Source organism: Diadema setosum, chromosome 15, assembly GCF_964275005.1.
Source record: "Diadema setosum chromosome 15, eeDiaSeto1, whole genome shotgun sequence".
NCBI lineage: Eukaryota > Metazoa > Echinodermata > Echinoidea > Diadematoida > Diadematidae > Diadema > Diadema setosum.
In genome coordinates this window covers 5718230-5790318 of record NC_092699.1, presented here as the reverse complement: position 1 = coordinate 5790318, position 72089 = coordinate 5718230, and the positions used below count along the sequence as shown (strand labels likewise).

Genomic DNA, 72089 nt, shown 5'->3' with positions numbered 1-72089 from the left:
TGCAAAAACCGATAAGTCCATATTTGCCAAATGGAGATATTTGGGATTAAAGGTCAAGAAAAATAAAGAGAATAATAAGAAAATTTGTGCTTCTTTTGACCTTAATTTCAAAAACATACCTTCAGATGTAGTGACCAATATATCACTTAAAAGGTATTATTTTGTACTTTATGACAGAGATCGTACTTCAAAATCTTCAAAAATGGACTTATCGGTTTTTGCGAACAAACTCTTCATATATATATATATATATATATATGTATATACATATATATATATATATATATATATATATATGAAGAGTTTGTTTGCAAAAACCGATAAGTCCATTTTTGAAGATTTTGAAATACGGTCTCTGTCATAAAGTGCAAAATAATGCCTTTTAATTGATATATTGATCACTACATATAAAGGTATATTTTTGAAGTTATAGTCAAAAGAAGCAAAAATTTTCTTATTATTCTCTTTGTTTTTCTTGACCTTTAATCGCAAATATCTCCATTTGACAAATATGGACTTATCGGTTTTTGCAAACAAACTCTTCATATATATACATATATATATATATATATATATATATATATATATATATATCTTTCTAGTGCAACTTACGCAAGTCCGGGGTAAAAACAAACAAAAAAAAAACAAACAAATGTGTGTGTGTGTGTGTGTGGGGGGGGGGGGGGGGGCAAAGTGGTGACACCTTATGTATTCCTTTGTATGCTACAAAAAAGTGGGGTGCCCTGTCGCCGGCCATGTTATATACTGCGGATGCGGATACTCGTGCCGCGATCGACGCAAAAATTGCAAAAGGGAAATATAAAATGATTCCAAACAAGACATACACTTTGCAATGTTGCAAACATCATCATGCTTAAATTATCTATCTATTTGATTGGACTATTATACTTTTAGATTAACAAATCCAGACGCTTACATTACACTTTTTTCATAAATATCATGTGTTTGTGTGTGTAACTGTATATTGTGTGTGTGACCTATAGTGATTTCTAGATAATGCTTAATTGATATGCTTCATCATGATTATGAGAAGTGATCATAGTGCGATAAAATTAATTACCGAAATTATCTACATGGTTTAAAAGTAATATACTCACTCAATTTAAGCAAAACTAATTCCATTCATTTTAAATGTAAAAAAGCTGATTTACCAGAATATGAATTGTATAAAATTGATGGTACATCTCTTGAAATTTCTCGGTGTGTATATGAATGAAAGCCTAAAATGGGATGATCATGTAAAACACATTCTTTTACCTGTATCCCGAAACGTTGGCCTGTTAACTAAGCTTCAGTATTTTGTACCAACTCGTGTATTGTTTACCCTGTATAATGCTTTGATCCTGCCATATTGCAACATTATTTGGGCAACTCACAAAGGTAACACAGACCGTATACTTCTCCTGCAGAAAAAAGCAATTCGAGCACGTTCTCGAGATCACACCGACCCATTGCTTTTCCAGCTTAAATGACACTTTCTCCAAAAAGCTGTATTTATGTTTTGCCTCAAGTCAAACCTCTTGCCTCCAATATCTCATAGAATATTTTGGTCAAATTCAGAGATTCGCTCTTATCCTACAAGAAAATCCACAAATTTGCATTTATTTAACCCCAAAACTGCACTCGCGTAGTCATACACTCCGGCCCTGACAGGATAATATTTTCATTTCTTTATTGTATTATAATCAAATATGTATGAACATGTACGTGATACATGATGCATGTATGTGTGCACGCATAAATCGATCTATTTATCTATCCATATATAATATATATCATAAATATGTGTATGTATGTGTACGTATAGGATAGGTACATTATATTATGTATATTATGTATATGAGCATGTATATTATGTATGTATGCATACCATGTGCCTCACAATTACTGTGCACATTCAACCACGATATATTTTGTTATTTCATGTCAGATAACCTCATGTATAGAATGCTTTGTATTCATTCATTACTATTTTCATAGTGCATATTCGGTCATTACTACGGCAAAGGCAACTAAACGTGTTAACTTTAATTTACTATCATATAATATTTATCATTATTACTATAACTGTAAAGTAGTTGGAGTGGCACACATACACTCTGTAATTTTCCCTTTCCCCCTACCCTTAATTCCCCCTCTTTCTATCCCTTATTCTATCCAGAGTAGATAAGTATAGGGTCTCCATTCCGTCAAACCTCGGCTTATTTTGGAGACCCTTCTGTTTAAGTTCCCTAAGCTGTTTGTATTTGTTTTGTTTTATAATAAAAAGTATGTTTCTATACTGTTTGTCATGGTTAATGACTTGTACACAATCATATCTGATGTAACGGAATTAAGCAGAAATAAATCAAATCAAATCAAATCAAATCAAATCAAATCAAACCAAATCAAATCAAAATTAGACTGTCCTGTCAGAGGAGTAAACTTTTTGTATATGCCTACTCATCTGTTGTATCATACAATTACCAACGTCTCATTACATTACTCTAAACTATCCAACAGTTAGCTAGGCTGGTACACTGTAACCGCCCGTGTGCAACATTCTGTCTATAAGTAATAAATAATATGTGCGTGAAATGCGTACATCTTTGACTCATTGGCATAGAGGGTTACAGGAATCTTAAACTTATCCTTCTTTCTTTGTATCTCATACCCTCTTTTCTCTCGATGTGTTTTATTTTATTCTCTATCTTTCTCCTTCCATTGGCATTTCCACTTTGTATCTCCCTCTCTCTCTCTCTCTCTCTCCGCTTCTTTCCTTCTTGACAGTGACTACCACTACTCCCGAGCCGACAACTACGTGGGTCCCTTCCGTATCAACAGGGGCACGCCTAACAACGCCAATTTCAACAACGCAAACTACACTAAATGAAGCAGAAGAAGTAATAAAAGAAGAAGAAGAAGAAGAAGAAGAAACGATAACTTCTCCTCAAATAGCACAGACTAATCCAGGTACACTTGTCTATAGATATTTTGGAAAATCACAATGGTATACTAATAAAAAGAAGACCTGGGCCCTGTTTTATGAAGAGTTATATTTGATTATGTAGTTGATTTCTACCATAAGTCTATGTCAGCCTATGTGGTAAAGAAATGTATAATTTACTATCATATCTTTTGATAAAACGGGGCCCTGGACTTTTTTTAACGCAGATTGCCGATGGTTCTATGTGGATAGTGTTAGTGGGAGAGAGAGAAAAAAAGTGGAGGGGAGAAAGTATGACGCCAGTAGTATTATTGGCAACATTTGTTTAGTTTGACAGTAGTTACAGGATTTTTTTTCCAATGACAAATATGGACATAATACAGCTCTTCAGTTTCACCTTAACAGAATCGTTTGAAGCCTGTATTAATTCTAGTCCAAATTTGTATCAATTTTAGTCCAAATTTGACCACTACAATTAGAATAGCTCTCAGTATTGTGACAGTATCGATAGGAAGAACGCAATCATGGTGACTGTAGCTGACATTTACACACACCCATCGTACCGTTTACTAGGCTGCATAAACACAAATAAATGAATTGAAAGCTTACAAGAAAGTCTATTTTATGCTCTTGTCCAGCCTCGAACCCGCCAACAGCAGTGGTCGTGTCAGTTCCTCTCGTTGGCATTCTCGTAATCATCATCTGCGTCATTTTGCGTGTGATGTGCAGGCGAGGGTGAGTTGTCATTTCAAACTAGCGTATGATGGGTGCAGAGTTTAATAGCAAAACGAGTTAAATCCATTTGTTTAAATTTGAAATATTTCAATTTTAATTTCAATTTATTTCCCCATATCTCATTGAAAATGCACGAAATGTAACAAAATATTATGGTACAGAATGTTCAAATGGGATTTAGAATATTTCTAACATAAATTTAGAACATAGCGGTCGATGTGTTAGAATTTCAATCAATGTATATAATTATGTTATATCTAATAGAGAAGTACGATGACACCTACTTGTAGGTTTACAGCTGTGATTAAAGCTACAAGAAAAAAAAAGACACAAAGAAATTGATACGATAACATGAAACACTAATATTCAATCATGACTTCAAGAATTAGTATGCATTGTTATGTAACAAGTCAATATCACTAGAAAGGTGTTACTCAGCTATATGTGATGACACAGACTTACTTTAGAATGTTTAAAAATGACGCTTAACTTCATGCGATCAAAATCTCAGTGATATCCACTCGATATCATTTCGGTGAAATGTGTCACTGTAATGTAAATAAGGTTATCTACAATTCTTTCAATTTGAATCCATCAAAGTTTTTTTTTTTATTTATTTTTTTTTTATTAGCTATATGTGTTTTTCTTTTATTTTTTTTTTATCCGAGCTAACAACCCTTGATTATTGTAAACATATAAATTCATCAAAGCATTATTTTATTGTACTTTGTAAATCTACTAATTAGGAGGAAGGGCCCCGTTAAAAATCTTCCCAGCTCACCCAGTCCAAAGTCCAAATATAACGTCGCCGTCAATGACAAAGGACGAAAAGGTAAGCAACTCTTTCGATCCTGGCTCACCAATACAAAGCTTTCCATTGAGTCGGGTAGACCGCGACAGCAATACTGACTTCACTTGACTCACAGTGGCGTATCTAGGGAAAACGGCGCCCGGGGCAAGCGCGAAAATTGCGCCCCTAATTTCTGAAAAAGTGTTCAACCCCAACCCCATCCCGGTAGAGGGACTTTAAACAAAGTAAACATGATATGCTTTTTCAAGCACTTAAAAGGGTCTTTTGAGGGTGATTTAAATGTAATGAATTTTGAAAAACTTTGGCGAGCAAGCGCAGCGAGCGAGCCGAAAAATTTTGTAATTCAGCTTACAAAACATGGAATTCTTGTCATATTTTGCTTATCAAATCTTACAATTCTAATCATGATATAGTGACGGCCTTATAGATACGATTTATACCAACAAACTGAGGACTTTAAAAAATACTCTAAATTAGTACGCGCGAGTGACCCGAAATTTGTATATTTCCGCGTCATCGTCACGTTTTGTTCTTATCTTCTTCTCCTTTTTTTGGATAAATTTTGGCGAGCGAGAGCAGCGAGCGAGCCGAATTTTTTTTTTTATTTCAGCTTACAAACAATGGAACTCTTGTCATTTTTTGCTTATTAAATCTTACAATTCTAATCAAGATATAGTGACGGCCTTAGGTAACGATTTATACCAACAAACTGATGACTTGAAAAAATACTCTAAATCATTACGTTTTGTTCTTATCATGTTTGATTTTTTTTTGCGCCCCCCCCACCCTATGTTCGAAACCGTTGGCGCCTTCTTTTGATCCAATTGGCGATCGCTTCAGAACGAAAGAAATTGCAGCCGCTGCTCCGTCAAACATTTTGCCTGCTAAATATGAAATGACATGTGTGAACACAATTGTCATTTTGTCCGCGTCATCATCACGTTTTGTTCTTACCTTCATTTTTTTTGAATAAAAATTTTGGCGAGCGAGCCGAAAATTTTTATATTTCAGCTTACAGAACATGGAATTCTTGTGTAAACACAATAAACATTGTCATTTTGTCCGCGTCATCATGTTTTGTTTTTATCTTGTTTGATTTGGTTTTCTGTCCCCCCCCCCCCCTTTCCGGGCGAATTTTTCTTCTTCTTCTTCTTCTTCTCCTTCTTTCTTTCTTTCTTTTCTTTTTTTTTTTTCTTCTTCTTCGTTTTTTTTTTTCTTCTTCTTCTTTTTTTTTCGTTTTTTTTTCTTCTTTTCTTCGTTTTTTTCTCGTTTTTTTTTTGCGTCCCCAAGGAGTAGCCCCCCCTCCCTCTCCCCGATACGCCACTGCTGACTCACGCAAAGATTAACGGAAATAAAGAAAGACAAAAATAATATCAGGTGGACTTGAAAAAAGTTGACTTAAATAGTTATTTTAAACTGATATTTATGATGGCCTCGTCCATGTGCATTTGAAATAGCGAATGTTTCAATTCGAATATATCGGAAATAAACTGGGGACGAAAAGGAATTAGGACTTTACAAGTAATTTCACGTTTGATTATGGAATCAACAAAGGGATGAGCATTTTGAGGAAATAAGTATTCAATGTACAGTGTATTTTCGACAATACTGTGTTCAAGGTCTGCAAAAAAAAAATGAGAGAAGACTATTAGATTTCTTTTTTCGAAGTTTTTTTGGGAATTTATGAAGGATTTTTGATATTTTGGCAGGTAGGGTCAATGAACTTGGAGTTCAAGCTGCGCGTATTTGAAGTTTGCATGCGCGCACTAAAGTGCGTGCTCTATAGTTCAAAGATAGTACAGTTAAGCGTCTTTGCTAAAGTTCCTGCTAGGGCGAGGCGCGCCGTGCAGCTGAGGGTTTATGACGTAACAAAGGCTTCTATATTGGGAAATCGGGCGATTTTTCTGTGGGTGGAAATCACTGATCTCTATGCGAGATCATCAGTGGAAAGTATCTGCTTGGCGGAGGTTGCGCTCTTGGAGTGCTTTTCTAGTTATAAGTATGATTTGTTTAAGTTACCTGATGATAATGATAATATTAATAACGATAATAATTCACATTTATATGAAGAGCATATAATAATTATCAATTCTCTGTGCGCTTGACAATACAATAACAGCACCTTCTTGAAAGAATCAAGGGAAAATTATGCTCCTTATGAAAAGGGGAGATGAAGTCCAATGAGTTGGAACTGATGATGTGAAGGATCGGTTATCATTTATGGGCGTTTACAGGATAGAGAGACAATGTGATGATGATCAAAGAGTTTGTGTTGAAATGTTCTGATAGATATTAAAGCTCTGATGTTATGTAAGGAGAGATGTTGTTCTGAGCTTTAAAAACACACAATACGTATTATAATTACAACACGTTTTTCAACTGATCTAACCAATGAAGTTTACGCAGAATTGGTGTAATAAAGCGTATAACCTCTATCAACCTAGCTGCTGTGTTCTGAATTCTTTGAATGCGGTTAACAACTTTCTTTGAAAGACCGTACGACAAAGCATTACAAGTATCGACATGAGATACGTTTGAATTTCTCTTTCACATTGTCGATAGGAAGCGAAACCACGCCGGAGGAACATGTTTACTACGAGAATGTGTCATCCCTGGCAGCAAGATATCAGTCGATAGAGTCTTGTCATGGCGGCAATGATCGATGGATATCAAACATCAATGGCGACATCAGGCATGAGATGACAGAATCATCTGGCAAGGCTTTCGTCACCGATGACGACCAAGAGGTCGTGATGATGGACAATCTCCTCTACCTACCACTGAGCGACACATTGGTACCCAGCCATCAGCCACCAGCCGATTCACGATCTGCTTGACTATTTGATGATGTGTGAAGGCCTCTTATGACATAAATCCGTGCGTTATATACCTACGCGCTCTCTGAACATCTGACACTGCATGCAGGCCTACACTAATGGAATGCCCCTTTTGCTCAATAAAAATGATATAATTTGACAGACTGATTCGATATAACGAATGCACTACACACAACAGAAACTAATTTGTTACTCGTATAAGAACACCAAGTTGTGTACTCGTTTGTTAATTTGTTGTTGTTGTTTTTTTTTTTTTTTTTTCCATGGACATCTGGTGGTTAGTTCGTACCGGCAAGAACCTAAAAATCCGTCCATGTGAAGTGCAGAGTAGCTCATTCGCTTTCGAGAACTGACAGGTCTCTTCAACGTATTGTACAATTAATGTTGACCACAGTTCAAAGTTCAAGAACAGTCTCACTCCCGGAGGGAAATCAATTTTCTGATGTCATTAAACATTGCTCGATGATGTCAATCATAGAGATGACGTGGTTCTGCCGTTGATCGTGGTAGACGCAGACATTTATATTGCACATTAATATTCAAGTCGACAGCCAAGAAAATTTATACAAGACAGACAGTATAAAACTGAAAGAAAAACAAAAACAGAAAACGGGAGGGCATTCATTGAAACTTAAAAATAAGTAAGAGTTGTGGGTTATGTTCATTGTGAATATGCTAATTCAGAAGGACATGGACGAGGCCTTTCCTAAATGAACGGAACAGTGATCTCAAAAGCAATGATGGAATGCTGTTTTTATCAATTGCAATACACCGTATTTATATTTCACAAAGTTCACTGTGAACTTTATATTTCACAATGTTCACTGTGAACTATCAAATTGAACGGGGGGGGGGGGGGGTGGTTATCCCTACATTAACGGAACAGTGATCTCGAAAGAAATCATATAACGCCGTTCCCACATAGCAGACTGACGTCGAAAAGACGTCTTAATTTGGTCGCAACTTGTCAAACTGGTCGCACGTCATAATTATAATGACCAGACAATGACGTGATTTTAACGTCTTTTTGCAACGTACTTATCACGTCACATTAGGGACCTCGTAATGATGTAAAGTTTACGTCAGTTTTCTGTCATATGTTTTACCAATTGTTAGTGACGTATTAATGACGTAAAATTTACGTCGATTTTACTACATATTTTTCACGTCATATGAACGACGTATTAATGACGTAAGATAAAAGTTGTTTTGCGACGTATTTAGCACGTCATGAAAACGACGTATTAACTAATATCGGGTAAAGTAGCTTTCTTTAATATTTTGTTATTTACCATTAAAAAATGAAATTATCTGTTGCTAAATGACAACACATAATAAAACGATCTTTTCACATCGCTTCAATAAATGTTTATATCACTTGAGAATCGTAGCTGTGGGTTGCATTTCTTTTTCTTTCACACTGTAGACATAGTTCTGCTGATATAATAAAGTTACTAAGGGTGAAGTGCTGTCATAACCCCATATCATCACTTTATACACTATTCTTTGTATGTGTTTAAGTACGATACTGCACAACTTCGAAACAAGAAATAATGCATCACTTCCTTGAGTGTCAGTCGACGACAAATACTTTGTAGACATTTAAACTCATTAACCTAACTGGAAATCTGATACCAGTAAACGCTGGAACTTGACTTCTGTTGGTTTCAATACTGATCATGAATTTTCATAAAAACGGACGGGTATATGCATGCAATTATCATGTATGGTATTTATTGAAGTGTATCTTAATGTATAGGAATTAGACACAATGATAGTCGTAACATTTATTTTGTACTACGTATATTTTGTAAGATGTTTGAAATATCACGCAGCTAGCAAACAATAACGACATACTCAATTTGTAATCGAAGAGAATCTGTAATTTGGAAAATAGTGGAAATAGATAAAAGACATCAAAATACTTATGAAGTTGAAATTTTAAAATATGTTACAGTTGCTAGATCAAAATTTGTTTATAATGATATTGATATGACATGATTTTTACCAGTCTTAATGCTTGTGACTGGTCGTAACGACGTCAGAATGACGTCATACGATTCGTTACAGTATTTATCATGAATATTCGTAAGATTAAAACTTATATGATAAAACTAGTGAAAATATGGATAACATTGATAAGTATCTATGCTGAGTTTACACTTCAACTGTGCCAGAAATTGTTCATTATATTCTTATCTTATTTGAACTAATCCTAACTTGCGTTATGGAGACGTATTTTCATAATTAATTGAGTTTCTCACAAAATGGTGGCCTGGTTTAGTAACCATGCCATGAAGCATTACAACTTTTCGGGGGTATATATGGAAACGTGCTTCATCAGTTCAGTAACTAAGAATAGGTGGTAGGCATAGGCATAAGATTTAGGACTTCAATGTTGTAGATAAAGTAGGTTAGATTCGTAGAATTGTACCTGAAGAAGATGCCCACACATTCATTAGACTTTGTAGTTAACGTAGCAATTGATCTATCTCGACTTAAAGACGACTTCAAACTGACATCTTTTTTCTTTGATTATTTTCGTCAAAAAGACGTCTTTTAGACGTCTTTTTTTTTCTGTGTCAATATACGTAGAAAGGTCTTAGATTGACGTGTGAAGTACATGTTTATGACTTTATTCTGACGTGATATTTTGTCTTTTAAGTATATAGTAATCTAAACGTCATCAAGACGCCTTTGTATGACCATCTAAACGTCAGACAGACGTCACAAATATGACGTCTTCTTTTATACGTCTTCCATTTGAACAAAGTATTTTGACGTCAGTCTAAGACGTCTAATTGACGTCCTTAGTCTTTGTTCATTTGTGTCGTTAAGACGACATATTACGACGCCTTTCTTACGTTTAAATATGACGTCATTTTACGTCATCCATTTGAGCAAAATTACATATTTTTATCGACAGTTTACGTCTTTCAGACGAGAGCGCTGACGTGATATAGACGTCATTCTGACGTGTCTCTGCTATCAGGGTTGTTATCAATTACAATACAATGTGTCTATAGTTCACTGTGAAAAGATAAATCTAACAGGACGGGGTCAGGGTCGGGGTCTTTCCTGACAGTGGTCTAAAATATATGGACTGCTGCCTTTATCCATTGCAGTAAATTGTATTTATATCTCTGCAATAGCGGAACACATGGTTCAGTGATCTCAAAAGAAGTCATAGAATGCCAGATTTATCAATGTCAATATCACCACGCTCACTTTGAACTGGCTAATGTGATGATATAGGATGGCGTTGTGGTGTAGATCTTCTTTCAGCTGTAGAACAGTGATCTTCAAGAAATCATGAAATAGTGGACTTATAAATGGCAATACATGTATTATTTTGCACATGTACAATACATCAAACAATTCACAGCAAGCTGGTAAATTGATTATGATGGGGCTGGGGAAGGGACTTTCTACAGTAACGGAAGAATAAACTCAAAAGAAATTGTGGGATGTTAGCTGGATTATTCAGTGTTGGCTTGGTTCAGTCACCGGTTTGCGTGAACAACTGATTTATTTACTTTGTACAAGTTATATGCGTTTGATTTACCACGGTACGTATTCGTAAAAAAAAAAAAAAAAAAAAAAAAAAAAAAAAAAAAAAAAAAAAAAAAAAACAACAACAACACACACACACACACACACACACGCACATAAAGACCCATAAGCAAAGAAACAATCAAATAAACTACAACATATTACTCAGAACCCCCGAGATCCCTGAAAACAAACAAAAAACAAACACACACACAAACACACAAAAAAAACCCAGACATGTCTAATGTCATTGCAACACAGCAACTTCACAGATCCCTGACAAGACAAACGCGTATCTTTCACACACTGTATAAATTCTTTTTTTTTTTAAAGAAAAGAAATAGAAAAGATCACCAGCACACCAGCACCAGGGTTTTAGAACTACATGTAGTAAGAGCATTATTGCATGCCTCAAACAGCACTGTACCACATGAGCTACGGAATTCTATTGGCACGTTCCTCTATCTAGATTTCTCAGCTACACGTCTGTATACAGTGGACTCCCGTTATAACGAAGTTCTTGGGACCGGTGGTTTTCTTTCGTTATATCGAAATTTCGTTATAACCAAGCAAATAAACAATTAAAAAAATACATAGAGTGGATAATCTAATCCATTCAATGTATTTCTATTTTTTATTTGTTCGTTTAGAACAAAATTTTGATATAACGAAAGAAAACTGCCGGTCCCGAGAACTTTGTTATAACGGGAGTCCACTGTATTTTGCTTTTATTTTTTTTCCTTGACCATTCAAAGAATCAAAGAATCATAGAATCAAAGAATCAAAGAATCAAAGAATCAAAGAAGGTACAGCTGAGCAGAATGAATACATACCAACAACTTCTTAGCTACATTCTGACATGAAGAATGAATGAACCATTCATACAAATACATAATCAATCAAGTGAATGCCACACGTCAGATGTCATTTTAGCAACAAGTTTATTGACATGAGACTACATGTATGTACAGTAAACAAACAAACAAAGAAACAACTATACACATATGTACATATCGGAGGAAAGGAATGAAATTACCTATTCAATTTGACTAGTACACTGATTCTATAAACTGAAGATATTATTTCTCCTACTTATACGTCATTATACTACGTAATGTCCTGATTTGCATATTCAGACTGGGAGGAGGGGGGAGAGTTCTGTGTCTGAGAAACACAAAGTCACTGTTCAAGTTTGTGGTTGCTGAATTGAAACTGAAAAATGTTGAGATTTGCTGAATTTAAACAGAAAAATGTTGAGATTACTGACTGAGCTGCACATGAAAAAAAAAAGCACATACAAATGGTTTATATAAAAGATATCTGAAAAAGATACTGCCACGCAGGAAAACCACTTCTAAAATGTTGCACTTGAAGACAATAGTCTGGGGGCAAATTTGAGTATGGCAAATCTGGCTAACGACTGATATTTCACTTTTGTGAAGCAATTGATGATCATTTCAGACTACTTTGTTCTTCAAGGATTCAGTTCTGCACATTATGACAGACATTAGTAGCATGCAGGACCTTGCTGCACAGATATTTCAATTGGCCACACTTGTTTAAAAGTTGCTGCAGTAACCAACGTAAGAACCCAAGACCCATGCTAAAATTTTAAGCCCATTTTTCCAACTGCTACATCACCATCACTGACACTGTCGGCACTATGTTTCACATTTGTGTGGCATCTTTACATATTGTATAAAATCTTTAACCAACTGTTGAATATAGAGACTTCTATATTTATTGCAATATTTTTTTTTTAACAAGCTTGCAGATTCCGCTACAATCACTGTGAATTTCACAACTTAAATATCACAATAATCATAGAACAGTGGTTTTAAAAGAAATCATGGAATGTTACAACTTGAAAACTTGACGCTATTTCTTCAGTCCAAATAGATTCGACTCAGGTAAGGTTGACTGCGCTTGCAGATCTCAAACAAGTGAATAGGCATTCATGAAAGATATGGTGTCAGATGATAACACCCACAGTTTGAACATTTTGGGGGCTCAGCAAAATTAAGAGTTGCTGAATTCCCAATTTATTGTACCAGAAGAAAAGAAAAGAAAAGAACAAAGCTGCTCTGGCAGCTCTCTGTATTTGGATTCCTCAATCTTCCTATAGCTATCAGCATCACCTAGACATGAATTTCATTACCTTATACAGTGTGGTCCACAAGGGGTTTGGGTATGTCGCTGTAAACTGCTCAAATTCTTGTGCAACATCCTCAAAAGCCAGCAACACGGTACGCAACATCCTCAAGAATCGGCAACATGCTCAAAATTAAATGTATTCAAACATATAAAAACATGTGCAAAACTTGAGGAATGCCGAACTACTTGGAAAATTTGTGCACAAAACATCTGGCAAAACATGGGATGTAAGCAGCATGAGAAATTATGAAATAGTGCACCTTGCAAGCTGGCCTCGTGATGTGCACTCCGCACACATACACATACAATTTCCACAATATTATTCTCACATTCAGAGCTTGCAAGATGGTAAATTTTCAAATCATGCCCAATGTTCCACTGTTTTGCTTATTTTTCAAAATACATTTGCAAACATTGATGCCCTGGCACTTTTCTATTCAAGGGTGGACAAGTTTGTGTACCTTTGTTTGTATGTTTGTTTGTTTATTTCATTGTTGTTGTGCTTCTATAGGAGCAAGGTACTGCAAAAGAAAATTAGCAATAACAAAATTATTCATTTTGTTTTCTGTACAGTCAAAGTTTTTTGTCACAGAGACCAAGATTTGACAGCCACATTTCAAGAGCTTTTTAAACATCCTGCCAAGAGGTGGAATATCTCACAGCTACACAAACAGAACAGATATGGAAATGCTAGACAAAAAATACGACAAAATTATGACTCTGTCATAGGTAGATGGCTGCAAGAGTGACCTAAGAGTTACAAATATACGCAGACTTTCTAGCGCTAGTTGTCGGGTCGGTGGTACCAGAAGCGTGCCCTGAAGTCGTCACTGCACGTGATGAACCCTGGCCCGGTCGGGGAGTGGATAATGCAACGAACAACATTGTTGTGACCTGCAGATAGGAAAACGCCGGACAGAAATGACGAAGCATCTGGCGACATAGATTAACCCATTGAGGACAGGCTGATTTTACTACAACACGCATTTCCCATAGACAGTTGCCCTAGTATACTCGGGACTCTTTCTCAACCGGTTAAAGGTCCTGTTTACCTTTGGGAGCAGTGATTTATAAAAACGTTCAAGAAATCACTTTTGATGTATACGTGTAGGTCAGTTGTATCACAAAAAAACATCCTGCCATATAAAATTTTTGCAACAAAGCCTAATATCTAAGGAGATATCACTATTTTTCTCATTAAACCATACCTGTAGACGGTTTAGTCTGGAAAAATGTTTAATACTGTATAACTATTGTTCACAATTTTTATATTCAACAATACTTAACATCCATTATTCTGGTTCAAATTTTTGCATTGGTTGCTTCTATCCCTAACTCACATTTTAGAACTATTTTGAAGCACTATATGCTGGGTTTTTGTTTCATCTACAAATGATAAATCATGCCTTTAACAACAACTAGGCACATCTGTGCGGAGTAATCTCTCTCCCATTTAAAAAACAACAAATGAAAACATTGCACATTATCATCAGCATAGCAAATATAAGTCTGGTTGTTGTTGAGATCAAGGTGTCCACAATAATTTCCAGTCTCTAGCCCTTAAAAATTTATGTTCTCTTGTTCAAAACTGCCTTTCATCACAGCATCACAAAGAAACAAAATCTTGATGACTTTGTCTTGTTTTGATCTTTTTTTTTTGGGGGGGGGGAGGGGTAAGAGGCTTTATAATCTTGATATCTCTGAGAGCATTGTTATGGAAAATTTTGAATACAATGTATTTTACTCCATAAAATCATTCTCATACTCATACTTATCACAAATAGTGCAATCGCCTTTATATAAAAACAGCTTACTGCAAACACAGAGTGACTGTCAACTATAGCACCATTCTTATTGCACACATGTGTATGTCTCCACGGGAGCACTACTGAGCAATTTAAGTCACTGGGGGAGTCAAGAGATAAGTCTCCATTCCAGATGGCATTGGTGCTATACTGTTTGGAGTTTTCCTTACCAAGAGACAGAAGTTTGTTCCTTTCTGCATTCCTGGAGTCCCAACAGCAAAGGCTCAAGGTTTTCTCATCAGGAAAGAATACTTTGTGTGAACAGGAGAAGAAGAGGAGAAATGACACTTTGAAGCAGGACTCTCTTCTAACCAAACAGAAACTATAAACTGAAATTGTAAATGCGATATTATGAAAACACATTTTTGTACAACCATGAATTAGAAGCAAAAGGCAGAAGGTGGAAAAAAAAAGAAGAAAAAAGGGAAGAAGAAAAAGATGTCTTTTGATTTAGAGTATGCTTTCGACCAAATATTTGAAGACCTGAAGGGATAATTATTCTCAGTTTATCCATTAAAAATAGATCTTGTCAACACTTGCCTAACACTCATATGGACAACTGACAAATGAAAACTACAACAACAAATACAACAAGCAAATATTCACAGAGCTTAAGATTTTAAAAATGTTGCACCAATAGCATATCACTCATAAAGAAATTGTACAACAACTACAACAAATACAATGCTCATGTCTAGACAGCTCAAAATTTTGATTTCAAAAACAACTACAACCACTCTGGCTTACCATAGTCCTCTGTGTGGTTGAACACAGCCTGAGTTCTGCTTTTCTGTTGGTCCGAACCAGCGCCAGTGTATGTGATCAAGGTGCGGCTGGTGGCTATCTCCCACAGTTTGACGAGAGAGTCCTTTCCACTTGAAAGGATGTACTGACATTTTGAAATCAGAGAGAAAGAGAGATAAAGATAGACAGATCAAAATTTACAGAAACCCATGTGGAGACAACTTTCTGCACCACAATTCATAGAAAATTTTTCACACATTTCAATCTTTATGAAAAGAATGTAAACTCAATAGACTTCAGTTGAGGCAAAAAATATTCACTCTGCCTTCTGGAGAAGCAGAATCAAAAAACAATCTTATAATAATGTGTAAAAAAGAATGTAATCTGTGAATTTATTTTTGCATAGTCTTCTTAATCATGTATGTTGTTGCAGAGTTCAAATATACATTGTAATACCGTCGAGGGCAGTATATGGCATTAACACAATTAAAAGACTTTGTAACTATCATTTTTTTTCTTTTCTTTTTTTTACATAGAACACAGAATTTCCCTTTGCTGTGGTCTGCATCACAAGGCTTTCTGCCTTAACTATTAAATCCCCACATACATATTACTGTAAAACTGCCCCCCCCCCCCCAAGGAAAAACGCAGTATCTAACATTTTTGGCGATTTTCACTTTTTTGCATAAATATAGTCAGTGGGCAATCCTTCTTCATATGACATATTCAGATTTTTGAAAAAATGTTTGGAAAGCTACTTTTCCGTAACTGCCAAACGCAGTATCTACACTTAACTTGCACTTTCCCCAAGGAAAAACGGAGTATCTACATGATGAATATTTCCCCAAGGAAAAACGCAGTATCTACAAAGCTAGTCTTGATTACCAGACACTGTTATTCATATATGTGAATACTTTGCCGGTTGTTCTGTAATTTGAACGTAAATTACTTTCTTTAGATATACTTGCTCAATAATAAGACATAATGTTCAAAATATCTAACCGAAACAATACTGATTAGTAAATATTTTGATGAGATTGTGATCCTGATATAAAACACAGTGTGTGATTAAGACTAACCGAGTGCACATTAAACAATACAGCACAACACTGACAGCTTGCAGCTAGCTGCACTGAGCATGCAGTCAGCACAGGGCCCGGCCGGCTAGTCAGCATATAGTGTGAGTGTGTACTTGGATTAAAACAAAATGTTGTCGCGGGGAAAATTACTCGTGAGCCTAGCCCTCAAGAAAAATTTATCTGCAGATAATGAGTAAGTTATTCAAAACTATTTCAATATTGAAAGAATAAAGCTGATCGTTTGCCACACGAAGCGAGGTAAACACAAATGCATGTTTGTCACACGAAGCAAGGTAGAGTTCTAACGCTAAACACAAATGCATGTTTACCTCGCTTCGTGTGATTAACGATCAGCTTTTCTTTCATATTCTACCTCGATGATGAACATCTTCCGTACTATTTCAATATTAACTTGTTGTGAAGTAACTTTGATAGGCCTAGACCCTTGTAAAAATTCCTCAGGCTCCAAATCTGAAAGTTTCGTCGAAAGGCAATAGATCTATTTGTGTTGTATCGGATAAACGTCGCGTTATTAGTTTAACTTATAGGACTACTAACATGTTAGACCCTATATCTAGATCTAGGTTCTAAGTCCAAGTCTAGCTAAGACTTGTCTAGACAGTAACGTTTGAGTCTTGCGTCTCTTTTCTAACACTAGACTTAACGTTAATCAGAACTTTCAGGGTCCGTATTCCGAAAGTCTGAAGAAAGATGTAGTGTAGGACTAGAATAGGCCTACTCTAGGGCAGGCCTGTTTATAAAACGAAGAAAGAAGTCTAAGACTAAAACTTAACCACTTGACTTAGAATCCTATTCCTAAGTTTAGTGAAGTGTCAATGTTCAATTATCTACTCCATACCATACTGTCTTAAAATTACATACACAGCGATCTAGTTGAAAATAGATTAGGGCCTATGTGAAAAATAGGTACCCATGGTAAATGGAGAAAATAGAGAAAGTTAAGAATAAGTTGTATTCTAATTCTTATCGGATCTAGACAGTGTCTAACGCTAGACTTCTAGTGAGACTGGGTTGCGTAAAATGCATGCATGATTCCATGCTGCATGCTACAACTTACAAGTAAAAAAGTTACATTACAAATTTACATGACATAATAAACTTAGGTTCAATCCAGAAGGAATAGGCCTAACGTTAGAGAGCGGATGTCACTTCGATCTAGACCGGTTCTAGATTTATTTTTTTCTAATTAAAGAGTCCTGTCTCGTGTAGGGCTTAGACTAAACCTTCTGCAGTTCTATAAACGTTAGGCTATTTTTTTTTTCTGTGAGTATCGTGCATACCCTATAGCCTGAGGCTGTAGACTCGTGTAGCCTGCTACGTAGCCAGCCTAGAATAAACGATATAAAAACTAGACCTAGTCTAGATCGATCTAGGTCCAGACATCCGATTTAGATTTATTTTGGTCTAGACAGACTGTAAGCTAGACTGTACAGATCTAGATCTAGTATTCTAATACGGTTAGATGCTAGTTAGCGGCTAGGCCATGTAGCATCACATTACAGCCCTGGCAAGCTTCATATTAAACGCGTAACGTTACAGCAAGATCGGTCTGGGAATGTAAGCAAAACGTTCCAAGAACGATCTGTTATTTGTTAGTGCTATTGTTATGAAGCCTGCTCTGTAATCAGGGCATAAATGGGGGATGGAGGATGCATCCCCCAGGGCCAGAGGTTGAGGATGGTGCATCATGAATACTTGTACAATGATGTATACATGCATAATTATGGCAGAAGATTAATCCTAGTCATTCCGCTCCGCTGTAGATACTGCGTTTTTCCTTGGGGAAATTCGTTCCATTGTAGATACTGCGTTTTTCCTTGGGGAAATCAGTCAATTGCATGGGGTTTCCCCAAAGTATCTACATTTTCATTAATAACTTAAAAACAAAACAAAAACACAAAATGATATTTTCCAGGAAAATTGGTAGCTAGATAGACCAAAATTCCACAATGAAGGAATTTTTCAAAAGAGTACATTTTCCAGGGGCTTTGGCAAAAACATAAAATGGTGAATATCTCGGTTGTTGAGAAATGGAGCTGGATGTAGATACTGCGTTTTTCCTTGGGGGGGCAGAAAAGTGGATATTTTCGTGCTTGGCCGGGTAAGAAGAGTTTTGCGTGTTTTTAAATCCGCGGAATCAAGACATTACGCACGGGAACATATGGCAAGCAAAAATATTCACGTGCTTTTATTTTCGCACTAATTTCTGGTTGCGCGAAATGCGCAAAAATTTCAACACTGCAAAAATTTCCACTTTTACAGTAGTATGTCTAGCTGGGTAAACATCCCTGTTAAATGCTTCGACCACCACACTGAGGGAGACGGGTGCCCGAGCTGCCCTCCGCCTCACCTTGCCGTTCCTCGAGAACTGGACAGAGCAGATGTGCTCACCGCTGTGGGCGCTTTCCAGCGTGTTGATGCAGCGGCTGCTGATGCCGTCCCAGAGTTTGATGGAGCCATCCTTGCTGCACGAGGCGTACATGTTGGCCAGCGGGTTGTACTGCACCTGTTCACAATGGTTTCAGCAACGAGACAAAACACTTAGGGAGCTTCGTGCTGATTGAGGCAATCGCCTTCGTGGTACATAATCAGCAGCAACCTCATAGAATCCATCAGTTTGAGTAAAGGCAGCAGAGAAGATTTTCGTAATTTCACATCATGTATTACATAAATTGACAGCTCCATGTATAGATTTAGGGAGTTAATTGTGCTCCTTGAGCAGAGAAACTTATACTCTGAAAAATCTTGAACAAATTACACTGAACAGTGTTGATGACATAGGAGCCTCACATATTTCATAAATGTAGCAGTGTAATTCCATTACAATACCCTTGCTAAACAAGTTCACCTGTATAGATTCTATGAATGCCTTCTTCTTTTGTTCTGCTTCCCCTTGCTGTTGCTATTTCACTCTTTTCCTTTCTTTATCCCTCTGTTGTTCCTTATCTTCTTTGATGTTGCCTCCCCATTCATCCTTTTCCTTCAATGGTTGCCCCCATGGTCCTCAGGATCATCACTGACCCTCCTCTGCCTTTTGTCTGTCCACCCTCCTCTGCCTTTTGTCTGTCCACCCTCCTGCTCTAATCTCCCTCCCTTTACCTGTTGGGCTCCTTGCCCATGACCTCCCACCCTCTCCTTTGTTTTCTTCATTCTGTGTACCCAGCCTGTCCCTGACTGTTCTTGTTGTGTGAAGTCATTCAGTGATTGCTTTCCTTGCTTGTTTGTAATTTTGCCTCTGACGAAGATTCTGCTAGGATCGAAAGCTCAGGTCCCTTTTGACTCCATTTTACTCCATTGGCTCGCAACTATAGGATATTAGCAGTTTTCAACAGCTTTTTTTTTTTTGTTGCTACAAATGTAAAAGTCTGAAAATCCTCCGGAGGTCTCCTTTAAATAATCAATTGCAATAGACTGAGAGGATCATCCATAGCTTCTTGCAGATTACTAGTCAGAGGTGGTCTCCATAATAGTAACACCATGGAGACAGCATTAATTGCTGATGTAACCAGGCGCGGTGGAGCACCCCAATTATCTCGCAGAAATCCATCGGCAGCCGAGCCTCATTTGCATAAAGTAAACAACATGTACTCGTGTAGTTGAGAAAAAGTAAACAACTTCTCAAGCTAATAACAATTTAAGGAAACCTATTTTCGGATTAAAATTGAGTTAGTTTGAATTTGAAAACATGTCCGAATATGCACATATAACATATTAAAGGATTTGACAATGATAAAATGTGAAATTTTAGCGAAAACCTGGCGAGCAAAATTACCAGAAATATGCCTCAAAAATCAACCTAATATTCACGAAGTGTGATTGCGGAACCAAAGCGCCATTCGAACAAAGTACACCAAAATTTATTTATCTGCTTGCATTTTAAATGTCATACCGTAATATTCCCGGCCATGGTTGTGTCGGAAAAAAACAGGTGATGTCAAAAATGACACGAACGCAAAGCGTACAGGTCGGTCCCATGTATATATAATCGCGTGACTGTAGCGTTGCATGTCACAGCACACACAACGCTTTGCTGCATGCAGCGTGCGCGGCAGCAGCTCAGCAGTCACCGCCGTGCGACACTCAGCAAAATTGACTGCGTCACATGCAAACCAACAATGAGCACGAAATCCTGAATCTCACGTACCACGCATGCCCAATATTACGGGAAAAGAAATGACGTCATTTTCAATTGTTTCGCTTACTACAATTTTCTATTCCAAACCCTGTAGAAACATGTTGATTTCTCAAAAAGTACAGGTGGAACCAAGTGAAAACTTTCACCATATATGGATTGAGGCCTGATAAACTTATGTTGCCAATTTCGGACACATTGGAGCCCGGCCATAGTCCAGTCGGAAAAAAACAGAGAGCATGTTTTGCGAGAGGTGATTTTCAAAACGCTTTAATATCTCAAGTTCTAGTGCAGCAAATTTCATAATTGTTTCATCAAAAGGAAGGTTTTTAAAAACTTAGATAGTGTGGGAAGTTTGAGTTTACTAGCGGCACGCATAGCGGCACAAGGAGAAGGTAAAGATTTGACTTTTTCATGCACACAGTTTCGGGCAGCCGTGGATGCCCGTTGGAAATTCAAATAGAACGGGGCGATAATGAGATGCAAATTGGGGTGCTCCACCGCGCCTGTAACTTTCATGTGAATGTTACAACTTGCATACCATACACTACTACAGTGTCTGAGTGAAAAAAAAAAGAGTGAAAGCATTACCATGTTGATTGATCCCTTGTGTTGGTCCTTAGGATTGTGAGAGACGAAGCACTGTGCAGTGTTGACATCATATAACCTCACTGGATGGACAGAAACACAGAGACAGAGACACACACAAAAAAAGGACAGTGAAACTTTATTATAAAGAGGTCGAATATAACAAAACCCTCTTAAAGCAAGGTAATTTTGAGGTTCCAGCTCTTTATATTTCTTCGTTTTTGTAACTCTGATGTTAGTAAGAAACCTGATATAGGGAAATTGCCACGGTTACAAGTTCATGATATAATGAGGTTTCCCCATAATACAGAGAAGATGGAGGCTGTCCCTACGTTCAGACGATCCCCTGCTTTGCGGGGGCAGTTGGGAGAGTTTTACAGTCGGCCGTCCACATGTGCATTGAAATCCCCCACTGAAAGGGGGCCAAAATCACTGCTGGTGGTTTCAGCTGTGTGTTAGGTCACTGTACGTGGCGCTGTAGGGCACGCCACTGCAAATCCATACAATTGCCTGATTTGCCACCACATTTCGAGCATGCGCACTAATGAGAAAAACAGCTGTGCGAGAGATCAAGGTCAGTCACCTGCCAGAATTTTGTTGTCAGACTCGACAAGCTTGCAGGGGGAGCGGGGAAGGTCCCACAGAGCATTCACACAATGGGATTGCCGAGGAAAGTCCTGCGGGACATTCCCCGCCAAGTGGGGCATCGTCTGAACGCAGTGACCATCGCAATTTCAACCACTGCAATGTTTATTGCTGTACCAAAATATACCACTCAGCATTCATCATCATTCTATTCACTTTTCTATTCACTATTCAGTTCCTTAACCCATTGTAGACTAGTCCAAATTATACTTGGGCAGGTGTCTATGAGAAGTATGCGTTTCAGTGAAATTAGCCTGTCCTAAAGGGGCTAAATACTACCTGCCTCACCCTTTCTCTGAGGAATAGAGTACTGAAGTGATGATGTCACAGTTTGTTTTCATATCTTGGGTTGAAAAACAGGTGCGAGCATGGCTAGCAACAATAGTGTTCACAGATATTTTGGGGGAGTTGAGGTTGTTAAGAACCAGTTTCTATGGTGATGAATGGCTATGATATCACACTTTGGTACTCCATAATATTTCTGATCTTTCAAGGCCAGGTTTACCCTTTGACCTCTTTGACCTTTGACTCACGTGTTGGGTGCTCGGTGCAGACCAGGAGGTAGTCGCCAGTGGGGTGGAAGGCGGTGCAGCGCAGCGCCGCCACCTCCTGGATAGTCTTGGCTGACTTCTTCACCGTTGACTTGGAGAAATCGAAGAGCTTGACGGTGAAGTCCTTGCCTCCAGACACGAGAATGGGCAGCGACGGGTGAAAGTCCAGAGCAGTCACGTCCTACATGAAGGAGGGGAATTTTAAATACGGTGACAGAAACAGTAGACTAAGGCCATGCCAGAACCTTCAGAATTATCCAACCATTTACATCAGTCTACTAATAATAATAGGCATAATGTGAGAATGCCTCAAATGGGGAGGGCAAAGTGTGTATTATAACTCTAATGCTACTTAAAAAATTGTACAGGTTGTGTATAATATCACAGACAATGCCTAAAGATATAAAAGGGCTATTTGCAGTTAACTGACATGAATGTGATATGATGATTGTTGTTGTTGTTGTTGTTGTTGTTGTTGTTCAGGCTTCTAATAACATAATTAGAATTATAGTTAACATATTTATACTGGCACTGATGGCAACAAATATGGAACAAAATAGGAGTGACAAAAAAAAATTGATTTGTAAGCAATCTCATAATAATTCAGCATTAACAGATATTCACGAATATAGGAATATGCATGTAAGGCTGTATACAGGTTCTACTTTCCTGGGGGAAAAAAAAGGAACAGCTGACAGGAATGTTACAATATTTCTGCTCAAGTAGTCTTGGATTCAGACTCCCAGCCTGGCAAGAAAAAAAGATCTCCACTGCTGCTTTGCAAAGGTTGGACACTAATTCAAACAATTTTTTCCTCTACTTACGTCTACATGGTCATAAAGAGTTCTTATGACTGGGTGACTCTCCACAGTGTCTGTCGTTGAAGCCGTGGATGCACTTTTGGCAAGCATGCGTTCTACATCAAGGATCTGTAAATGACGCCATAAAAGAAAATATGCATGTGACTGAGACTGCTTCAGTTTAAGACCAAAGTGCAGACCCTGCAAGTCCTGTAGAGAGACACTTTCAGCCGACATTAAAATACCTGGTCTCATCCAGGTGAATATCAAAGGGAAGGCAGCTTGAAGAAAGGCTACATATAAAGTGACAAGACTAACCCCACAGAGAGAGGAAAACCGATGTAAAGCAATAATGACCTGATCTCCATATATCATATAAGATTAATTCATGTACTGTATGCATAGAGACATCACCATCAGTTTACATAATATGACAACGCAAATCACAACATAACCTTACAAAGAAGGTTTATTTTTGTGAATGGTAATCACAATTGATTATCTCTAGTTTCACTCTTAAACCTTTATTGAAATATAAAAGGCATTTAGTAATTCATCTTCTACTTGAAAAAACAAAAACAAGAACATATAAACACACAGACAAACATGAAAATAGAGAGATGAGGAGTCTACAAGAAATAGCTAAAAGGTGTTATGCACATTCAAGTATTTCAAAATACAATAAAAATAAAAATTACCATGCAGATCTCACACTTTAACAATTATTGCAGTGAACATAACCTTGAAAGGATTGCATATCTTGTGGAAGCAGATAACATGTTTAGGCACTGGTTGGTACACTTTACAGTCTGGCTGCAATCAAAAGACAAGTCCAACTGAAGAGAAACCTCAAGGGTGTTGTGAAATGGTGCTTTAATATACAGTGCGAAAGCTTCTCCTGATGGATTTTAACCTCTCTATACGGGGAAACTGGTGGGTCCAGGACTTACTGTAGTCAATAGCAAATTGAGAATCTCTCCATGAGAATGGGGTACACAACTACCACCAACTCACCTTTATTGATGCATCTGTTGAACCAGTAGCAATAAGTTGACCTAGAGAAAAAAATATATGAAAGACATTGACTTAACTCAGTGTGAAAGTCTATTTTCCATCAGAAGTAACAGACTACATGCTGACCTTGGCACAAATCTATACTGCAAATGGGATTGGTGCTTAAAAGTGTTCACATGACCCAACAATTAATGTCGTGTATAGGTTAATGAAGTTAGACAAAATTGTTACCCACAATGCAGGGCATCTATACCATTCTGGTAGAAGAGAGGCACTTACTGTAAACCTCAATGTCTAGTTCTTTGGAGGGGGACTTAAAAGTTTTCATACAGCTGTAAGCACTTTACGCAACCAGTGCTTCCTAAGTGGCCATGTCAAATAAATATTAAAATAAACAAATGGCTTGATTCATACAACTCTTAAAGGGCCAGTTCACCTTCATGAAAAAGTGGATTGGGTGAATGCAGCAATATTAGTAGAACACATCAGTGAAAGTTTGGGGGAAATCTGATAATCCTTTCAAAAGTTGTGAACTTTTAAAGTATCTGCGCAGTCACTGCTGGATGAAAAGACTACTACAGTGTAGGTCCTATGATGTCACATGCGTAGAACGATATTAAAGAGAATTTCACAAAACTTTACCTATTTTTTTTTTAAGTGCATATTTCCTCGATTTGTCACTGATGTATGCTAAGGGTAATATTATTTCCCCTGCCTTCTGAAAGAGGCATGTCAGGTGTTCTTTTATTATGCGAGTAAAGTGAAAATGAGTTGAATTTTCTTCACATTTTCTTTATATCACTCTACACATGTGACATCACAAGCTAAAGTAGTCTTCTCATCCAGCAGTGATTGAGCAGAAACTTCAAAAATTTGTAACTTTTGAATGGCTCTTCCAGTTTTCTTTAAACCTCTGCTAATGTGTTCTGCTAATATCGCTGCACTCACTCAATCCACATGTCTATGAAGGTGGACTTGTCCTTTAATGTTGGCAGTATACTGACACACTTATAATGCATACAAAGACAAGACATTGTGCAGTGAACGTTACCATCTTTGCTCCACGCAGCCACTCGGCAGGGTCCTTTGTGAGCCGTCACGTAGCATGTCTCGTACTGGGCTGCCTCGGGTGCCGATGATTGGACTAAGAGGAGAATCACGTATGAGAGAAGCATTCAGTCTCTTTAAAGATATCAACAAAATCACATCAAGAGTAACTTCTGCTGTTGTTTTTGCTATATAATCAATTTCCAAATTTCTAATTTGGAATCACATGAATCATACAGGGAACTCCCGTCATAAAGAAGTCATCAGTACTGGAAGCATATTTTTGTTATAGTAGCTTAGATGATAATTTTGAGACCTGAATTTTCACAATTAATTGTTATGAGAATTTTGTTATAACTGTGTTTGTTGTAACCAGAGTACACTGTACCACCAAGAGGAAATTGAAGTGCTACACGATAAATGATTGTCATTTATTCATTATAATTACAAGGATATATATTGTATGTTTCATTGACAAAAGCAGGTTATCTATAATATTTGAAACACTTCATGGAATAATTCAATTTAGTGATCATTCTAATATGACCTGACCTTTTAGTGGACGTACTGGCACTGCGGGACACATTCACTATGCAGAAACAGAAACTCCCCAGTGACATGACTGTGAACAATTTCAATAGAGATGTCCCCCACATGTACATACCTTCTGTGTCAAAATCAAGATCAATAGATGTGGCTGGTGCAACTGTGTCAGAAATATTAACTGGAACTTGTCCTGGGAAGGGGAAAAAGGAAGAGGAAAAGGGGAAAAATATCAAAGCAGGCATTTTATGTGCAGTGTACCTTGAATATTTACATGCTGTAGAGTGGTGATTTACAGGTAGGTAACAAAGTTTACATCAGCAAACAAGTCCATTCCATCAAGTGCATCTGTACATTTCTAATGAATTGTGCTTTATCTGTGCTGAAAAAACAAAACAAAACAAGGAAACAATATTAAACAACATACATGTATTCCCACTGCTGTCTGAGCACTACAGGATATATTAAAGAGTAAACAGATATTAAGAATGTTTTGTTTCAATGCATAAGTTTAGTTTTGCTTTATATAGGAACAAGGGCTATCACTTTGTATAGTAAAGAGTATAAAAAAAAAGTATGCTTATAAATAAGAAAAATATGTACAGAATCTTCTTGCTAACAACATATCACTTAAAATGGCTTTCATGAAAAGGTGACTGCTCACTGTCTGGTTCAGCATGGAGTCCCAGCTGGACAACTCTTTGTAAGCGGTCTGAAGGGGGACAGTCAGGGACGGGGGACACAATCTTGCTAAGCTGTTGGGCCACTTCATGGTAACCATCATGGAGCAGCTGACTGCGGAGAGAAGATGAATTATTTACAGATAATTATATTTCTGAAATACAAATGAGTAGTAAGGAACAATAGTTGGCTGCCTATGAAAGCGTTCCATGGCGTCCAGCGCAGACAGCATGCAAGCCATGCTACGTACAGAAATCTCCTCCTGTGTGTGTGCAAGCTCGCTCTGAAAATCCCACAGCTTGGATGGCATGTGCGCTGTCTGCACTGGATGCAGCAAGACGCTTGCACAAAATGCACCCAAAAGCTGGTAGATGGCGGAATTCTCAAAGAAAATGAACCCGTAATACCTACAAAGTCACAAAAGTGATTAGTTTGCTTACAAATTCGACTACCCACCTACTCTATCAGTGTGGAATAGTAATTTGGAATATATGCACAAGATCAGTTTAGTTGGTAGTTGGTGACTGATTTTATTTTTCTCTTTACGAATAATTGTAAAATGATGTCAAACTTCACTTTCATGGGGCTGATTCCTGTGTGGGGAGGCGAGAGCCGCAGAAAAAAAGCACCAAAAATTTTGAGGGGATCAGGCTGATACACTGTAGGTGCAGCAGCCTTGCATTGAGCGAACCTGCTAGCACCCTACATGCAGCACAACCAGACGTGCTCCACACGGCGTCAGACAAGCGAGGCCTCGTCATCAATGTGAAAACCACAACACCACTACAAAACTAATGAAAATTTATACGTTCCGCCACTGAGAATTGTATATTATACTCATGCAAAGTTCATGGAACAAAAAATGACACTTTCTAGCGCAATCCCTGACCATCGGAGTTCATCGTTGCAGAATTAAAAATACATGTACAACAGGGCTGCCAACACTGGAAATTAGTTGAGAGTGAGACCAATAATTTAGGAGTCAAAATGAGTGAGATCAATAGAAATGCATGCAAATGAAATAAAGTTTTAGAGTAAGAAAGGACCAAAATGTGTGAGTCTCATGCTCAATGCGCGAGAGTTGGCAACCCTGATGTACAAGATTTGAATGATGCAAGTTGTGTGCTAGTCTGGCCTCAAGACCCTCCGCTCGTACTATTTTGCTACAGGATATTGGTTTGTATGCGTCTCCGCGGAGGGCGCATTTTGTGAAAGGAATCCAGATGGCAAAGGGTCTAGAAACCAGACTACATTGTAGTTGTGCGCAAATGCGTGATAAAATCTGTGCGTGCGCCTCGTATACAGAGACTCCAACTCTCCCGTTTTCGACGAGAGATCTCCCGCTGAAAGCCCATTTTTGCAAAATCTCCCGTTCTCCCGTTTGAGATTTGATTTCTCCCGCCCTGGCTCTGTGTCTCCCGGTGGAAAGGATTTCTTACTTATTTCTATCGTATGTAGAAAAAATAAGCCTTAGATAGCACCAGAGAACACCTAGAACCCACGGAACTTCCCGCCTCGCACACATCAACTTAGACTCTCCCGTTTGCTAGGGGTTTCGGGCGGGAGAATCTCCAGATCAGAAGGTGCTTGGGGTTGGAGTCTCTGCGTATAGAGTTCTGTGGCATGCACCTCATATAGAGTTCTGTGGCATGCGCCACTAGTGTCACAGCACGGTCGACAGCGTGACCTTTAAAAGTGCAGCTCCGATTGCATTCGCGATCGCATGGCCGTGCCAGACTGATTTTCTGCTCGCACACGCTGCATAAAATCTTCATTTTTGGTAAGTTGTGAATTGTGTATGTTAATATCGATAACAAAAACATGAAGTCTAATTAATGAAGATAGTCCTCAATGATTCTGAGGCATGGCCTGGTCTGCGGTGACAAAAATGATGTCAAGAATCAAAGGTAGAACTCGGCGGGATCGACATGTTTGCTTTGTGTTCTGGACCTCGCTGCGCTGCTACAGCCCGGCCCTGTCGCTTTTTTAACGACTGGGTTGTGTATAATTACTATACTAGCACCCGTGTTTTGGTGGGTTGTTGATCGAAACATGATTCAAATTCATGAAATTTGTCAATCAGTTGCAATGAAACACGATTTTTGTCAAAAAGCAAAGACAGAATTTTTTCTTCTTTTCATCATCATGGCACATGGACGATGGAGAGTGGACATGTGTGTGTAAGAAAAAATCACCGCGCAAACTTGCGACAATTTACGCTCTATGTCAGATGTGAGATGGATGATGAGTGAACAGGGTGCCTCATGAGCATCACGCATTCACGCCAATCACGGTTGTGTGTGTGGCCAGCCAGTCTAGCTAACTAGCCACACACAGTCACAGAGAACCGTGTGAATGCATATCAGAGGCACAAGTCACCTACGCCGTTTCGAATAGATGGGACACTTCTTATCAATACTGGTGGCGACACGTGAACATCATAATCAGGACAACGTTAAAGTTCCGACGGAGCAAATACAGTCTTACCTTATGATCAGTCTGTACATTTGGTCCTTCTCACGAATTGTCATAGTTGCCTGCGACATGATTATAGAATAAGTCAACGAATAGAATGAAAAATGTCAATGCTACCAGCGCTCCTTTCGACCTGGGAACGCGTTTAGAGAGTAGACTTTACACAAGACCGTCACAGCTGTTTGCTCATAAATGAACATCTTGGACTGCGCATAAAATTTATACTTCATTTATGTTTTTGCATCGAATGACGTAAACACAAGAATAAAAAAATACAAATAAGAAAGAATTACGATAAATTCTCATCGATCATAACACTTTATTTGTAGATTCCCTCGATCGAAGTACAACGTCTCTCTTTTTAATAAAAGTCTAACGACTGAATAAAGTCTGTGCAACGAGTCGCCCCCATCTCTCGCTGTGCCTGTGGTTGTTGCTCATAGAAAGTGTGTTCGTTTTCGTTCCCGATTCGTCGCGGGGGCTTGCCCAATAAACCATGGACATTTAGTAAGCCACTGTTATACGCGACTCGTCAGTGATGATCATAATATCTTGCTCAAATTCTCATCATCTACATTTCTAAGGTTATACAATGATACGAATGTTGTCAGGGACATTTGGGTAAGTTTTGTACAACTAAGTGTGAGAACGAATGAATGTTTCCTTCTCTTCGCTCCACATCATCTCTCCCGTGCCGCCGTGCGTACGTGCAATGAATGCCAATGTCAATGAGATTGAGTTGTAGGTTTAGGGCCTACGTGAATAGTATATCACACAAGTTTATATTATTGGGACTACAGTACCAACGTTGCAAGTGTTCGACGCTGTCCTTTGATAATCTTGTAGAAAATATACCATGCGAATCCCATACAGGAAGTAAAAATGGACCGATTCTTGATTAGACAAAGGTTTCAGGTGGAAGTAGAGGGGGAAAGTATGAAGGGCTCTGTCAAGGAACAGACAATTTTATTTCAAAAAGGGCAAACAAAATCTGAAACAAAGCTGAGCCTCTCATGCTCTCAGTCTAAGACTTTTCAGTACAGTAGTAGGCCTAGGGGCCTAAGTGCTCATGATGATTGAAAATGTTAACATTAAATTAGATGTGTTAAACATATGCTTGTTGCTAAATATCAGTGACTTAATTAACATATCCAGAACATGAATTTCTTTTGTTGCTTGAAGCATCTTCATTCTATGTTGTACCCTGCCTTCTGTTGCAGGCATGTCATGGAATGTTTCTCTATTTTTTATATACAGATGTAACTGGTCCGTACGTTGCTACACCCAGCCGTTACCTGGCAACAGGGTGTATGCACCTGCAATAGTGTTGTATTTGCACAGTGTGTTATTGTACAGTGAACGAGGAGTCTTTCTATTTCTCTCTCTCTCTCTCCTGTTCTTTCTCACCATCTTTCATTATCGCTGTCCCCTTCTTCTTTGTTTTTCTTTCTTAGCATCACCTGCGTACATGTCCGTGTATGTTTTGTTGTGTAACTGTTTTTGTTGTGTAAAACTAGTTTGTCTTGTTGTAGTTAAGTAAACCGACAGCTGGTTGAAACTGTTTATTCATTTATCTGTGTATGAGGCCCCAATATCAAGCTCGGCTTACTGGGGATCCTCCTGTATGGTACCTTGACTTTTTGTTTATTATCATTATGTCTTCGCTCTTTGTCACTAAGATCTGATTACCTGTCATGTGCAAAATCAGCCATGAATTATTATGAATCATATGTTCATTTCTGAAAGTGATCAGAGTTGATTATATTGTGCCATACAGAAACAATAAAATGAAATGAAAAATGAAAATGAAATTACATGGTCCCCTACTTATATGTTTGATAGGGCATTTGATAGCATTACCAGAAAAATATTGGCACTAGATCACGTAGATCTAGATCTAACTCGATCTCATTTGACATAGATCTAGGCCTTACCGTAGTAGTGGCCTACCGGTATTGTGCCATTTTGTGGTTTCTAAATTCTACCGTGTTAGGCAGTTTTATTTTATTTATTTAGGACAGTCACTCACATGAAAAAAAAAGAAGGCCATCTTTTCCTTTTACACTCTTTTATTGACTGCCTCTTGACTCTTCATAGTTAAAGGGACTGTACAGTACTGGTTGAGGTAGGGATTCATGTTTTGGACATTCCTAAGTGAGATAATGAAAAGCCTCTTATGAAATATGTAAGAGCATGTAATTTTAAGAAGGATTCAACGTTTATTTGATGAAAATTGGTTTTCAAATGGCCGAGATATCCAAAAAAGTGCTAATAATAAAAGGCGACATGCCACAACTTTATTAGGATCTCTTTGTTTCACATTGTTTTTGGATATTTCAGCCATTTCAAAACCGATTTTCATCGAATAAACTTTTGATACCCCTTAGAACTGCATTCCCCCTTACATCTCATAGAGTGGTTTCTGAATATCTTGCAAAATGTTAAAAGCTAAATCTACACCTCGACCAGAACTGTACACACCCTTTAAGTGAATGCCTAGGGCACCCTGGCCTAGGCCATTTCTGAGCATAATAGTGTATCTTGAATAACTTACTGTAAAACATGATATATTCGTGGCATGAAATTTTCATGAATTGAAGCTGACAGCCTTTTTTGCGGCATGAAATTTTCACGAATTGCCGCTGGCATTGAATACAATACTACCAATAGTGAACATTGTAGACAAGAACTTTGGCGTGCATTTTGATTTTGCGAATCTTTGCACTCGCGAAATTTGCGAAACTAAAATGCACACAAACATTCCTCGTTTTCAGTGCCTTGGAAGTGGAAGTGGACATACATTGTACAATTGTACAGTGTATACAAGTCAAACTCATTTGCCCAGTGCTGTATGTCATTTGAATTCTTTACCCTGTAAAATGTTATACAATGTAATGCACATAATCATTTTTTTATGTGCATCCATTTTTTTGACAAATAAGAGAGATGTATTGTGTTAGTTTTCAAAATGCAGTATGTTGATGCCAAACTGCAACAAGAATGTGTGACAGTGCAACATTGTTGTATCCATTTCAAGAGAATTGTCATGCACAGAATAGCAGAGAATGGTGTTGCTCTATACAGTACAATGTATGTGTGCAAGGATTTGTAAAAATTCTGCTCTTCAGTAGGGAGCATTTAAGATAGAAATGGTGTAGCAATTTACAGTGTGTGAATTTTGTGCTGAACTAGTGAACTAGTGCAAAAAAATAAAAACAAAAACAAAGCAACAACGTGTAATATAGCTGTACATTTGTTTACAGTGTATAGATAATAAATATCATGTGTGAAAGTTTACACTTAGCAGTAATGTGATATTGATCGTAGTTATTAACCCATTTCCTAATATTTAGGATAATATTTTCATTATTGAAATTGTTATACTCATTCAATCCCCCCCCCCCTTTCCATTGGACAATGACTTGATATGTTAGTAAGGATTTTGAATCTGGCTGAAAAAAAAAAATGAAATAAATGGTTTGTGATCCCAGTCCCTACAGCAGCCAGCAGCTACGCCGAGCTGTTCAGGGTGTTGCTGTGAGGAAGGCCATAGTTCCTGCACAGACCAGACAGACACCGCTGCTTCAGCCCCATGGCCCCTACCTCTACCAGCTGCAAGCGGCAAACTACGCCGGCTTCACTCGCGTCTACGCGATTCTTCGGCCAAGGGTCTTTGTCAGCGAGGCGGGAGCCAGGCCGATGTCCGTGCTTGCCGGGGTGCAGCGCCTCCTGAAGCTCGTTAGGATTAGGTATCTGGTCATCGGATCGGCGGTTGCTGGAGGCACGAGTCTGAAAATGGTAAACTACATGACTGACTGACAAATTCTCCGAAAATATTGAAAAACTGTATCGTGGTACATTGTAATAACCTTAGAAACAAATAGTTAGATTTGCACCTTCATCATGCATCTACATGCTGCAAATCAATGTTGTGAAGAGTGGTCGCTTTGATTATTATGTCAGGATTTAATTTCGGTTTGTCTTAGAATCCAGAATCAATAGCTCTTGTATTATGATTTTCAACTTACATCTTCCTCCACACTGTCTCCTACTCTTTCATGATCTAAACAACCGTGAACTTCATTTCAAAGTTTGCAAAACAAGTTTCCTTGGGCAAAGAAGTAGTTTGCCATTACCTAATGTCATAAAGATCTGACAGGCTTGCAGAGAGTTGCTTTATTTCATAGTAACCGGTCACAGATATCAAAAGTCCATTTTTCTTGCAGACATATGAAAGCTGGCGGGAAAAGCTGCCCGATCTTGGCTGGATGAACGAATACTTTCCTGACGGATCACTGTTACGAGACATGTCCAACGAAATGAAGCGTTTTTCGGCCTACATGAAGCTACCAGAGAAGGGATGGTTGAAGAGGAAAGTGGATTCTGTCAAGAGTCTTGTGCCAGAATTACCGGAGGGTAAGTACAAATGTATCTCTTTGCTGGGTGTCTGCTCCGTAGAGTCTTGCAAAATAGCTGGGCAATTCCACAGTAAAAAGGCACAATTGTAGGCCTACATTTCAGGAAATGTAGCTTTATTTCATGTTTCCAAATTGCATTATTCCCCAGGGATACAAACAATCTTTTAGAAAAGTTTAATGAGAGATAACTTTGCCCCAAAATTGCTTCGAAGAGGTAATCCAGGGCTCGACACTAACGGTGGCCCGATGGCCCAGGGCCACCAAAAACGCACGTCGAGCCACCAAAATTTCAGAAAAGAAGAATTTGGTGGCCTGATCGGCCACCAAAAAAGGTCGGATGTTTGCCTTTGGGCCACCAAAAATAAAAGTTAGTGTGGAGCCCTGGGTAATCCATTAACCTTCATTACCCCCACTTTTTTTTTTTTTGCCCCAAATTCTTATACATGTGTATATTGCTTCTTTCGAGCACTTTTGGTGCAAAGTTATCTCTCATATTAAAACTGTTCTAAAAGATTTTATTGTATTTGGGGTAATGCATGTTGGAAGCAGAAATAAAGTGACATCCCTGAAATGTACCCTTTTACTGTGGTGATGCCCAAGTGTAGACTTTACCTCCAAAAATGTGAAAAATGTTGCTTTGCACCCCTGAAATAAAAATTTAATGTGGTCAGATATGGGCACTCTGGCTCTTTGTCTGAGATGTTTAAAGTCTTATTTATAGATTGTATCAGATTTGGCAGTTAACCTGTTGCTTGATTTACAGAGGGGTCCGCAAATAATGATACAACCCTTGTAGGTCAGTATTAAATGTACACCGTGAAGTTGTCTCAAACATGAAATTTAATGATCGAAAAGGGTTGATGCATTATAAGATTGGCAATGAGTTCAGGGTTTTATCTCGCCTGAGTTTTTGGTACAATCTGTGTAGATTTTTGACAGATTAGATTAGTGACTTGTAAAAAGCTGTGTTCAGTCTCCTAATTGCAGCACAACCTTAAATGTTGTATTCAAGATTCCCCCACCCAATCAGTAGCTGTGCTATGTTCTTAATGTTGTTTTGCTGTGGTATAGTAAATAAACCACATGTGTGCTGGGTACTGTATACTGTTCAGTTCTTGCATTGCACAAAGTCCAACCGATGTGTGCATTAACACATTTGCAAGATGAAATGGGTCTGTGTGCTTTTGTATGCTACAGTGTATTGTTTTGTAACATATTGTGTACCCAAAACCATGTCCTCTCCCCCGTTTTCTCCCCTGTAAAATCACTATGCTTTAATCTTTGTTCTTTGCCACCTATTCCATTAAAAATATCACTCTATGCACTCCAACTTGTATGATGTGGATAACATGCAGATTATTGTCTTTTTGAGGGGGGATCATAGCTGTAGCTAGAGATACATAACTTTTATAACACCATTTCTGAGTATACATTCGTACGTTACATATCGTAGTACATTGTACGTGGCACCCACAGTGCGTTGACTTCAGTGCCATAGTTCATGCATGCAAATCATGTATTAAAGTACAGACATGGTATACAATCTTCATTCATATCTCGCTGTTTCAAATCAAGTGAGAGTTCCTTTCTATATTTTCTTTTGTCCATTAAATAGTTGGTATCTTCTCCTCTGGTTGTCTGAACAAGTCACCAAACATATCATTGATCATGAATGCAATTGCCTTTCACACTGTGACCATGAAATTAGCATACATTGTAACAACATAACAACAAGTATTTGAAGGTGTTGCACTGAATTCCCTATGGGCTTTGTTCATGTTACAATGCATGTGTTGCAACTGCCACCAATGCATTCACTTTTGCTTACACCAGAATGCTGCATTCATGCACAGTGATTCGTACAATCATCTGACAATTTGTGCACTGCCTGTTTTCTTGGAGGGATAACATTTTTGGCATATATACAGTGTATACTGGTTCAGTGTTTGGTGGAAACACCTTGTTTTATTTTGCAGGCTTTGCCATACAAGAAATCATAATGCTTGCAGCTTGAAGGTTCATCATCATTTTTCATTTTAAAAGTCACCTCAAGGAGGGCACTTCAGCACAAACCATGCAATTCTTTAGGACATCATAGTGCAATGTCATATGATTATGTTCAAGTTAATTTGATAACAAGCGTAGTGTGGAGGAGGTTTAGATGAAATGAAGAATGGTAGCAGTTTCATAAACCTCAGACCTATGTAAGGATAAGAAAGTTGTTAAATCATAAAATTTCACTTGTTTTCATGTAACTGGGATAACGACGACAACAACAAGGGAAATAGAAGCATTGCTTATGCCATTCACCTCAAAACTCTTCCATTGGTTTGTACACAAAGTATATACAGAAAAATTTCTTCCCACTGTAGCAAGTCATACAAAATAAGAATGTGATGCTAGGGATTACGCATTATTCCCTATTAAATGTCAAAGGGGGGAAATTCAGTGAAAATTGATGTGCAGGTTGTTGGAAGATTTGTGAGTCCTTGGCAGTATCACCTTGTCTCATTTACAATGAGGGTGTTATTAATTCCCCTGCTTCATGAAACGTGTGAAACCTTACAATCCTTTCATACTTTCTAATCATAGAATTATGATATGAATCATTGTACTGTAACCCGCTGCCATTCTGTTCATCTGACTTTAATAACTCCATTTTTGCCAGACAAGAATAGGTTAATCAGCACCAGTGCAGCACACATGTTCACTGCTTTGGTTTTATGAGTGCTTTTATAGTGCATAGTAACGTGTATAATTCTGCCTTTGAGCTGTTATACCGGTACATGATTCTTGACTACGGTACTCCCTCAAATACACACCAGACGTTAGAAATCTTGTGCATTGATATTCTGTTATCCCAAAAGAACAGTATCTGCAATAGATTAAACAGTGAGGGTTCAACATTCAATCAGTAACGTTGAGCTTGGCGGTGGGGTGGGGGAGGGGCGCTTCTATTTGAAAGAGAGAAAAGAAAGACAGTCTGGATATACACAATTCAGTCTTTACTTTTTATCTCTACTGCCACAATTCTATCTAGAAATGTAGCCAGTTTAACTGATCACAAAATCTGGTCACTTGTTTAATACATCTTTATGGTTAATTTCAAAGTGAAAAAAACCCTTCATATTACAGCTAGATTTTGAAATGCAATGTGTGCTTGCCTATTAAAAAGATAAACAAATCCAAAACAGAATCCCTGAAATAGCAATTTAAACCAGCCATTTCTAATGTTGCTCCAGGACTTTTTGGTCTTTGTAGTGTTCCTCTCCTCCTTGTACAATTGTCTTGCTTCCAGCTGCAGTAAGTTCAAAAAGAGGAGAAATGATACAGTTGGTGTGGAGCCTGCAATTTTGCCGGTCACTGCTTTAATCTTTAGGCACGTGGGAAAATCTCATTTTACATGTTCATATATCAATATGTATCTATTAGAGTCATTAATTTTCTCTTATTCTGTATTATTTGTTTTTTTTGTGTTTTGTTCTCATTTGATACTTTCCCTCTTGCAGGTCCCAACCCCCAAATTCATGGGCTAGGTGAGGGTGGTTCCTTAGCTCTTTCCAACTTTCTATGGGAAGGTGTGTATTTTTTTGTCCATTGTACCACACAAAGAAGTGTGTGGGAAATGAGCTACATTGTAGATTTAACCCGTAGCTTGCTAATTTCTCATGCACCGAGTGATGCAGTGCATACATTTCTTAGATACCTCTTTCTGTTGGAAGAGGATTTTTCTTTTTTTCTGTTTTTTTTTTAACAGTTTGAGAGTGCTAGGTGTAGATTTAATTTACTGTAGTTACCTCAACTTCAGTCCTATCAGAGTGCTGCTTTCAATGAATTCCAGCATGCAAAGTAGTAGGTATGTCAAATTGTGTGTGAAAAAAAAAAAAAATAATTTCAATGTTCTTGTCTCTGAAATTTTCATCACCATGCAAAATTTTTGCAAATTGACCATCTCTCTTCTCAATTCAAATTGTCATCTGATATTCATGTAGGGGCGAGATGAATGCAGCAAATTATGTTCAAAATAATTAATCTAAAAAAACTGTATAAACAAGCAATGTGATCCTTGCTCACACAAGCACCATGTAAGTATAATGTAACAGTGCTAGGTTGATGCCAGTGACCCTGGGTTTGTATCTGAATTCCCAACAATACCTAGAAAAAGTAAAAAAAAAAAAAAAAAAAAAAAAAAAAAACCAGAACTCCTCCAGATACTTTGGAAATATATACATCATAACATAATCAAACACAAACTGGTTTGTGCACACCTACGTAAAAAACAGGAAAATACTGTCCAACTGCAATAGCGTAGTGGCACATTGTTTTATTGAGTTGTTTCACAAAACTAACATGTTTGCTGCATGTTTGCCTGCCTGCATGCTGGTTCACTTTGTTTGCTCTTGTGATGTTATGTTTTGCACGCACAATAAATTTTGGATGTTCTTGATATTGAGAGTTGCCAGTAGGTCACTTTCATTCATATTGTTGAACGGCAAGTGTGAAAGAAAGAGAAGGGTACTATAGACATGCATAGATACACAATGTAGATAGAAAGAGATAAACAGAGAAATTACAATACAGTCAAACAGAGACACATACATACATACAGGTACATACATACATACGTACAGACAGACAGACAGAGACATTGGGAAGAGCTCAGTATCAACCCACATTGTATGTATTTACTGTTGAACATTGGGGAAAACTAGAGATGGGTGTTCTTCTCTCATATTTTGTATCCATCCAGCAACAAATTCCAAGAGAGGTGTCATGGTGTCACAGCTGAAATCAGAGGAGGCCCAGGGACAATCATCTTCAGGCAAAGTGAGCAATTTTTCACCAATTATTGTGAATTAAGGAAAATAGTATCTTGTTTTCACTAATAAATGTGAAGATAGCATTTAGAGAATGTCATATACATGTAGTTTATTGAAATACTGTATACGCTGTTATTTTCGCGTACAGATATTTTCACAGATGACGAGGTCATAGACATTCTCACGAGATGTTGTTTTTGCGAATTGACGCCGACCTTTACATTAATGCTCTATAAACAAAGCGTAAGGAGACATTTTTGCATGTTGTTAAATTCGGGATCCAACTGTGATTCGCCAAATTCGCGAAAATTAATCCCTTTAACAGCTTATACAGTACATAATTGACAGAATATTGAAAGAATAGTCATGAATATGTTCTCTTTATTCCCCGTTTCTTATTTCCTCAGCAGAGTCAGCAGGAAAGAGATGAAATGGAAAGGATAAAGGAGGAATTTCTTGAGGCACAGGTAAATGGAAAAATAGTGAAATACTAATATTGTAGTAATGGTCTACACATGTGTACATGTATGTGTGCATTTTTGGGGGAGTGGGGGATACACTTTCTACATACATCATTACAGTGTAGACAAGGAACAAATTACTTGAATAATTATGTTTACACAATCATGTCAAGTAGTTCCTTGTATTAGAATATAGATTGACATGTTAGTTTACAAAAAGGTGTTGGGAAAGAAAAGAATAACTTTATTGTTATCTATATTAAATATCAAAGACCAACAATACTTTCTAGAGGTATGCTAGCATGGAACAGCAATTACACATACACTGCATGTTTGTGACTTGTCAAATTACAGTCCATTTTATTCCCATTGCATGGCTGCACACCAACCCATTTTTTTCTACTGGTCCAACCTGTCTGACCTGACCAGTAGGTACCCAGTTTTTCCATTTTTTTACCGGTTCATTCCTGAAAAAGTTACTGGTCCGACGATGATTTTTACTGGTCTGGAACCGTCAGACCAGTGTTAGTTTGCAGTGATGTCCACTGTCTTAATTTCTGATGGCAGTGCTACAGCAGTTGATATTTAAGGTAAAAGTCATGCTTGAAGCAGTCTAAATGTACATGTTTCATCTTGGCCTCTGTCAAGGAGAAAGTGATAATAATAAAAGTCTATTCCCATTGAAAAATATGCAGGTACCTAGAAATTTAATGGGCAGGCTCGTGATATTTCAACTAAGGTATACTAGTACACAGTGGAACACAAGCTTAAATTGAACCTGCTATTAAGTTGCTTAACCCATTGCCTATTAGATGTCAGATTTTTGTGTTAGAAAGCCTTTTTAATATACATACAACTGTATTATGAGCTTTGTATGATTCTTTTTTTTTTGGGGGGGGGGGGGGAGAAGGGGACTGGAAAATTACTCTTTATATTTAATAGAACATCTGTAATCCTGTTACTAAATATAAAGTACAAGATTAAAGCAGTATAATTGAATCATTCCTATTTTACCCAACTGAAGCAGTTGAAACTGAATTATTTTTACTTTTAAGTACATGCATTTTATGCCTGGAAGACTTTCTGCTTTGAACTTGTCGGTGTACAATGTATTTGTCTTCAAAGATAACTTACGTTGTATAACCTGTTCCTTTGTAATTGGCAGTGTTGGAAAATCTTTTAGGACTTCCCCTCATTTTCAGAAGATCAAAATATTTGAATATGAGATATCTTAATACAGTTGAGACATGGATATACTATTACCCCCCCCCCCCCCGACACACAATGAGTCACACAATATATAAGCAGAACAAAGTGCTTCCCTAGTTTTTGAGCAGTATCAATGAAACTTTATAGCACACATACTGTTCTTAGGGTACTGAAGTGCTACACACATTTCTCAAGAGTGGCAGGTACATGTAACTGCATTGCCATATATGACATACAATTGTACATATTATGGCCCAAAAGATTAGATATTGGCAAGACATTTTCTATAATCTCTACCATTTCTAAGGTATTAAAATGGGGGGAAAATGGGATTCATTTGATTTTCACAGGTAAATCATATAGCTGTATGAGACAATCTTTGTATCCACCGTGTTTGCTTAAATTCTTTCATCAGGCAATACTGAAGGCAGGTGTACAAGGGTGTATTAAGCACCTTCAGTGATACTTTTACAGGTTTCCCATTTGATAATCTAATTTGTCCGCATTGCTAGAAATTGCAAATATATTGTGCATGCTGCCACTGTTCATGTATGTGATTGTGTTTCTTAGCATTTTTCAAACATGTACCGTACATGGTGCTGATTTCTGGTTTGACTTACTCTTGTTTTCTTTCCCAGCTGCGATACCAGCGAGAAATCGACAGGCTTGAGAAAGAAAACAAGCGCCTGAAGAAGTCCCTACTCCTCAAGGGAGACAAGAATGCACTTGGTAGGAAGGAAAAGGTGAGAAAGGCCAACCTATTCTCATGTTCGGTGATGCCTTTTTAATCTGTAAGTCTCTTCATCCTAATCTTGTGCAGTTCAGCAGAGAGAAAAGTCAGAAAGATGTGTCTTCTGGATATGTAGCATTGGAAAAAAAAAAGTTGGGTAACCTAACAAAAGTGTTTTGATAGAGGGGAAGGAGCAAGTAGAATAGACAAGCTGACAATCGGCAAACTTGCCCAAGACTTCAGTTATGCAGCAACAAGTATTTCACACATCTGGATTGCAAGTACTAGAATATGTTCTGTAGAAACAGGTGACTAGATTAGTTGATTAACAGGTTGTAGAAGGGAAAATGTCCATAAATTTTGATTACCAAGTAGCCTTCCAGACTCTGTTGATTCTGCATTTGTGTGGTATTAAAAACATCAATTTTGTGACTGGTGATAGAATGTTGTTCCGGAAGTGATGAGTCACAATTATTTCCTAGTCTACATCGTAGGTATGCCACCAAGTGTGAGTATACATTGGCCTGGCAAGTTGAGGGGTGCTATCAAAGATAGCTGATGTAGTATAGCTATTCTGTAGCATTTACAATGGTGTATATGCTACATGTGAGGTGAGGTTTTATGCAAAGAAGTAAGGTTTTCCTATGTGTGGAATTGTTAGTCAAGTGATGGTATGTTTATTATTCCCAGGAGACCAATGATATATCTTTACTTGACTCTTATTTTAATACCAAAACCATAAAGACACATTAATGTTGTAGTTATACAAAATGACTGATCATGATGTGGACCCATGGTATTTTGTGCCCCATCCTGCTGTTCCCCTGACAGAAATCCCTGATCGACATGTACTCAGAAGTCCTGGATGAACTATCAGACTTCGACACAACCTACAAGATGCAAGATCACCTCCCACGAGTAAGTATGCAAGCTATGATCAGGGCATCACAACAGATATGTCACACACTTGCATCAGCGGGTGTTGAGAAGGGTTCCATTCTTTTAAAAGGCACATGGACTCCTGGATTCAAGAGAGTGTTGTTAGATGGCATGATGATCACTACCATCTTCATTATGAAGATCGAAGATGTAAAGCTCATTTTTATCATTTCTATAAACTCTTAAAGCCGTGAGACATAACTGCAGTCTTTGAATGTCTTTTTTTTTCCAACCTGTACTGTACGGGAACATGGTGGCGGGCGTATTAAGTCTATGGGCATTTCAGAATTCAGTATGGAACGAGTTAAATTAACCATTTTGTTTAAATAGATGGAGGGATGTTTTAAATCAAATTTCTTTCACAGTACCTTTCAGAGGAGAAATGATAAATGGTGTACAACTTACCCGTGTTGTTATATAAAACACACACCCTCTGTGCAGTTCCCTGCGAGCATAGTTGTTCATTTGTTTCTCTTTCTTTTTGCTCAAAGAACTACACAGTGTAGGAGGCATTTTTATATTTCACATTTAAAAAATTCCATGTGTATCAAGTTACTTGACAGATACTGCAAGGGTCCTCCAAACTCTTGAGGTGTTTTCACAGATTCATCAAAGCCCCAACCATGTGAAAACAAACAAACAAACAAAATACACTGTATGATAAGCAGGTGTGTTGGTCTTGCATCTACACTTGTGGCTGTTTTAGCTCAAGTGAGCTATTGCGACCATTCATTGTCTGGCATCTGACTCTTTTGCATTTTCAGCTTCTTTTTATTATTTTGTCTGTGTTTGAACTTTAGTCAGTCTTCAGTTCAGTTAATTAAAACCTTGAAAATGCTTAAATGTTTCTTTATGAATGTTGCTCTCTGTGCAGGTGGTGGTTGTTGGTGACCAGAGTGCTGGAAAAACAAGTGTCTTGGAAATGATTGCCCAGGCGAGGATATTCCCCAGGTGAGCAATCCAAGCAATCATGGACTGTTTGGTGGTATTCCTTATTTCACATTAGTACTTCCCAGTTCGCAAAAGATTATATGCTCCTTATAAGGCTGTGTCACACAAGAGCATATTGAGCCAACAAATGCCCAACGAATTAAAAAATTTGAAGATACAGATACTGTATGTTTGTGTCTGTTGCTACAAGCGTTGTAATACAGAATAGTTGTGACCTGATTGACATTTTTGTATTTAGTAGCTATTCGTAGAGATTCAGAGAGATACGCTGGAGCCGATTTTTTATTTGAAAATGTCCAAAATAAAAGATTGGCTCTAGCATATTTCTGTGAATCCCTATGAATAGCTAATGAATACAATGTAAAACATGTCACAAACTATTCTAGCATTAGCAACAGATGCAAGCATATCTTCAAATTTTCAAACTTGTTGGGCATTTGTCAGACAGTCACACCACAAATTCTACACTACGTATCTGCACCATAAAAATTCCCATGCATGTTTGCACAGATACCAATTAACCGGTTTAGGATTGGCTGATTTTGCTACAACACGCGTTTCCCATAGACACTTGTGCGAGTATACTTGGGACTCGTCTTCAATGGGTTAATAAGCAGAAAGCTTTGTACACTCCTTGACTTCTTCTCTGCTTTAGGGGTGCTGGCCAGATGATGACCAGAGCCCCGGTCAAGGTGACTCTGAGTGAGGGGCCAAACCACGTGGCCCAGTTCAAGGACAGCGGCAGAGAATTTGACCTCACAAAGGAATCTGAGGTGAGTGTTCATGTCATATGGGAGCAGTGCAGAATACTGTAAATGTGACCTTGCATCACAAAACCAACGAAAAGTCGCACCCCTTGATTTTATGTGAGGACTCAAAAAAGGTGAAATGGGTCAACTGAGTCAATCTTGAATTTTTCATATGTTCTGAAAGAGCTATTTTTCTACATTATTCTTTAGTTTGGGATCATAACATGAATAGGGAAGTGTGTTTTCAGCAGTTTTTCTTCAACCCTTTGTGGGGGGAGAGTGGAATGATCAGGTATGTCTTAGAGGCCCCTTTTCATTTCTCGAAATCCTTTGCACACTCTTCACTTTCAAGCTTAATAACTTTTGAAAGGATAATGCAGCTGCTTTGAAAGTTAGCATTAATCATAGACAGAGTGTGTTGATAGAACATGCTAAAATTTCAGCTTGATCTGATAATCCCTTCATTGTTATTGCTGCGGTGATTTGCATCCTGTGATTTGTCCCTTTCATCGCGCAGCTAGATCGGCTTGGAAAAGATGATTAAGGGCTCGAATAGCTGTAAGTTGCTGACTGTGATTTGAGAGTGCCCCCCGAAAAACAATGTTACGACCAAAATCACTCTGAGAATGATCGCACAAAAGAAACAATCAACTAATGTTCAGGCGGTTTATTAACAGTGATATCGTGGGTACAGACTCGTAATCGGTTTTCACATCAGTACAATAATGATCAATAGAAACAATTACAAATCGGTAGTGGAATCACTTACACGTATTACAGCCAAATTTGAAAGCAAGTAATCCTTTGACAGTGTCCAGATACGATGTTCGATGCACAGATGAATGATCCGCGATGCACCGATGAATGATTCCTCCGACGTAATTCCAGAGGTCCAGGTTGCATTAACCCACAGTGTAAATCCACGGTAAAATCCACGATATATGTCCACGGCGAAATGCGCAGAATCCAAATGTTATGACGACCACGTCCAGTTGATGCGTTGAATGATGATTCACTTTATAATGTCCAGCAAGGAATCCAGCCCGTCACAGCTTTGCCGTAACAATGTCCGTTGACACTAAAATATGGAGTCTATCTCCAATGTAGGCAAATTAATTCTCTGCAGGCAAAATGTCTCCCAGGCCTTATCTCCACAAACACAGTTTGTATAGCAGGTCAGCAGGTAACACAGGACTGACTATAGCAAGTCGCTTCAGAGCCAGAAGTGACGTAACTCTCAGAGCAGAGGTGTTGGGTACTCTACCTACCTCAAAATTTCTCCGGCTTATATACTATCCATTCACCCCTTTCTAGTACATTCTGTAATTTTCTCCAACCTGGGGCCACACACCTGAACATACTAGCAAGTCCAAATTCCAGGAATCCTGGATGACTCACTGCCTAACTATGTGCATAACATCATTGCCAAAATTAACTACCAATCACATTGGGCTACAGGGACAGTGCCTCACTCAGCCAAATATGTAAGCACTTCCTAGAATTTTCTGGAATGGGTTAAATCATTCTAGATTGAGTGAGCTATAATGTATTCCCTGTCACATGCATACATGTACTGTGTGCTACATTGTATACCACATTGAAAATTCTCCACTGATCTGGTCAGCCTGTATGCACTATATTTATATCATATAGAATGTTCTCCATTAATCTGGTCACCCCGTGTACATACACATTAAAACAACCATGCATACAGCCTTGATACATGTACATAACTACTTGTGTGTTGTGACAACAAAAACAAAGAGTCATACATGTACTTCACAAAGAACCATTGTTCATGCAGTGTGTTACATCATGAATCTCTTTCTCATGTAACGAAAGGACTTTATTATTTTGTTTCAGCTGAAGTCTCTACGACAAGAGATAGAGACGCGAATGAAGGAGAGTGTCAAAGAGGGAGAGACCATTAGTATGGAGGTAAGTAACAATTTTCTGTAATATTAATTTCATTTTTATGCATTTACTTTTTCTTATGGTTCTCTTCTTTGACCGATGGGATTGATAGTTTACAAATTTATTCCTTCATTGTAAGTCTGGATTAGAATAGACCATATGTCTTGTCCCATAAACAGTGTGGTTGTAATACACAGTTGAATTCAGTGGTATAGCAGTCTATTAGGAAAGTGGCATTATTGATACAGTAGATATTGGACATACTCTGATAGAGAAGACAGACAAGCTAAGGGTGCACAAAAGATTTTCAAATGAACTTGGATGTGTTTTATAGATGATGTCATATAGTTCTTCCTGACTGGGCAAGAGGCATATTTTAAAAGTTGCTGCGTTTCAAATCAAACAGGTGAAGAATGTACAGATAAAAGGAAAAAGCACACTGATAGAATAAATCCACTTTCCAGTTAATTGTACAGTTCTGAGTTTCTGAGTGGAAGAGTTATGCAAAAGAAAAACAGCAAAAAAGAAAGCCACAGACTTGGAAATAATGAAGATTGAAGAGAGGACTAGGATGCTATCAAATTTTTTGTGTAGTTTTAGTAATGTCTACTTACTGGTCTGCTCCATTACCTCTTTCCATTCTCTGCTCTGTTGCTAGGTGATATCCCTGAGTGTCCGAGGGCCTGGTATTCAGAGAATGGTGCTGGTGGACCTGCCAGGCATGATCAGTGTAAGTTCTCAAATTGGCAATGTCATTTTCAGTCTGGACTATTCACAGGAAACATAGTTATGTATAACATGAAAGATACATTGCTCCCCATAAAAGAAGAAAGAAAAAAAAAAGTTTTCTGGTTGCATAGTTTACAAAGCTAATTCAGAATACTATTCACAAGACACACTGGCATGGAACCAACACAGCTGAATCAAAATTTAAACTATGCAATTATTTTTTTTTTTTTATCTTCATTATTATTTAAACATTTTTGCCAAATCTCTATACCTATTTGAAAGTTTAATTTCATAACTCTTGCAGTTGGGATGAAGGCATGTTTGATGCTTTTATCATACAATGTATATCACTCCATAGCTTTGCCATGGTGGTATTTTATTCAGTAGTGAAATTTCATTTCAAAACTATAGTCCTCCTGTACATCCTCAGAATGAGGTACAGTAGAATAGACCTGTCCATTTTATCTTCCTTCATTTGTAAAATTGTTTAAACCCTCTCCTTTCAAACAGACTGTTACAACAGGCATGGCCTCAGACACAAAGTCGGCAATCCAGAAACTGAGCAAGTCCTACATGTCCAACCCAAATGCCATCATACTGTGTATACAAGGTGAGTGCAGTGCAGTAAGGTCTTTCAGTTGCTTTAATGTACATGTTTTACATAAAATAGTAATAAAGTAGTTATGGTGATGAAATTTCTGAGTTTGGCAATTTCCTATTTGTATTTATAGATGATTTTCTCACTACGTATTTCAAAACAGTATATAAAAGGATTATAATTAAAGAAAGGTGGTAAATTCAAATAAAGAGTATCAAAATCAGATCCACAGTTTCGATGAAGTCAGGCTTGTAGGAGGTCTTATATTATATCTATACACAGTAGGTAGATTTTAGATACTGTAGTAATGTGCATCAGAGAAAGGAAAAGTTGTTTATTTCAAAACATTCTGAAGCGCTGTAATTCAGACCAGAGATGATCAGAACAATAATGTTCAATTTTTTTATACAAATATCAAAATATTTTGCTTCTCAGGCAACTTGCCTTAATTTTGTTTCCAATACTCTGTAAATTACTGACTTTGATGTGCGTAGCAAATCTTTCTATCTTTCACACACACACCTACGTACTCAACACATGTTGCCTGTTTTTAGTGAACTGTCCATCTGCTTTACACGGGCACATTCCATTCTGTCCGGGAGAAATTCAGTCTTAAGGATATTCTGATAGAAGCTGAGTAATCTGTTTCCAGTGGGGCAGCCTGTCACTGGGTATGTATTGTTCCTCTCCCCCCCCCCCCCCCCCCAACTGTATATTTGACTTTCTCCTGACATCTCATTCTCAGATGGAGCTGTAGATGCAGAGCGTAGCATAGTGACCGATCTTGTGAGTGACATTGACCCCTCGGGCAAGCGTACCATCTTCGTTCTCACCAAAGTGGACTTGGCGGAGAAGAACACCACCAACACAAACAGGGTGAGTTTCACACCTATGTCAACTGACTGACTGACTCACCTGTTCAAGTGAATATTAGACTGCTCAACCAGAGGACCCTGCCATTATTATCACCCCAGCGTTGCCAGGTACCCATTTATACACTTGGGTTGAGAGGGACTTTGTGGATAAAAAATTCTCGTCCAAGGACATGAGCAGTAAGCAGGACTTGAACTCAGGACCTCTGTTTTAACCCGTAGAGGAGGGACTGATTTTGCTACAACACGCATTTTCCACAGAGGCCTGTCCTAGTATACTAGGGACTCATCCTCGACGGGTTAAAGACAAGAGTCTTATCCACTCTACCACACTGAACATCTACTTTATATTTGCTTTTTAATCTTTGTAGGTGAGCTTAAGTGATTTTTTTGTCTCCTTTTCCTGTTTAATAGTGTTATGTTAAATATGTTTGTAATATCTGGATGGATTTACACCCTGACTCTCATTATTTGATTAACATTTTACCCATACTGTATAGATTCGAAATGAGTCGTGACTGTTTAAGATTGGTTGGCATTTTCAGCGTAATGTGTCTGATGCGAAGCAGAGGGGTATTATCAGATTTAAACTTGCCGTGGTCATGTAGCTGATAAATCAATCTGCTGTGTCTCAGGCAATGTAACTACATGTATGATATCTTTTCCTTATCCTTTCTCACACATCCTTCCCTTTCTATGCAGATAAAGCAAATTTTGGAGGGACGTCTCTTCCCCATGAAGGCCCTGGGCTACTTTGCAGTCGTCACAGGCAAAGGTCAGACATCCTTATCATAAAGTGACTTTGAATTCAAGTTTTGGGGAAGATTTTGTGGAAATGAGGGGAAGAACTGTGCAAGATGGTAGTCTGAAAGATATGCGATATAAATTTTGGTCATATCCTAAAATGTGATATCACTGAGCAAAACTAAAAATTTTCACTGTGTGTTAAAAGCAAGTGATGGGAAGGGGAAGCTTTATGCAATGTACAGACAAAATCATAATCTGTATTCACCGTTATAACATCATTGTTTACAGTGTGTGTTGTTGATTTACATGAATGTCATTTGAATCGATACTGCATATTTGTATTTCATCGAATATCAGCTGACTGAAATTGAAATTAACAAAAATTAAAAAAAAGTGTGAAATATATACCAATATATATATAGAGTATCTCCCAGCATCTCTCACTTCTGTGTATGATTTTGTACTCATCAGGTAATACCAGCGACAGTATAGATAGCATCAAGCAATATGAAGAGCAGTTCTTTAGGAATTCAGCATTGTTCAGGTGAGTCTGCCTCCAGGATACTGCTTCCCACAGGGGACTTATGCAGTTATCAGAACTTGCTATGATGTACAGCTACTGTACTATTACATAGTTCATGACTGATTGGTAATGGGGGGAGACATACAAAATGTTTGATCTTAGGGTTTGCAGGATATCAGTCCCTCAACTTTATATCAGCAAACTAATGTCAAACCCTGAGGTCGTAACAATTTCTATGTTCCCTGCATCAACAGTTATCATGCCTTCACCACACTAATTTTCGGTGAAAGGCGTTAGTACATCACCAAGACCACAACATGTTGTTCCGCAGCTTTGTAAGTCTTTCGTGCAGGGCATTCCAGTGTTATGACAGTCTGCTGTTCTAAATTACAATTCACTTTAAGCAAGTGCAGAATACCAAATCTTAATGCCTGTCAATCGCACTGAATCTAATAGTATCTAATGAAATGTGTGCATGTGATAATGTTCTTCCATTGTAGATTATCCTTGATTGTTCTAACTGTGGGAAAACATAACAAGTGATCCACTGTCACACAACCATGTATTGTTTTATTGCCAGTTGAGCCAGTTGCTGACTGGTATTATAAAATGGGTTCAAGAATGTAGCCAATTGGAAGCGCTGAAATGAGTCACGTGTGCGTGCATTATTTTCTTACTAACATGCACGGCCATGCAAAAAAGCGTAAAGTCACTGATGTCACAATGTTTACACTAGCAGTGCGCACTCAATCAGTTGTTACAATTTGTACAAGTGCGTCGCGCGCTACTATACGCGCTGTCAATCCTGTAAACAACTTCTAGTTCGGGCTGCCGGCCGGCCTTTCTTGTGCATAACATGTGGCATATACCGCGTACGTATACTGTTATACGTACAGTACTTTTGTGCGGGATTTCTGAGTGCGACGTGCGTACATGTTTGGGACGAACATCTTCGGACATCTTGACTTTTGAGCGAGTGCTACATGTAGCTGACTGGTATTGACCCACAAAGGTACATGAAAATAAATCAAATAATACACAGGTTTGAGTTTGTGACGTTAGTGGAGATGCAGCTCACTCTCGGGTACTTACAATGTAGTGCAACATGCACTCGGCTTCGCCTCCTGCATGTTTCACAATTGTAAATACCCTCAAGTGTGCTACATCTCCACTAACGCACTCTCACCTGTGTATGTATACTAACTATCCCATTCTAAAGACACTGAATGCAAAGCTGCACATTGAACCATGGAGTTGGATGTCCTATGCAAATGATATTCCATGTGTTGATCCCCTGTTGTCATTGTTGTCCGTCTTTTAGGTCAGGAATGTTTAAAGCAACGCAACTGAACACTCAGAATCTGAGCTTTGCCGTCTCAGACTGCTTCTGGAGGATGGTCCGGGAATCGGTGGAGCAGCAAGGAGATGTGTACAGAGGTAAAGTTTGAATCTGACATTTCTCATTTGAAGTAATGTCCTCCACTTCAGGTTTGATTTTTTTTTTTCATTCTAGTTTGTAGTTTCTTTGTTTTGTTTGTTTGTTTGTTTGTTTTTGTTTTTTGTTTTTGTTTTTTGCTTTTCTCTTGTCTTCTGTCTCTCTCCATATCATTGTTCATCTGTCAGTTCACAGTAAATTCAAATCTTCAGTGTGTTTAAAGCATTATCTGTAGAGTATGTCAAGAACAATGTTGGAAGGTACTGATAAGTACTGGCTATTCCTGAGTCTCCTTCAGGAGTGTGATAAGGTAATCAGGCATAAATGAGGTATCAGCCAATCAGAATTGAGTATTCACAGACGTACAATGTACATTATGTTTGATGTTCTGACTTTGGTATGATCTTGATTTTTATGCAACAGGGCTCAGATGAAAATGTTCCAGTATTATCAACACACTATATAAAGTATTGTTTGTTTGTTTTTTTCCCTGTCTTCTAGGGGTTTTTTTTTGGTTTTTTTTTGTTTGTTTTTTTTTTGCTGAAGAGCAGCGTCAATATCTATTGCAACTTCTGCATAGAGTTTTTTTTCTCTGACTCACATTGGGAGTGGGAGCACTCCATACCTGTGTTTAATTTTAGGATATTCTTGAGTTAAGGTTGTTTGATACCGTGGGTAAAACAAGAACAGTTCATACTGGAAATCTCATATGCCTACTTGTCACACAAGTTTCATTTAATGCTAGCCATTTCTGATACAGGTGATGATGTAGCTTTGCAGATGGTATGCTTGTAAGTCCTTCTGCTATTGATGGAAATGCTAGAAATTAATTTGTTTTGCATGTTTTGTTTTGCTGTCACCAGCCTCCAGATTCAATTTAGAGACAGAGTGGAAGAATAACTTCCCAAGGTTACGAGAACTGGACAGGGTGAGTAGGAATCTCAAATTTATCATGGCTGTCCATAAACATAACACCCATTTAATTGAAATGTAGAAACAGAGTGCAAATATTATAGAGATGATTAGGAAACACCAATGATTTGTATACATTGTACCTTTGTAGTGCTACAAAACAACCTTAATAGGTGAAGTCTAGCAGTATATTTATTGCAGGACATCCTGTATATCTTATGAAGCTGGGGCTGATAATTCAATCCTAATATATTTACACCTCATAGATTGTTTTCATCTTCTTGTATACATATGTAGTTTGACTTTATTCTATGAAATATACAAGGTTTTAAAGAGTTTTTCGTCACTTTCAACGATTTACAGGCATTTGTAAGGTGCACAATTAATGTCTTTGCTTCGCCAAGAAAACATGATAGGATACAGAGCTGGTGTTCACAGACTCCACAGGGAAAAAGATATTGGAATGATATGCCATGTCACCAAAATGAAACTATTCAGCTCTGTGTCAGTAGAGCTGCATTTGGACAGAGACATGCTGAGTGGTATACGCATATAGATGCAGTATATGCAGAGCAGAGAAGTAAGTTGTTAGCTGACTGTTACAGATGACTGGTTTTAGTAACGAACATTATAACATGCCTGGAAAGTACTCTGTACGACTGTATGTCCGAAGAATTCATCCCTGAAATCGTATATATGGGTTTGATGCTAGTGATGTGTGTATATATTGCTTTGATTTCTTGACCTTTGACAGGACGAGTTGTTTGAGAGAGCCAAGAGTGAAATGCTGGATGAGGTCATGAACCTGAATGAGGTCAAGCCCAAACAATGGTGAGTTTTATCCAGAACTTAATAGCAAAATTTGACACTTGTCCACAAGCGTGCATATGTCAGCAGTAGTCAAAGAGCTATTCAGATAAATAGTGTATCACTGTATAAATAAAACGAAATAATAATAATAATAATAATCATAGGCATTATATCATCTTTGGATGTGTAACTGTTGTCACTGGGGCAACAAAACCTTGTATCTACAAAATGTCAGATGTTCAGGAGAGACAGCCAAAGTTGTATATCAAATGGGATAGCCATTCCTTTGACATGCCGTGGTGGCTTCATTTTTGAGGGAAAGACAGCTAGGATTTGGACAGGACATCACTTAACTGATTATCTGACCATGTATTTTAAAAAAAGGCATTTTTATGAAAATTTGAGATAAAAGGTCTTGTTACCCCAGCGACGACATGTATATCAAAGGGTTACAGGTGTGTAGAAGTGTGATAGAAATCACTGCAGGTCTTGAAGATGTAGGCTTTACTGACAGCGCATTGAACATATTTCACCATGTCATTGCACTGTTGCATGGGGTGTGAACTGATGATGTGTTGTCTCATATATTGACTTATATGATATCTGCCATTCTCCAGGGAAGAGACACTATCCAAGCTGCTATGGGAAAGTGTGTCCACCCATGTTTTTGAAGAGATCTACCTCCCTGCCTCACAGTCACCTGATGTAGGGTATGTATGCAGATTCTCGTCAAATCATGGCCTGCTAGAGATTGTGCAAGCAAACAACCCCCTGCTTGTTGACCCTAAAATTTACCTTTCTGTGTACCCATAACAACTTCACAGTCCTTTAGCAAATACAATGTACCCTTCCTCCTCACCCTCTCCCTGCCTCAACATTTGATGTGACTTGACACGAGTTGGACATTGCTCAGAGACAAACTATATAATGATCACACACAAAGGCTTTGATGATAAGATACAATTATATTGCTTTTGGAAGATGATATGATCCACATCAGACATCCTGAAACTGTTGTGAGACATCTGTGTGGATAAAAAAACAAACAAACAAACATATATATACACACACGCTTACACACACACACTAGGGGATTACGTGTCCATCAGTTAACCCGTTCCGTTCTGAAATCCCCATAGACGTAATGCACAGGCCACCAGGTTCCCGTAGGAAACAGGTTAACAAAGTGTAGTAAGAAATAAAGATTGACAAGTGACCACAAATGTGTGTGCAGTGCAAAACTGCTGCCATGTGAAAATTCCAGTGTGAGTTGTATGAGATGAATTACAGTGGTGTGTGATGATGTTGCTTTGTTGTCGTCATTTTCATACCTCTGAGAGTGGTAGTTGCAATTTAAACATTATTATTATTATTATTATCAGTAGTAGTACATGTAGCAGTAGTAACAATAGTAGTAGTAGTAGTAGTAGTAGCAGCAGCAGCAGCAGCAGTAGTAGCCATCATTTTATTATCATAAGTACATGTACCAGTTGTTGCAGTAGAAGTTATAGTGAAAACATCAGTTATAGAAACAATTGTTCATTTATCACTATAATTAGCAGCTGTTTTCCCTTATTCAGCCATTGATTCTTCTGTTGGTCACTCATGTTGCATATGTTGATGTTTTGATGCCATTTATCTTGTAAATTGTTTCCAACCAGGTGTTTGTTTGTTTGTGTGTTTTTACTTGATTTGATATTCCTTCTCACAAACTGGAAAGTTTATCTGTAAACGAACAGCAGTAAATACATCTACTGAGACATATTATTTTTGTGTTCTTTCCCAATCTAGAACATTCAACACAACAGTAGACATTACATTGAGGGACTGGGCAGAGAAGCTGTTGTCGAAGTCCAGCATCGAAGTAAGTGTCTTCTTGTCTTTACATTGTACCCTGCATCCATTCACAGTCTAGTGGAGAGTATGCCAATGCTTGAGTGGGGAAGGGAAGGCAGTTATACCAACAGAGTTATTTTCTTAAAATGACAGCTGAAAAGAATAGAGCCATTCTATGAAAAATGAAAGAAAAATAATGATTTGAAGTTGACTTTTAGTATTTGAGTTTATATCGTACAAAGAGTTCTATCCACACTTGCACTGATCATTGCTGGTCAATCTTTAAAAGAAAGGTTAAAACAGAGCTGCCAACTCTGCCCCCCCACGGAAGAAAGCAGTAACTGCATAGCTGCTGAGCTGAGATAAATGCGATTTTGTGTTTTTTGCAGATTCTTTAAAAACACAGAAACATTCAAAAATAATTTTGTGGTATGATTATGCACCATACCTAGTTGTCTAACAATACCTAGGAAAAAATTATGTTTCCGTTATTTTTTAAATGTTATTTAGGAAAATGCAGTTACTGCGGTGGCTCACCCTTGATTCTGGGTAGTTTCCCCACGGAAAAAAGCAGTAACTGCAGACGGCCAGGAGTCTGCTGTTTTCCCCATGGAAAAAAGCAGTAACTGCACATGTCACATGACCATAGGAGGAGAATTGTTACCACCACCAGGTTATAAAGTTCTTCTACTTTCTGGTTAGTCTAGATCTATAAGATCTAGGACCTATCGCTAGACCTAGACTAGGTCTTGTCGATTGAATGGCATTCTGTGTAAAAAATAAGGTAGACACCTATGTACCCTAATTGAACTTTGGAGTGCCCGGCCTGGCCCCTGACACATCATGACATGACCCTGGACTACACAATAAAGTCAAGTCTCTTCGTCTTAAATCCTAGTCGAACTCTGACGTTACACTTAAGCTAGACTACAGATCTATGCCCAATGTTAGTGCTAGACCTAGGTCTATTACGTTAGATTAGGCCTACTGACATTTTGTCTAACACTAAACAGTTAACAATAGATTAGAATCTAGATCTACTCTGTAACGTTAGATCTGGTAGACCTATTTTAAACTTTAGGGCCTACATCTAACATTAGACTAATGTTAGTGCATTAATACTAGTGCTCATCTCCCTTCAATATATATATCTCCCTTCACCTAGATTTTCTGGTTCTGGCCAAAGCCATGGCTACCATGACTTTTCCTCCGCAATTCATGATAGATTTACAGGCATGCCTGGACCGCAGAAACTGTGTGACAGCATGGTTAGCACTGGCATGATCACTCAGACTGTAGACCTGCAATACTGAGCATGCAAGTGATGAGTGTGATGTGATGCAATGTTTAGCTAGTTACTGTACTATGCTGCAGAATTTATGCGCATACATGCAGCTGCTGCACGCGTATTCTGCACTCTGAGCGCGCTGAGTCTGCCAGGTTTGCTAGTCTCCAGAAAGAAGCTTTTTCTACAACTTGTCATATGATTCCCTGCGGGCAGAGTCAAGTTACTGGTGAAACAATCTTTTTATATTATACTCTCCTAAATTATGGGAGAAACTGCTGCTTACATTGTTTAAAAAAAATTAGTAGAAAAAATAAATGGTATTAGGGAAAAAAAATATGCAGGAAGGACTATACAGAGTCTGAATGATAAAGACTAAATTGTTAGTTACTGCTTTCTTCCGTGGGCTTTGTTAGTTACTGCTTTTTTCCGTGGGGAAACTTGCAAAGTTGAATCAACTGGATGCAGTTACTGCTTTTTGCAAAAGTGAAAAATTGTATTTTTGGTCACTTTCATTTTTCTTTTTGCAAAACTGACCTATTAACATTGGAAAGCATTGGGTAAACTATTCATTTTTGCAAAAAAGTAGACATTCATAAAAATGTCAGTTACTGCTTTTTTCCGTGGGGGGGCAGAACTTGTGTGTTTTATGATGTGTAGGGTGTTTATTTCATATGTTGTCAAATGTAAGAAATTGTGGTTTTGATTTTAGAAGTATTCATAATCATTGTCTGAGTTTTCCGGTTTTTATCTAAATTATGATTTTTTGCCTTCGAAATATGAATCTCTTGCTTTGCATCAGTATGTTCTTTTCATCAGCAGCTGTTGACAGCCTAAGAAGAAAAAAAAAAGATATGCCAGTGACCTTTATTGTATCCTTCTCTCTCTACTCTCCCCTTTCCACTCCCCATCCCGCCCTGTAGGTTGGAAGTAACACACTGGTGGAGGAATACTCCAAGCTGGTGGAGAAGAGTAAGACCAAGAAGGACCACGACACCATCTTTGACGACCTCAAGACGGCCGTCAAACAGGAGAGCATCAGTCGGCACCAGTGGATGGAGAGGGCTGTGGACAATCTGGTGAGTGCAGAGGATGTGAATAAAAGAAAATGAATAATTACTTTGCAAAATTCAAAATGATGGGATGTATTAGTTTCCTACTTTTTTTTTTCTAGGCACATAAAAGAAAGAGTGTGTATTCCTGTGCATGGTTACAGATTTCAATACTTTGTACATCTGAAATATTCTTTAAAGATGTCTTTCATTTACAGCGCTATGTAGATGGATGTTTTCATCTTGAATTCATATTGAGACCAAACTTTTCGCTTTATGTTGTGAAATGACAAAGCTTTGTTTTTTTTTCTGTATCATTAGAGAGAACCAGCTAATGTACAATTTAACATCATGGAAAGTGTTGATAATGATTGGTATAAGTATTTACATGAATACAGACCCGAATACATGTTATTTCTTCCAGTCTGTCTTTTACAATATCCTGTGGCTTTCAATCTTTGTCATCAAATAATCACATGCCTCTTTGTTGACCCTTGACCCCTGACCTCTGACCTTTACCCGCCCCTCTCTGTGTGTATGTGTGTGTGTGTGTGACCTGTAGAAAGTGATTCAGCTGAATGCCTTGGAGGACCGTGCGGTGCCAGACAGGAGACAGTGGGACCAGGCCATCCGCTTCATGGAGACCATGTGTAGACAGAGACTGCAGGACAGTAAGTGCCATGCCCCTCTCTTCCTTCACACACTGTTGTTTGTTCACCAGTTTTCTACTTATCGGCCATTGGTAAGCAAACTTGAAGAATTTAATGTCATCACAGATGAAAATGTTGTCCTCCAATATGTCACAATCCAGAGGTTAAAGAGAAAGCTCCTGCTCATTAGCTTTAATAGCATAATAGCCTACCTTGAATCTCCATGAATTTAAATTGGCACATTGTATGTTGGTTCTGCAAGTAGAGAAAGTCATTATTGGAATCAGTAAAGATTCACGTATTGAATGAATGAAGTTCAGGTGATTTTTATCAGTGTTGACAAAACCTCAGTCAAAAATATTTGATCTTTGAAAAAAAAAAAAAAAAAAAAAAAACTTTCAAGTAAAATTTGATGCTGGTGGTATCAGCCTTTAAATCATCCAATGCATGTGCTGAGCTGACTCTTGTCTCTTCTGTGTGATGCTAAATCTTTACCCTCTCCTCATCATGTCTTTTAACTTCATCACAATTCATTAACAAAGCAGACTTAGGACCCTGAATAACAAAACCTCCCGTGATGATTTTCTGCACATCTTCTTTTTCTTCATCAGCTGAAGAAGCCATTCAGAAGTTGATTGGTCCTGGATCGACGGAGAGATGGATATACTGGAAAAATGTGACGGAAGATGAGGTATGGAAAGAGTCACATCCTGGGTACTCTGCCCAGTTACATTGTACCACACTGGGGTGGAAGACATTTAACGCTGCAGTTGTACTTGCAACACATTATAGTAGAAAACATATTGTAGAGTGAAAGTCATGCTGTGTGAGAGCTCTTAAACCAAGAAAAGATGTTTATGAATATGTGGATCAAATTGGCCTTCTGTCAGATATGGTATAATCATTTGAATTGAAGCAGATGATTTTGTTATGGTGTCAATATGAATGGTTCCATGATGAAGTTGTGATCTCATGTCTGTGAGATGTTCGTGATAAAAACATGACATTGATTCAGCTTTACTGATCAAAGTTTTACAGTCGTACAATGTATGTTATGGATATACATGTATGCATTTTTTTTTAAAAGAAATTTTGCTCCATCTCGAGTGGCTTACCCTTCAATGTATTGTCACTACATAGATGTCCATGCTGGTGCCTCTTGAGACCAGTGCATTACACAAATAGTGTATATGAATTGCTGAAGATCAAAACTACTTTTGTATGCATTGCCTTAGAAAAAAGAATACCCAGGTATATTTTCTTATATCAGGGCTTCATTTCAAAAGTGATAGACTACTCAGTATAGTATTTCATGCAGACTTTAATAAATAGTCCCAGACTTTTGAAATTGTGTACATTGTTTCTGTTGTGTGTGTTTCTCCTCTAGAATTTATTTGTTTATATTTATGTTCCCATAATTCTCTGGCGGTTAATCAGAGGCATTATTTTCATCATGATTTCTCTCCCATTGTTACTTGCCTTTTTGAGACACCCTTTTTTGTCATTTCGTGAGAATTACTGTGACTGCAGTACTGACTGTATTCTTGTCTCTCAAATCTCTCCGATCTCACAGACAAAGCGGAGACTAGCGAAAGAAGAATTGGAGAAGTTACTGCAAGCCACCGGAGTAAGTGAGATATTTATCATACATGTGCCACTTGTTGAACTGTATATTAACAGAAGCAGAACCATCACTGACTATTGGGGTGGAAGCTAGGTAGTCTAGTGGACATGAAACCTGTCTAGCAACCAGGAGGAGTGGGTTCAAATCCCACCCAAGTACAATTATATTTGCACACATACTGTACGAGCTGAAATTTTCGCGTACAGATATTTTCGCGAATTGCTACTTGGAGGACATTTTTGCGTGTTGTTAATTTCGCGGTTGCGAGGGTCTAACTGAACTTACTTATTTGCGCGTTGTTATTTTCGCGGTTCACAGGCGATTCGCGAAATTCGTGAAAATAAAACCACCGCGAAAATTTCAGCTCGTACACTACCTGAGCATATGTGCCCATGATTTTTATCATGGCAAATTCTCAAAATGCTGAATAATCAGTGTGTCATGTCAGACTATGAAGGGCAATTTGTCAGTCAGTTGCGGTAAAAACAACTTGATGCAAGTATTATTGATAAAGGAATGTGTGACATACACGTAATGAAGGACTCTCGGGTATTCACAATGTGATGAAACATGCACTCAGCTGCGTCTCGTGTTTGTTTCACCATTACGTCGAGTGCGCTGCATCTCCACTAATGCACTCTCACTGTGCATTGTATTTGTATAGTGCATCATGATTTGTGCAATTCCAATTTATGCTTGAGCAAGCTGCTGGTGTATGATGAATAGAGTAAAATCACACAAAAATTTTTTTGACCGTTTACTGTAGTGTTGTAGCTGTCCACTACTCTTCATAAACTGATAAACATGCAGATTTCTGCATTCTTGTAACAAATTAATTTCATTTTTGCTTTATTGTTTATTTGTTGTTGTTTTATCTCCCTCATGGTGTCACTCCCACCCACACAGAAACACCAACCTCAACTCACAGAAGATGAAATCACCACGGTAAAGAAGAACCTACAGACCAAAGGGGCAGACGTTGACACCAGTTTGGTGAGTGGGGGTGTTGTTGCTTTTCAGTTGTTTTGGTTCTCTTGGAATTCATCATTCAAAGAATAATATATACGCCAGCTCTTTATTTAGAAATTGATTTTGATTCCACATGAATCAAAACTAAATGCTATTTCTTAAAATAATTCACACAAATGAATGTGTATATCCATTGCAATGGGCATCCCCTTCATGAGCCTCTGTTCAGGCCCAGTCACTTGAGTGACTAGCTGGCATGTTTACAAGTTATGTTTGTTGTTAATTATAATAGTAGAAACATGAAATGTGTAAGTTCTGCTTAGTCTAGGGCAAGGTGCATTCCAAAGCCTTTTTCTTATAAATCACATTGGTACTGGAGCAATGAATGACAGATGATGTCACTGGCAGAATCTTGGTTTCGAAGTTGTTGCTTTGATTTTTTGTGGACATATCCACATGATCTGAAGAAAAGGGTAGAAATGTTATTGTAAAATACATAGCTTGCATAAAGATATTCATTTGGCAATACACAATGTACATGTACAGCATGCATGTGCATTGCATTGTTCCTTTGATTATAAAACCCATTGAGGATGGGCTGATATTGCTACAACACGCATTTCTCATAGACACCGGCCCGAGTATACTCGGAACTCGTCCTCAACGGGTTAATTTCATGATTTTTCCCCCAATCAGATCCAAGAGACGTGGTACCCCCTGTTCAGGAAACACTTCCTCAATTCCTCCCTCCGTCTTGCCAACGACTGCCGGAAAGGTTTCTACCACTATCAGCAGGGACTCAGCGACTCGGGGGTGAGACTTACTCTCCAAATTCATAACCCCACATATTTCATGAATGCCAGCCAGATACACACTGCCCCCTCCCCACCCCCCCCCCCCAAAAAAAAAACAAGCAAGCAGAAACAAAGATTCCCCAGTAATATTGAGGGATCAAGGAGCTTTAGCCTCATTCAAGCAGAGGTGATATTGGTTTTTTTATCACGATCAGAAAATTGATTTTATTTCCCACACCAAAAAAAACCAAAACAAAACAAAACACACACACACAGCAACAACACCAAATCCCTCACCCGCAAATGAAGTGCTTTGAATCTTCCAACTGTGTATGCCTACATGATGACTGGTGTATGACCCCATGCACCTGAGTCCGTGAATATGTGGCGTATATAGTACTCGAGGATTACTACTTTGTCATATGCATAATAGTTCAACTTTTTAACAAAGCAAGAAATGGAGCAAGCAATGTCTTGTTTGAAGTTCTGAATCATGTCCTCATTTTCGTTCAGTTTGTAATGTTTTACAATGATATTGTTGCTCATATTGGTCTTTCCATAGCTGGAATGCCACGATATTGTCCTGTTCTGGAGGATACAACGCATGCTGGAGCTGACCAGTAACGTGCTACGACAACAAATCATGAACACAGAAGGTAGGTAGAACTGACCACCTCCACTTTACTTTCATACTGGTCCTGGAGTTCCATGAGCTCTCTGTTTTAGTTCATTTTTTGTTTGTTTTTTCTCGTCTACACGTAAGTTACAATGTGTATTTTGACAAAAATCATGAACACACAAGATAGGAGAGGGGCCCTTGCTTTACACACTGGTCCGAGAGCTCTGTGAAATAATTGTTTTTTGTTCAGTTTTTGCTTGCTTTTCTTGTTCAATTCATTTGAATCAATGTTTTTTGTTTAATTTGAGGATTTTGTCTGTGACTCTTGAATGACTCTACAATCACATATACATGTAATAAAAGATAGTCCTTAGTAGCCTTCATTTCCATCGTTTAACACTTTATACTTTGCTTTGTTCACAAAAAGGCATGTACTGTGATGAGCCTTTTCTGCCAACTGGCTTACGAGTGCAAACTGTAGGTGTCTGCGAACTTTATTGTCTGTGAATGGGAATCATCTTAGATACCCCTGATTCCTATTGGTCCACTGTTTTCTTTCTGCTGGACTGAGACACTTTGCTTCTTGTGTGGGTGCTTCAGTATTGATTAAAGGGGGGGGGGGTGGGGGTTGGAGGGGAATTACTGTATATGGCATCTTGGGGCTTCAGTGTTAATTAAAGGTGGGGTAGGGGTTTGAGGGGAATCATGTGGCATCTTAAAAACATACCTGTACGTTAACAAATGTTTGAAATGAATGACAATATATATACAATGTATTTTAGATACTTATACTCATATCAATATCTTAACACAAGAACCTGACCACCTTTACATTTGATGACTTTTTTTTCCCCCAGCGAGGCGATTGGGCAAGGAAGTGAAGGAAGTCCTAGACGACTTTGGGGATGACAGGTCAACCAAGGTCAAGCTGCTGACGGGACGGCGGGTGGACCTGGCGGAAGAACTGAGTGAGTGGAGTTGCCAATTTGCAGTTTGTTATTTGTTTGTTTAGATATATTTTTGTTTTGTTTTTGATGATGATATTTAGTGTGACTGAAGTATAAGAGCAGTGTGATTGTGTGTTCATGTTGATGAAAAACACCACATTTATGGACCAGAAATTTGCTACATCTCAATTTCTCGTCTCACCACAAATGCTTTGCTCGTTCAGCCCTATGGAAACTGTCTGTGTACTTCAAATACTTTGACATACCACAGTACAGTACATGTACACGTACAGTACAGGTCAGCATTTCGTCTGACACGTTTACACGTTTCGTGTCCGCTCACGCGTTTCGCGTGAGCGAATCGTGTAGAAGTGAATTATACACGATTCGCTCGCACAGGCTCGCCCGCAGAGGGAAACGTGTAGCGTTCAGAACGTCACGATTCAGTGCCGATGTCCGACGTGTTGGGAACGAGGGAAACGTGTTTTTTCCTGTTAACACGTTTCGGGTGCGCTGCATGCGTAACCGCGTGTGCACAATGTACGCGCTGATCGAATCGAATCAGCTCAGTTTCCAAAGCAGACGACGTTCGAGCATGGATAACGGATAAGTAATGCATGCAAAGACGACCAAAGATCGTATTCGTCGCATAGTGTACAATCTTTGGATAAAACTAAGTCGTATCATACCAACGAGCGTAGCTGCTGCTGCCACCAGCCTGCGGGAAAATTCTGCGTGCGGAATAATCAACATTGGTACAGCATATGCACAGCACTAAAATCGTCGACGTGACACCACAGTCGCAATACGTGGCACATCTATACACACAATATGTACATTGTAATCAGTACATCGCAAACGTAATAAAAGTGTACATGTCACACTATAGAGCTGGTGCATGCTGCCGTACCGGCGTATTATTGTACGGTACGTAGTATAATCGTAAATTCACACTGACGCGTTTACACGTGTGGACGGCCTACTAGAATACAATCGTACTTCTTAGAGTGTTTTGTTTATTTTTTACCATGTTTGCAACAATTTGGAGTTTTTGTTCCGAGTGTTGGTGAGGTTTGTTTTTATTGATCGATGTAGATTCTATGTCATGATGTAGAAGTACCAAAACCTAGGTTATCTAAGTATGCAAGAGGACATCGTACTTCGTAGTATTCGTACTTTGTTTGTATTGCACCCACTCGTTTGTTTCCGTGTATTCAAAAAGAATGTTAGTACAGTGTATATGTATTGTACCGTAACGTGTCTTCAAAAAGAATGTTAGTACAGTGTACATGTATTTATTTTTACCGTAACGTGTCTTCATCGTTCGTCTTCAAGCATCGGATTTTCACCCTCGTTTTCCTCATCGTAGTTTTTCATCTCCTTTTGTCCGATGCAAGATTTTCTATGTATCTTTTTTCTACGGTAAAACGCCATCGTGGATCGTCTTCGTGTGCTCATAACTCTCCCCCCACCTCCCTTTCATTTTTTTAAAAATTTTTTATGAAGGTCAAAATGTCTAGCTAGGTCTGTGATGTCTGAATTGTTTGCTGTTTAAGTGTTGTGAGAGGGACTATGATGTAATTATGAGGGTTTTGCAGTGAGTGAGATTGGCTGGAATAGTGATGATGATAATGAGTCTGGTGGTGTGGATATACGAACTCTTATGCTGATGCAATGTGTTTCGTGTGATCATGACGCCGACGATGGCCAGTATGACTTTGACGAGAGGGACACTGACACGGGGCTGATGCTCGTCGTGCACGGGAGTGGTCTAGTCGAGACATGGAATTTCTTTTTCCTTTCTTTTTTCTTTTTGATTTATTTTTTCCTTTGGCTTGTTCACTCGTTTTCATTGCTGCCAAAATTCATGTCTCTGAAGAAACTTAACCAAAAGCTAGGCCGAGACAATGTAGTTTGCATCAGGTCCAGTCTGTAATTAGTTTCTATTTTAATAAAAATCGATGAAATCCCATTTTCTTCGCTCGTTTTTCCGCTGAACAATTATCCAGAAGTGTACCCGGTTCTGAATTTCAGATGTGTTGTGTTCACTATTGATTGTGTTATATCGGTTATAAAAGAGCCTGCTGGGCAGGTACATTATGTAGACTCTATTTCATTTTATCCTTTTAATTTCCTTCCTGTTACTTTCTTCTTTGACCCCAGATGGAAAAAAAGAAATCCCATCATGCCATGTAAAGACAGAACGCATACCACCATGAAGTATCGTGACAAAAAACTGATTAAAAAAAAAAATTGGTAAGCGATGAAAGTCCTTGTTTGTAACATCATAAATCAAAGGTGATATTTTATGAAGCAGTTATTTTTCTTTAAATGTACAACAGCTTCGGTAATGAAGCACGTGAAATCTGAAAACTTGCGTGGCAACAAGGGATATTGATAGGGAACTCTGGCAAGAACTGTCACACCATTTCATGTTTGAATTTGTCTTCTTCCCTTTTTCTTAATGGGTGAGATTTCAAAACCATAAACGCCACCAATAGAATCACAGTAAGTAATTAGTACCCGTAATCAACTGTTACGGAGTAGTTCAGTCGTACTACCCTACAGCTCTGCATTAGATTGCAATTGTATAAGCGATTGTGATTTTATCGGCGTTTATGGTTAACAGAGTGTGGTTGGAAATGACAAATTCAAGCATTGTCAAGTTTTTCAGAAAACCCTCTGAAATCAAGCTGTTTCACGAATACTTACGACCTTTCATTATAAACCTTTCCAAGACCTGAAAATCACTGTTATTGCAGCAAAACTGAAGAAGATATCCAGTTTCCTTCTAACACATTTTATCGCCACTGAAAATTACCTATATATATTTTTTTTTGGCTGTAATTTTAGCAAGTTTATACTTGGGTTATGGCCACATTACCTCCGAAGCAAAGAGCTTTTGCTGTAATTACAGCCAGAGCTGGCAAACCTTTGGAGCATGAAGAATGTGTGGTGAAGTTGATGTCCATTCCCTGCTTATTTGCAGGTACGAAGGTTTCGCTGTAATTCCAGCTAAATTTTTGGACCACTGCAATTTCACTCAGGGCATATCGTTACGTGTTCATTTACCAACACAGTTTGAACACCTGCATTCTTCCAGTTTGTGATTAGTGTAATGTAATAGTATATCATGTTTAAGTAAACTAAAGGTTTCCCAATTGTAATTTATAAAAAGATTGTCATTCGGCAAAGGTAATCATACATGTATTCCCTTTGCTCAGCTCTTTCTCTCTCTCACACACTCAAACATGATATTCACACATTATTTTTTGTAATAATATTCCCTAGTGCATTAAAATCAATGGAATTGAATTGAATTTTTTTTTTCTGTTAATTCACACAGTTTCAATGGGACATGTTTTAAGATGAGAGTTGTTGTGGTATTTATAATATACCAATCTGTATAATGTATCTAAGTGTTGGAACATCTACATGTCACTTTGATAGGCTATGCAATTACTGTAAGTATATAACAAATGAAGAAATGAATATCATTCATCTGTTATCTTTTAATTCTAATAATGAGGACAGTATTTCATGCACTATAAATCAAACATAGCAATCGAAGATTTGATGATTAAAAACACATTCTGCTTTAACTTTTTCTTCCTTGCTTACCAGCTCTCTGAAATTGATAAAAAAAAAAACAACTTTGTTGTATAATGTGACATAAAATAACAACTTTATTACTGTAACACACTCTGAAACATCACAAATGAACTGAAGGACTGAACCATGATCCATTCTTCACCAATCACTCGTTTGTATCCCAGATGTGTTCAAAGTCACATCTGAACATTAATTCAAAAGGTAAAGGAAGGAATCATAAATGAGAGTATGAAAGACAAAGAATATACACTTCGCAATAATGATGTAAAGATTCTTTCATTTTTGTTACCACGGCACACATACAAAAAGATATGGAAAATCATTGTCATGAAAACATATAAAAAATTTTGACGAAGCTCCACAAATGTACTTTGAAAGAAAAAAAAAATAAGTTATGATACAACAATCTTTCACTATCTCAGCAGGATAACTACAAGCTTGAATTGCGCTTCATAAGAATATATTTCCGACAGTGTTAACCACTGTAAGCCATCACTTGAATTATGTGAATTGAGACACTTATCTGATTATATACATAGTTTAACTGTGTACACTTCAGCCAGAAGTCAAGGCATACAAGTGAATACAAAGCATTGCAACAAAGACCCATGAAATATTCTGGTAAAGCACGCAACAAAATATCATTACTCAGTACTATGGTGTCACTATATGGGCCATACATCACAGACAATTACCAACATTAATAAAAATGGTCATCCAGTTATTATGGGTTGCTAGTGAATAGAAGACTGGCTACCAAATATACAATGACATGGTGCTTACTGTAAGAAACACACTCATAGTTGATTTGCAGTTATAACGATGTGTCTGCCAGGGGTATATTTCTATGATAGTGGATAACTTGCTACTTACAATACATCCATTGAAGGAATTTTATTGCCTGTGTCATTGTCACACAGACATATACAACAAGGTAAAATATGATAAGAACATTGATGCAGAAATCTAATACAAGGGATAATATTTGCGGTGTTGGCATATATGCATAATCTAAGCGTTAGAATAGAAGCATTTTAACATGACCTTTCCCCTCATGTTCTGAGAATTCCTAAAATAAATCAGGCAGTACATGCATACGTTCTAAGCATCGTGATGATACCTAGAGCTATTTCCACGATATGGAGAAACTAGAAATGTCGCTACGGCGACTGGTGTATGCCTCCGCAATAATGCATGGTTCTCCTAATAGGTCTATAGTACAATGTCTTGACAATGTGTGATGACAGTTTCACACAATTGCAAAATATTAAAATGACAGGTTTGCCACAAATGTGCTGAATGTTCACTTTCCTAGAACTAGGTTCAATTGGATGAATAAAAACGTCAGAGTGCAGGTATTTGGGGGGACTGATGATTTTTACTTGACTTTTGACCCTTCTATAAGTTTATGCATTGAGTAATTTTCAAGGTATTGAGAAAAAGTATAATTTCAGTATCAAATGGTAAAATAGTATTATCTAAACCTGGCCTTTGATCTTTGACCTCACCGTTCCAAAGAGAATCACTGTTAGGTAGAACATGCATAAATATGTAAGTTTCATGATAATACCTTGAGTTACTTTTGAGATATGGAGGAAGAAGTGCAATTTAGCACTTTCACCTGACCTTTGACCTTTTGGCAAGAAACTTCCCACAGAATATATATTGGGTTATACATGCATACATCAAGTTAAAAAAAAAATTCTTCAGGCATTGCATAAATATAAGGAAAGTAGTAATATTTTGAGGAGTTGACCTTGACCTTTGACCCCCTGACCTTTGACCCATGATCCCCAACTTCCCTAGATAAAGATAATCACTGCCCATCGGTACATGCATATATACTAATTTTTATGAAGATACCTTTTTTGAGAATTTGATCTTGACTTTAGATCTCGAGTATGTGTGCACCTAAAACTTGATACATGTAGGCACAACTTTGTAAACTGATACATGTGTCAATTTTCACAAGAGTAGTTGAAAAGATTTTGAGTTTATAGGCTGTCCACAGAATTGATAACGGACAGAAAAACGGACAGATGGAATGATGGACGGAAGGAGAGACAACCCTAAAACATCCCTCTGGTGACACCTTGTGATGGAGGCATAAAAAAGGCACCACAGTCTGCTACTTATCAAGTCGCATTATCAACCCCTCAACAAGAGCCTTTGGCATGACTTTAGTTAAATCCCATCTAATAGTGAACAGGATTTGGTTCTTGTAAACAGAGTCTCTGCCATTTTTGAAAATGCCCAGCCTCCACAAGGAAGTATATGAGCCATGAAAAAATTCGAATTTCACTTTGCGTTTTGAAACACTGAAAACTTGTCCAAGCCAAGGCTCTCCTGACTTATATTGTCTGGATGGCGGTTGAATTACAATGATGTCACCAACATGAATGTCCTCAATGTTTTCATTGATCGAGAAGTCATCTTTGGCTGTAAGAGGAGAGAGAGGAAAAAAAAACACCTTACAATATGTTGTGAATTTCTATGATCATTAATGAGATCCTTGAGACAGAGAAGACTATCCTCACACAACAATTTAATTGGGTGTTTTAATCTACCAGGACAAAGGTTGCAGAAATTTCAATAGAGTGAGTATATCTTAAAGCTGTCTTAAGCATTATCAAGACAATGATGCAAAAAGAGTATTATCTATGATATGAAAAAGATGCAGGAATGTGCATTTTACCACTTTCACAAAAGTAATATGATGGGGGAGATGTCTGAATAACAATGAATTTTATAAGTGGAACATCTTAATTTCTCTTTAAAAATGGCACCACACAGGTGCACACTTACCATCATCATCTTGAAAGTCATATGGGTCACTTGTCATCTCCTTCGCTTTGCCTGTGCATAATACAAAGGTGACAGGTTTCAGAAGACATTTTAAAGTTTATTTTCGAAGACAAAACAATGACCAATTCTCTGCTTATACCTGCCTTCATCACAAAAGTTGAAAACATACATTCATGTTACATATATGCACATAGAATCTGTTTACCCAAAAATGTCCTCTCTTGTATTACACTATACTTGTAATTGTTATCCCCACAAGAGTCAGGAAATATCCCATCATGGAAACTGATTCACTGAGCAAAATAGTTGACTGCTGTGCTTGTACACACTTAATACTGGGAAAAATGTAATAAAACTAAAAATAAATAATGGAAATATACCTTCATCTTCAGCCAATACAGGGGAATCCATGCAGTCCATTTCATCATCACTGACAAGTTGAACAGGGGATATGTCTAGGCTGGCATCTTCTTGTCCATTCATAACATGACCTTGATCACAGAGAAAAGGTAGTAAGTAGTGTGTACATGTATATCAACAAGATGGGTTAAACTTGCGGTATTGATTTTATGACAACAGAAACTATGCAATAAGTACACATTAGAATACGTAACTTGTCAATCATTTCACATAATTTTAGCAATGGCAAATTGTGGAGGGGTTAAAAAAAAAAGTAATGCCATTAAAACGAAAACATAGGCGTGCATTAATTATGATATGCCAGCAGAACTGTCAAATCATTATTGCTCTAAAATGTACACACAAGCATAAGAGTTGTGTGAAATAATACTATAATAACACAATTTCAGTTCGACGGTGACGAAAATGTGAATATCATCCAAAAAGGTTCGTCTTAAGTTCACAATCTCAGAGCTTACCACAACATAATTTTCTTTTTAAAAATTGATAATCAGTATTTGACAATTCGAGCCGCAGTAATATGGTGTACATCAACCTTCTGAAATATACAGAGTGAATCACATGTAGCTTGTTTGGAAGACATAATAGCAAGTGCACGATCAATCATCACGTTACATTCTACCTTCCCACAATGCTGAGCATTTGGTTAAAGTGGAGAGCTCTTCTGGAATGAAAGTCATGTACTATATGTTATCGCAATTATGTTACACTTTTGATCTCATAACACGCCAAAACCACTCATCATCCTGGCAAATCGCTTACAGCCAGCAAAGTTTCTTGCTAGATTCTTTTAGTGTATCGGAAGTAAATTCCAAGTGATGAAAAATTGAATTTTGCCTTTGTTTTTGCCGTCATCATAGAAATGCATAGAACAGACAAGTACACATTGGTCTTCATACCTGATTTGCTCAGCTCATGAGGATGAATGTCATCATCATCATCATCATCACCTTCTGAACTAACTATAGAAGACTCAAAGCTGGTGTGTATTTCTCCACCGGTGTGGTAGTCTGAAAAGAAAGGAGGAAGATGAATCAAATACATTACTAAAGATAATGATAATTCATTGAATACTGTTGTACAAATACTTTCATAAAAAGAAGTCAGCATTATTTACATTACATACAGAAAATGGATACCCACAGATTGTTATATTACTTACTGTGCAGAGCAGTATAGAGTTCCTCTGAAGTCCAGCTGCGTGGATGACCATCTATGCTTATGATCATTTCCTGGAGGGTTATGTTGTCTCTTCCAATCCTGACTTCAGCTGTGGTTGGAGTCACCTCTAGGTGCATTGGCTGAGGATCATAGCAATTTAGAAGGGCTACAAAATTAGTTTACAAAACTCTTGCCACTCAGTTGTTTGATATCGAAAAAATAAATTTTGGATATTCATTGTCAAGATCACACTTCGGTGAAATGTACGTGAAACTTCGTCATATTTACTTGGAATATTGATCTGATTCAAAAACTTTTTACATAATGTGCACATAAAACAAAATCAAACTACAGAATATTCTTGAAATGTATTTATAGTTAGAAAATTTTTAACCTTTTGAAGTTGTGCAGATTTCTCTGAAGACCCTTTGGCTATCTGGCACTCTTCTTCAAATCTGCCATGTCCCTCTGTGGTGAATACTTCAAGACACCTGAAGATTTCCTCTTCTTCTTTAATGCCTTCAAGCTTGTTGAATTTGAAGGCCTTCAGACTGGGAAGGTCCAGCATAAGGGTCTCCACAAGCTGAAAGCATCTGCGCGACAGGGAGGCTAGTTTGATTGCCATACGCTTCGCATCTATTTGACTTTTCTGCATTGGTCAAAAATAGAAGTGAATGATAAGACATTAACTTAAGAAAACTGTTCTATATCAAATTATCTTTTTCTTTTTTTTTTCGGGGGGGGGGTAACAATTAATGGTAGTGAACACTAGTTACTTAAAGCTCTTACTAGTGTAAGCATGATTTAGCAGTCTAACTCAGATAAGACCACTGTGCTATAAAACATTTGACATTTAATACATACATGTAGTTTACTGACATTCCTTTGAAAATCACGCTCTTAAGATGCAATGGTAACAATTGCCAAACATCAGTTAATCACCCTGCAGCACTGCCTCTGTGTTGTTAGTTCAAAAACTATGGTAATACATGCATACTGTAAACAAACTAAGTCCTGAAGATATTGATTGATACTATTTTTTTTCTTTTACTGCACATGGCATTAGTGTACAGCATTTGTAAGAATAAATTAGTTGTTCTTTAAGTACTACATTAATAATGAAAATACAGGTCCTGATCATTTTTACCCCTCCTGAATTTGTTATTATGGTAGGAACTATCTACTTGTGAAAGCATCTTTACTGACCTTGAAGATTCCAAGGATATTCTTCATCCTGTTGATGTAAGGCGATGTAACAGCTGGAGGCTCATCAGAGAGAGGAGTGTTATTGTAGGAGTACAGTTCTCTCCTGAACAACATGATTTCCTGGAGGCTTGTCATTTTAAGTATGTTACACGTATCAACATTTCTGGATATCCCCACTGACAAAGCTTGCTCATCACTTAAGCCTGCATACAAAGCTACTAGTCTCTTCTGGAAAACTTCATCCTGTGTCTTCTTTAGAGCAGCCTTTTGTGCCAATACTGAGTGATTCCCATCCAAGATTTCAATAACAGAGTCAGTAAGCATCTCTTCTTTGAAATCGCTGACACTTGGACAAAGCTTTGAATCAATGAGGCCAACTACTGGAGGTGCCGTGTCCATGCACAAGTTGCGCTTCTCCAGCATCTTGATGCACAATTTCTGTACGAAATTGTCATCAGGAGTACGTACCATCCTGGGCATGTCCGCTGCAATCATTTGATCAACATGTATCGCAAAGACACCAACAAATCTCTTCTTTATGTTCAGTCGATGGCTATTTAGCATGGCACAATCACCACTGTGCTTTGAGTAGCTGCCTCTTATTTTGGGTCCAGGCTCCCTTCCATTGTTTTGGTTTGCAAGCCACTTTTTTACAAGTTCGCCGACAGAAGAGACATTACCAAACACACGACTCGTGAAGGCAGTATATGCCCTAAATTTTGCAAATGGAGCTCGCAGTAACACACCGTCAGAGAGCAAAATCTGAGAGAAAAAAAGGAGCAAACAAACAAGCATGCTAAATAGTCATTTGATGATGGTCATATATATGAGGCTCGGTAATTTAGATCCACAGTAACAACAAAGAAAAAAGGTGAAAACACAAACAAAACAAAAAGCACTGAAAGCACTATACTGCAGCTCACAGCTATTGGGAAGTATTATGTCTGATATACTATGTACATGATGTTCATTTACTTTCAAAATTAGAACCGACCTTTTACCCCTGCACACCAAGGAACTCTTTTCTAATCAATTTCTATTATCTCAGGATTTGTGAGTCGGTAAATTGCTTTTCCTCATCTCGCAGATTCAGCAACCTTTAAGACCGTGCCCTTTCATCATTTATGCATG

At 38.0% G+C, this 72089-nt stretch overlaps 2 protein-coding genes across 2 annotated transcripts; one reads left to right on the top strand and one right to left on the bottom strand.

Moving 5' to 3' along the window:
• Nucleotides 1–11820: 11820 nt before the first annotated feature.
• LOC140239352 (cleavage stimulation factor subunit 1-like) lies at nucleotides 11821–29311 on the bottom strand. Its single transcript, XM_072319227.1, has 12 exons — nucleotides 29174–29311; nucleotides 26670–26800; nucleotides 26127–26198; nucleotides 25467–25559; nucleotides 24416–24456; nucleotides 23426–23530; nucleotides 22584–22782; nucleotides 21409–21488; nucleotides 19036–19191; nucleotides 15589–15730; nucleotides 15012–15092; nucleotides 11821–13930 (listed from the first exon to the last, which is right to left on the bottom strand). Exons 1-12 carry the CDS (start codon nucleotides 29230–29232, stop codon nucleotides 13821–13823), a joined length of 1269 nt encoding a protein of 422 aa, XP_072175328.1. The 5' UTR covers nucleotides 29233–29311; the 3' UTR covers nucleotides 11821–13820.
• Nucleotides 29312–32635: 3324 nt separating this feature from the next.
• LOC140239204 (dynamin-like GTPase OPA1, mitochondrial) lies at nucleotides 32636–64763 on the top strand. The gene is made up of 30 exons (XM_072319085.1): nucleotides 32636–32959; nucleotides 33388–33577; nucleotides 37089–37157; nucleotides 38330–38406; nucleotides 38807–38866; nucleotides 40708–40812; nucleotides 41631–41717; nucleotides 42613–42689; nucleotides 43345–43462; nucleotides 45302–45376; nucleotides 46011–46082; nucleotides 46592–46691; nucleotides 47425–47555; nucleotides 48254–48326; nucleotides 48770–48842; nucleotides 50143–50258; nucleotides 51120–51184; nucleotides 51923–51999; nucleotides 52596–52688; nucleotides 53770–53842; nucleotides 56023–56178; nucleotides 56714–56822; nucleotides 57413–57492; nucleotides 58375–58428; nucleotides 59332–59418; nucleotides 60091–60207; nucleotides 60751–60844; nucleotides 61665–61775; nucleotides 63353–63523; nucleotides 64744–64763. Exons 1-30 carry the CDS (start codon nucleotides 32636–32638, stop codon nucleotides 64761–64763), a joined length of 3054 nt encoding a protein of 1017 aa, XP_072175186.1.
• Nucleotides 64764–72089: the final 7326 nt, after the last annotated feature.

Bases quoted from the DNA above. Each gene is read 5' to 3' on its own strand.
- LOC140239352 (XM_072319227.1), bottom strand. From the start codon at position 29,232: ATGTCGCAGGCAACTATGACAATTCGTGAGAAGGACCAAATGTACAGA. The intron at 26,801-29,173 runs GTAAGACTGTAT...TTCTCTCCGCAG, and splicing joins ATGTACAGACTGATCATAAG to TCAGCTGCTCCATGATGGTT. The intron at 21,489-22,583 runs GTGAGTCAAAGG...CTGTCCATCCAG, and splicing joins CTGCACCGAGCACCCAACAC to TGAGGTTATATGATGTCAAC.
- LOC140239204 (XM_072319085.1), top strand. From the start codon at position 32,636: ATGGTTTGTGATCCCAGTCCCTACAGCAGCCAGCAGCTACGCCGAGCT. The intron at 50,259-51,119 runs GTAAAGTTTGAA...TGCTGTCACCAG, and splicing joins GCAAGGAGATGTGTACAGAG to CCTCCAGATTCAATTTAGAG. The intron at 53,843-56,022 runs GTAAGTGTCTTC...CCCGCCCTGTAG, and splicing joins TGTCGAAGTCCAGCATCGAA to GTTGGAAGTAACACACTGGT.